Raw genomic sequence first — 72,089 nt, 5'->3', positions numbered from 1 at the left:
ACTTTAAGTGCTTTCAGCTTTGAAGATAACTGAGGGCTAGGGAAAGTGAGATAACATGTCAGCAGATCATTACAGGTATGATAGTAACTGTCACCTTGGATTTATTTTATTTGACAGCCATGGAGGTAAAGTCCAGAATTATGGCAGATATAGGGTTAAAACAGTCAAAGAAGTATAAAAGAAGAAAGTAGGGTAAAAATACTGAGATGAAGGAAATGAAAAGAGCTATAGTGCAGCGCATATGAGAAGATTAAAAGACCTACAATCCTTTAAGGAAACACCACTACCTAAATTTAAATCAGTGAAGAGTATTGAGCTAAAGACTATTTTTCTCTCCCAATTTCCTAACTGATCTCTCTGTCAAAAGTTTGATCCATCTAGAATAAAAATTTTTAAGCATAAAAAAGTGCATAAAAATGAAATAAGGATCTCAGTTAGGCCTCTAGTATTTTCATCTGACCTATTTTTCATCACTAACTAGCTACAGCTTTATGTTAGAAAGGCAAAGCATCTGTGTAATCTTAGTCAATAGTGTTCTCATTAGGAGTAACTAATGGTCTTACAATCTTTGTTTGCTATAGGAGCAAGGTGAAAGTCTTGCAGAAGTAAATTAATTGTGGCAGTATTTGTGCTAGTTGAGAACACCTGCAGCTATTCCTGAGACCCAATGGTCAATGACACAACCTAATCTGGGAAGCAATGATATGAAAGTAAGGACCTTGTCAGTTAAGTAATCTTGCTGGTTTTAAAGATAAGGAATTTTTAAAAAAAACCCAACCCCCTCCCACCAACCTACAATATTTTAACATAACTAGTATATTTTAAATAACGATTCAGCTGTAAAATCAACATCATGGGATCAGTACCTTCCATGGGGCTTTTTCATCTACATTTATTCCTTTATATCTCATTTAGTGGGGTTGCGTGTATTCAACTGTGCCAAATATACAAGTGTACACTGTTCCAAGTTTATACTGCAGGCAGTGTCCTCACAGGTTTCTTCACAGGTCTGCTGAATCTGATCAGAGCACAGGCTCTCTCCCCCAGACAGTGTCTAAATGCTTTTGAAACAGTCCATGTAATAGTTGATCTCAGTTGTGAATTGAGTCTGTGGCAGAGCTAATACCTTGATGCTAGTCAATGATCAAATGCTCTCAGTGAGAAAACGCCTGCTGCCTCAGGCTATGTTTCAGATTAAAGTCAGATCCAGTGCTAGGTTTTTTATGTATTATCTATTTGTATTACATTTTTAAACTTTTCTTGAAAGTTTTTAACACCAATATAAACACATAATCAAGAGATTCATATATTTTAACCATTTTGATTCTCTCACAACATTTCAAACTTGTGAAGTCCTCATTCACCACTTCCTGTGAAAACCAATAAGAACCAAAAAAAAAAACTTTCATCTTGTTAATAGTGTGAACAGATGCCAGTAACGGTGGATCCTTCTACCTCTAACAGAGCAGGCATTACTGGACAGATGATCCATCCATAGGAGAAACTAGCAGTAGGACACCTGATACATATCTGCCCCATGCTAAGACAGCAGGGATTCTCTGATTTGCACAGGGTATTGAACCAAACTGCAGCAGCTGCATCTTTTCAGTCTAAGTGTTTTCATTGTGGCCCTTTTCTTCTATCCGTAATTGCTTAGTGGCTAGTAAGTTTAAACAGTGTGGAAGAGAATAGAACTCATTTTTATTTTACCTCAGTGGTTTAAAACTTATTTTGAAAGGAACTCAATCATTTGATTCTAAGCTAAGAGGGCAGAGGATTATCTGCACTCTTCCTGGTGTGGTTACGCTGCCATAGAGCCAAGAGAACAAAGATTCTATGAGAGGAAATGTTTCAGCAAGACTATAGCTGAGGGTTAAAGCTCCTCAGTTCCCATACTGAGAATAAATTCACTTTTTAAAATCAACTGTACTACCCTATTGTGACTTTTACAGGTTAGCAACCAGCAGACTTCCAGAATGGGCAAAAGGACTTGGTCATCATGTGACCATGTTGCACACATGCCTGATAACCTGGTGTAACAAACCTCCTGAAATGTGACAGGACTATTTTAGCTGAAATGCAGTTCATGGACCTAAATCAGGATTTTAATTTGTGGAGCTATAAATATTGGGGGAATATCTAGATCTTCACTCAACACAAGGATAGGGTATTCCAAGCATTGTCACTGAGGCATCTTTTTGCAAGTGTACTGATGAAAATAAAAAGACCCTCAGTTAAACAAACACTGTTGCCATCTGTTATCCTTTCAGTTATTACAATCTCTAACTCCAACAGCTACAACTCAGTGCCAAATATATGAAGCAGTGCTGCCATCTGAAAAACATGAGTATATCCTGAGAACAGAGCATACTGTGCACTACCTTATATTTAGTAAATAACTGCTGTTTAACATTAAACCTCCTTGTACTTCTCATGCAGTTGCCTAGCTGCAAATGCAATGTCAGGTATTTTTATCTTTTGCAAGACTATGCTTCCACGAGCAATTATAATCTAATTAAAGTCATTAATGTTTATGCGCTAGGGAAACATTCAGTTATTTGTAGGCATATGAGTTTTTCCTGTCTTCCGATCCTTGTTGTAATTTCTGCTTTGTTGAGCACTTCTAAATATCCACAAGTTACTTGCCACCTTAAAGCTGTGCCACCATGTAGCCTATGGCACTGTTTTCAGTGCTTCTATTTAAAATTATACTGAATTAAAATGGGTAAAATATATTAAAGTTTCAGAACTGGAGCAGCTTTTGAAGCCAGGGTTTCTTTTTTCCTTTTACCAAAAGATGTTCAAGTTTTTCATACCATAATTCATGCCTTAATCAGAGTTCCGAACTGTCTGTGCCTTTCAAATGCAAGCAGATACCTAGGAATGTCTGAAAGAATACACCAGTGATTTCAGAACAACATAGAGCACTACTTTAATCCTCTATAAAAACTATTTTGGAGCTAGGAAGTGTCAGTGAGGTAAAGATTTTAAGATAGGGTTGGAAAATTTCCCATTATTTATCAGTTATATAGCAAATCTTTTCACCACTAAATTAATAATATTTTGTAAAGTGCTAGAGTTTTATTTTCAGAGTTCTGCTGGGACTTGATCCATAGACAACAAAGCCAATCCAAAGGATCCCACAGATTTAAGCAAGCTCAGGAGCTAACTTCAGTGCTCTCTCAGTGTCAGAACACAGGCCACGAGGCAGAAGAAAGGACAGTGGTACAATTTTTACAGGGTGTCTCTAATAACTTCCCAGGTTTCCAGGTTAGGGCTTTTTCTGCTTGGAACTGGGAATGTTTGGGTGCAAGGTGAAACAGCCAGCCAAAGAACACATGATTTCATTTCAAGCAATCCAACTCAATTACTGCAGAGGGTGTGGGAAGTGATCTGTCTGTATCACTGCTGTCAGCCCAAGGGAGGATCACTACTGATGGCCTGTGACAAGCAAAACATTTTCACAGCTATGTCTACTAGTCTATCACCACAAAATGTTCCCCATCACTCTAGAGAAAAGGGGATTTTAAATACAGCTGTGGAAAAAAAAAAAGTATTTTCTCATGTAATTCCACATTTCAAACATTTTTCACTCCACATGAGTATGAAACTAAAGTTCTTGAAGGTTTTCACCAAGAGAAAGCATGCTTTCCCTGACACTTCCAGATCAGATTCACCAGGTCTACAACCTGGTCTAAACAAGGGGTGTGAGTTTAAGCTTTTTTCTAACACAGCATGAGCACCAGGTTTCCTGGGGGTGGGACTGTTGCATATATATGTTATCTATAAACACTCAAACATTTTACTGCAGCCAGGACTTGATCCCAGTAGTGTTTGTGAACTTGATTGCTATGGTTTGGGACAATTGCTTATCCATCTTTATCTCTCCCCAGCATGGGGTCGAGATAGCTGTCCCAAACTAAGCTAAATATACTTCAGTTTGACAACAAGTCACTTAATGACAAAAGTAATTTCAGTAAAATATTCCCAACCAGTGTCAGTAATGCTCCTTTTGGAACACATTCTAAAGAGCAATCAGCATGGCCAGCCTGACCTTGTCTGAAATCTGTTCAGAAGACATTTACTTAATGAGACTAGAAAGCTAGAATAGAGTCTGACGTGGCCTGTATTCTCCACAGACTGGGATGCTTTTTAGCCCTTTAGTAGGGGTCTGCTGGCTCTAAAGTACAGTCCCATGGTCAAGGCAGTATGGGTCATTAACATTGAGTCAGCAGGATTTAAGCACATATTTTACATGCAAGTTGTTCTAAATATGGATTAAGAAATCATTGATCCTTGGGAATTATTCTTAATATCTGTAGAATTAAAAAATGCAGACAGACATTCTGTCTCAATAACATAAGCATAACTTCATTTACAATGTTTTAACTTGACTTAAGAACATGTATAGAAATAGTCTTTCTACAAACTGTTGCATCCACAATCCTAGGGAAAAAAAAAGTAAAACCTAAAATATTTTTCTCTGTTTTCAAACTAGAAAGATGTCAAGCGGTTCTGAACAGCTGAGTTGCTTGCATTACTCAGGGGAAGTGTTCATCAACATTTAGGCATGTAAACTCCATATATTTGAGGTTCCTTTAGCACACCTTGTTTACTGTGTATGTCAGGACGTTGTAAGTTTAAACATTATGCTGAGAAGGTTTAATTATCTGCTACTTGCATCACGTATCTCCAGCCCACACTTTACTGTCCAAGCTATTAACTGGAAGTTTGGAATGTGACTACAGGTTAAAATGGATTTATTTGATTAATGTGTGTATACAAGTGTGGGTTCTCTTGTGAACTATTCAAGTGTTGAGTTTAATTGAGCTACAGCTGGTGCTGACTATGTTTTCAGGGAGTAGGGATTTACTGACTGATTGACTGTCTTTCCCTTTTAACCTGGATGAAGATGTGTTCAGGAAGAAGTGAAATTTCCTGATGATACAAAACCACAGGGAGAATAGAAAAAAGAAAAGAGCAATAAACTCAATGAAAATAAGAGCACATAAAATCAAGTAGTTTATATAAAAGGAATGAAACTAGACATGCCAGTTAGAAAATGCATGAAATCAGGGATTTTGTTTGTAAATCTCCAATTCAACTGGGGAGGAAGGAAGAGGGGAAAAAAAACAGTAAGAGCTGCTATTCCAATGACAATGCAAATCTCCTTTGGAGAGGCAGAATAAATTAAATTAATGAACTTTTAAAACCCTTCAGCTGAGAACCTCTCTCCCTTGTTGGCAGAGCTAGATACAGCTGTTCAAATGGTATCACAGAAGGAAAGCAGAAAATCAGAAAAAGTAATTTCAAAAATTTCCTTCCCTGCTCAAGGATGTCAAAAATCCTGTGTAACTTGTAATGAGTACTGCTTATCCTAAGAAAAGGCAGAGAAACCAAATGCAAACTGCCAAGGTGTAACCAAAAGTATAAAAGAGAAATAGAGCTATCCAGTTAGAAACAAACAAAAAAAAAAAATAAAATCCCCCCCAAACCTCCACAGACTTCATCATCTGGAAAAGCACTGCAAAATTTAACACTTGCCATCATTTTGCCTGGATAGAAGTTCTGGACAGTGACCCAGAAAGAGGCTACCACAAGGGCCCTTTCCAGATATTCTGGATGTGCAAAACCAACACCCCACATCCATCCTGCTCCTATTCCATCTTCCAACATTAACAGAGCACATCCTGCCCTTCTGTAGGTGGGAAAGTCACTTCCATATTTCAAGTTTTTCTTCTGTTTGACCTTTCCTTTTTTCCACCAGTAATGTCATTGCTGTCTTTCCATAAAATGTGATCTGTTCTTTACATGAAGGTTTAATATACCTTTTTTTTCCTCCTCTCTTGCAAGGGAGAAATACAGTCATTTTTAATTCTCCTTAACATATATCTTGTTGCTGCCCACAGTTATAAATTAAGATGTTCTAGAAATATGCTTTGTTTTCATGATTCATATTTTTATTCACTGAGAAAAAACATGTTCTATGCAAAAATAATTGAGGAAATCTAATTATTTGGAAAATCAAAGTGGTTTTGAATAATGTCCCTAGTATGATTTTGCATGTACAGTCTAGAAAGCTGCAACATCAGATTTTCAAGAAATTTCTTGGTTTTTTATACTAGGATAGGAGAAGTCATAAGAACACTCTGTGCCAGGTTTGCCAGTATCTCAAAGGCTTGAAAATCTCAACTGTCATTTGACTTGACAGGTCAGGGAAGCAGATGTACTTCTAAAAACACACATGGGAGCTGGGAGCGAAGGCATGCAATGTGTGGGACTGTGATGACATTATGTCACTGAGAATTTTGTCTTTTAACTTGGATTTCAGAGCATAAACCCCTCTAGCAGGCCAATCTTAAGCTTCTCTCCCCAGTGCTGTAGCTTCTCTCCTGTTCTATAACCCTGGTTGACAGATATATCTGTCAACAGATGGCTGATTGGAAGAACTGGCTCTTTTTGGCACAGGGGGTCACCAAACAGGAAAGAGCCATGTGCTCAATATAATACACAATAAAATGTGAAGCTTGAGCTCAAATGACAGAGTCTGTTTCTGGAATGTATTGAAAGTGTAAGATTTTATTCTTGTCAATTCAAGATTGACAACTATGGCTTCATCCTTGCTGGTTTGCTTGTATGTTATCAAATATACCAATATACTGTATTTCCATTTTATTCCAGCAAAAGGAGATAGCCTTTGCTTTGGCCAGCAAGTCTGATACTTCTTCTGTGCTGGAGTAATTAAAAGCAAAGCCAAAAAGCTTCTAATTTCTATAAGGATGTATTGAAATCCCACATTTTTTTTTATTATCTTCCTCCAAAGTACTATTTATAAATTCTGTCTTTGATAGCTTTTCTGCAAACTATTTGTGAAGCACATTCACTTGCAGAGTAATCTGGCTCCACCAAGTGACGATTGCTGTGATTGCTAGTCAACACCTGGACCTAAGAAAACACAAAAGGGTCCTAAATATTAACCTAATTTGGTAATGTGGGATTTTGCTGGATAGCTTTGAACTTCACTATATCATACATTTTAAATAGATTATCTTAAAGTGTAGATGGTAAGGGAAAACACTGAAGCAATGCAATGAACTTACTTGTCCCACTGGATGAAATTTTGTCTTACAAAAGTACCCACTGGATTACTATTAGTAACTCCATCAACAACACCTGTGAGAATAATTGTAGGAGGGTAGGAGGGAGGCAGGACAGTAAATTAGCTTCCTGAAATTCACTCCACACCTTCCAGGTGAGGATAGATAATGAGAGAAAGCCTGCTGGAATATCAAGAATGCGTATGAATGAACTTGCTACACACAGTCCTTAATGTAAGGTCTAAGAGAACATGCTCTGGACAGCTAAAAACAAAGTGAATAAAAATCACAGGTGTAAAGAAGATTATTATAAAATGTTTTCTGCAAAACTAATTTTGAACGATGACACATTCTGAAAGGGAAGTTTTTAAAGCACTTCAGGTGGCCAGGGAGGGACTATGAAAAGCCTGGCAGTGAAACTGGAATTGCTTTGGATGCTGCCTGCATTGACTTTGTGAACCCACCCAAAGACCCTGGGCTTAGATTTTGCAAGCTGACAGTCAGCTGACAGCTGACTGCATGAAAAAGTATCTCTGCTGAAATTTGAAACTACCATGATGCAGTTGAAAGGTTTTAAATATCACTGTTAATCAATTGTAAACTTTACCATAAACAGCAGGATTTCCTTTATCATCATTGTTACATGCAGTAGTTCTTTTTGGTGAGGAAGACTATGAAAAGGCTGAGCAAACTCAGAGTTTTACTTTGATTAATTCTTAACAGAAAAACCAATGCAAGGGGCTGACAGCTATTGGTAAGAATCATAAACCAACGCCCATGGATGTACACATACACACATACAAACTATTATAAATTAATTTAATATATATTAATATCTTTGGATTATCATTCTCTCTGCCATTGTCCATAGCTATACAATAATGCAGTGTTTATTTAATTTGTGTGTTCTCAGTTATGTGTTCTGTTCCTTTGAAAAGACTGGTTGAGGAGGAAGCCTGCACCATGGAACAGGAGGTAACTCAGCATGCTCAAGGGAGAGAAAACCAGAGAGCACCTCAAGAAGAAATAGACAGGATATTTACAAGAATGAACAGTCTGGCTCTAGAAAGACTGGAAAGAGATTGCAAACAGGACTACACAGAAATTTGGGCACCCAGCAGCTCAAACCTAGGGTCTGTCTGCAGTGAAAGTGGACAAGAAGAGAACAGTGCATAAATCTTTTTTCTGTGTGTGTCACCTCAAGTTGCCTTAAGAGTTCTTTATATAAAAAAGTAGAAATGCAACTATTTATTTAAATAAAGTTTAGCTTTTTTTAGCCTAGAATTGTTTGGATCTTTTGGGGAAGCTCATTATAAGATGAAAGCCTGAGGCATTTCACATCAAAGCTGTATTCCACTCTGCATCTTGTCACAGGAGGGAAGAGACAACCTTGCAGACCAATAGAAGCTGCTAGTGTCCTAGATCCTGGTGTTATTCTGAGAAAGGGCAGGGGGTGTGAATAAAACAGCAAGGAAAATCACCTCTGGATCTGAACTGACTCCTTTAGAAGAACACATTGAGATGCTTCTAAAAGCTAGTTTTTTGCTTTGATTTCTTTGATTTCTTGTTAGTCTGACACTGCACCTAATGGGGGCGGGGAGGGGGGAATTACAGAATTACATGTATTCTTCATGCTGAAGATCAGGGGCAAATAAAAATCTTGGGGTTTTTTCTAGGACTTTATTTCTTTGAAATTGCAGACCTTTATGACTTATAGACTTCAGTATCAATTAGAGAGAAATGCAATCTTTGGAATCCTGAACAATTAGTGTCAGTGTTATTGTGTCTAACAAAAGCTAGCAACACCAAATTCCACTGGCCCATAAGAAGTCATCCACTCCACAGTTAAAAATCACAGTTATCCCAAACTGTAAACTGACTGTCCAGCAAACAGCAGCTTAATCAGGAAGTAGAGAGCAATAAGCAGGTAGGATACAATACAAATTAAAAGAAAGTGAAGATCTTAGTAGAATCTGTGCTGAAGGCTGAACTGAAGAAAATAAATACTTAGTTGAAATATCTGGTAATTCTGATTTTAAATTGTACTTTGACATAAGATTTCAGGATTAATAAAAAGCCCAAGTGAGTTTTCAACAGGCAACAGATAAACTACAATAAGCCAGTACTAAGGCAGACACATGAAAACATTTTTAGCAAAAGAACTATGGCAACTGCAGACTCCCTCATTCCTTGTTCACTAGTAAGTACTCCAGTTGACTACAGACAACCATTCACTAAGACCTAAGCCTCTTTGCTATCAAATAATGCACAGTCTGACAAATTATATAAAAATAACAGAATTAAAATGGGTTTGCAGCTGGGTAATATGTGGTTTTTCAGTCTACAGGCAATCAGATGAAATATGGTGTGCACATTGAGCTACTATTTTATGCATAGCAGTATTTTCCTCCTATTTCTAGTACTTCTGTGCTTCTAGACCTCTTTAAAAAAACACAAAAAAGAGAGGCCTAGGGTTAGCCATTACTTCTTAGCTGGCCTAAGCTGATCAGTAGTATCTGTGTGTGTGTGTTTATTTCCTTGCTGACTGGGGCAGCAGCCAGTGTATCTGATGCAGGTGCAATAGTACCTGTAGGAATTAAACTAGGAAAGCCAGAAATAAGTAGCTTTATTTAAATGTTGTCATGGTTTGACACTGGCACAATGCTAGTGCCTTCATGAAGATACTTTCTTTCTGGTTTCTGCTGTGAGATGTGACCAGGAATAAGCAAAGCAGGCTCTTACTTAGGGAAAAAGAACTAGAACTTTATTAACTACTTTACAACTACAGATAAAAAGGAACACACACACAGGGAAAATGAAAACTTCACAAGTGCATTTCCTCCTCCCCCCTACTAAATTTCTAACACAATACATTTTGTTCTTCAAATCACTAACTCTCGGTCTAGCACTACTTTTTAGACAATCAATGTTCAGTTCATCAAGAGGAGAGGAGTCTTTCTTGTGCCATGGGCTTCCCCTGGAAACACAGCTGAAGCTTCGTGTGTTTCTGTGTCACTCGTGGCACCGCCCGGAGTACATCTGCCGTCGTGACTTCTTCTTTTTCATGTCCAGTGCTCTCACTACTGAACACGGACCAGAACTGCTTCTAGGGTTGTCTTTTAAGGATGCTCTGTCTCGATCTAAAAAAGGCACAGTCTCTCTTTTGGGACACTTGTCCCCACAATCTCTCCTTTGGGACACTTGTCTCTCTCATATTTTCATTCCCTGGGGCCGAGGGGCATCAACACTGAACTTTCTTGGTTCTGAGGCCCTTGCCTCCCCCTAGAATGCAGTCTCTGTATCACAAGGAACATGGTTCTGTCTATGGCTATACAAAAAGAGTCTAGCAAAAGCCACTCTATCATCTCTTCTCACTAGGATTCTTCTCTATTCTTCTACTATTTCTCACTCGCTCAGACTTCTCTCACACTGGCTCATTTCTTTCTTCATCTTTTACTCTATCTTCTAGAAAAGGTCAATGTTCTGTAAAGTTCTCATTCTCCAAAAAGGGGTTAAAAGCTCTTACAAGCGGCCGGCTGAACCCCCCCTCTTCTCCGTCCCAGCCGTGCTGCCGGCACAGGCCCATGTTTATCAAGTCTCAAGGTTACAGTCCCAGGCAGCGGCTCTCTCTCTCTCTCTCTCTGTGTCTCTCTCTGGGGGGGCTGCCCGATGGCTCCCGGTCTCTCTCTCTCTCTCTGTGTCTCTCTTCCACCCTTCCACCCCCGGGCTCAGGCCTACTTCTCTCGGCCACATGGCTTTCCCCTCCCCCTGCCCAGCCAGCAGCTGGGCCGGGGGAGAGACCCGAACTCTTTCCCGCCGGAAACCCAAGAGGACCCTCCCAGGGGAGAGCTCTGCTTTTAACTCCGTGTTCTCAGAGGCGTGTCTATGTCTCAATGGCCAGGTTAAATGCCAATATTAAAGTCTGAATATCCATTGGCCAAAAACACAGCATCTCAAAAAACACATTTCCTGTCAAACCACCACATTCCACCCTTCGCCTCTGAGAACACACTTTCTAAAATTATTAACAAAATTACAAAACACTTCAACACTTCTACAAAACAAGAAAACTTTCATCTCCAGATTTTAACTCAATACATGCTTTGTTCTTATTCTTCTTTGGTTCTATCTCACAGCTTTACTCACAACTTTATCTTATCATTCTCCCAAAATTCGATTCCCGGTCAGGGAACCAAAAATGTCATGGTTTGACACTGGCACAATGCTAGTGCCCTCATGAAGGTACTTTCTCTCTGGTTTCTGCTGTGAGATGTGACCAGGAATAAGCAAAGCAGGCTCTTACTTAGGGAAAAAGAACTAGAACTTTATTAACTACTCTACAACTACAGATAAAAAGGAACACACGCACAGGGAAAATGAAAACTTCACAAGTGCATTTCCTCCTCCCCCCCACCAAATTTCTAACACAATACATTTTGTTCTTCAAATCACTAACTCTCGGTCCAGCACCACCTTTTAGACAATCAATCCTCAGTTCATCAAGAGGAGAGGAGTCCTTCTTGTGCCATGGGCTTCCCCTGGAAACACAGCTGAAGCTTCGTGTGTTTCTGTGTCACTCGTGGCACCGCCCGGAGTACATCTGCCGTCGTGACTTCTTCCTTTCCATGTCCAGTGCTCTCACCACTGAACATGGACCAGAACTGCTTCTAGGGTTGTCTTTTAAGGATGCTCTGTCCTGATCCAAAAAAGGCACAGTCTCTCCTTTGGGACACCTGTCCCCACAATCTCTCCTTTGGGACACCTGTCCCCCCCATATTTTCACCCCCTGGGGCCGAGGGGCATCAACACTGAACTTTCTTGGTTCTGAGGCCCTTGCCTCCCCCTAGAATGCAGTCTCTGTATCACAAGGAACATGGTTCTGTCCATGGCTATACAAAAAGAGTCTAGCAAAAGCCACTCCATCATCTCTTCCCACTAGGATTCTTCTCTATTCTTCTACTATCTCTCACTCGCCCAGACTTCTCTCACACTGGCTCATTTCCTTCTTCATCTTCTACTCTATCTTCTAGAAAAGGTCAATGTTCTGTAAAGTTCTCATTCTCCAAAAAGGGGTTAAAAGCTCCTACAAGCGGCCGGCTGAACCCCCCCCTCTTCTCCGTCCCAGCCGTGCTGCCGGCACAGGCCCATGTTTATCCAGTCTCAAGGTTACAGTCCCAGGCAGCGGCTCTCTCTCTCTCTCTCTCTGTGTCTCTCTCTGGGGGGGCTGCCCGATGGCTCCCGGTCTCTCTCTCTCTGTGTCTCTCTTCCACCCTTCCACCCCGGGGCTCAGGCCTACTTCTCTCGGCCACATGGCTTTCCCCTCCCCCTGCCCAGCCAGCAGCTGGGCCGGGGCAGAGACCCGAACTCTTTCCCGCCGGAAACCCAAGAGGACCCTCCCAGGAGAGAGCTCTGCTTTTAACTCCGTGTTCTCAGAGGCGTGTCTATGTCTCAATGGTCAGGTTAAATGCCAATATTAAAGTCTGAATATCCATTGGCCAAAAACACAGCATCTCAAAAAACACATTTCCTGTCAAACCACCACAAATGTATATAAGAGGAACTCAGAGAATCTTCTGCAACAGTCTACATCTAGTTTCCAATACAAAAATGGTAGAAGAGATGTGTAGGAATGTGATTGCATGTTGAGTGGGCTCCATGTCTGCAATTTCATTTTCTCTACAGCATCTGCATAGCAAACTGCCATTTGAGGAACTCTGTTCAGATTTGTGCTTCCTTCTTGGTAAACAATTACTTCAATCTAATTTATCTCATGAAATTTCTATAAAACTGCTTTGTACTAAAGAATTTTGAAGTTTTTTATTAGATCTCCTTCCAACCTTTTATTTTAGAAATTGTTGGCATAACTACAGTGAAACACTTTCTGAGAACACATTGATTGCATTAAAATTTGTGATATAATAATTTAATTACTTTTTTCAGTAATATTCCAGTATTTTTCATTTATTATTTACAATCGTGACAAATGCTGTGCTCTATCTCTATTGATTTAAATAGTTCAGATTGAAAGAAATTTCGTCACAGTATCTAATTTTTCAAATGCTCTAAAATTTTTAAATATTTGAATTACACAAAATAAACTAAAAGAACCATGGAACATCCATTAAAACAGTCTTTTTCAACATAGTGGTTTTTTTCCTTCCTCTTTCTCAATACAATCTCTAGTTCTCACCATGCCTAATGTATCTGTCTATAAATAAAAAATAACAATATCATATCTTTTTATTCTGATTTCTCCAACAAAACTGAAAGAAAATATTCTGAAAGGACAGAAAGCCAGATGAAATTGTGGGAATAAAAAGCTGTAACACTGGACACTACAGTACAGTTGCAAAGCACGATAATAGAATGATAAAAAGTACCAAGATACAGAGGAACACAAGGAGAGAGAAGTGCAAAGATAACAGACCTTGGAGAATTCTGCCTCTGTTCCACTTTTCTGTCAGTCAAAAATCTTGTAATGTTTGAAGTTCACATCTGCAGCAGTTCAGCTGTCTTTCCATATCTCTTTACCATTGTCATGCCACTTACAGCTTTTGCTGGTGACAGATCTGCTTTAACTGTTGAAGTAAACATCAGGATGTTAGTGGCAAGCTAAGCTACAGAAAGAAAACAACCTCAAACCTTAGAAGACATTTTAATGTCAAATGTTATGTCATTTTGTCCATACAATTATGATTTCAGTTGATCCTCATGAGTGTTTTTCATCCAAACCCTCATTTCTTCAAAAGAAACTGCAGCCTCAGTGTGAGTGGATCTGTTATCAACAGACGCATGGAATGATGGTTGCAGGGTATTGCTTTATTTCGGAACTGACCACTCGTTTTTTTGCCTTTGTTTTCTGTCTGGTGTTACCCACAGCATTTCCCACAAAGCATTTAAATAATAAAGCAATCCTGCTTATTTTAATATGGGCAACATACCTAGAGCAAAACCAAACAGAGTACTGGGGGGTAATGGTGTTTGCTTCTTTGTCTATCCTTGGCTGTCAGGTTTCATAACTTATTATAACCTATCTTCCCCTGTCTACCATGTCTTGTTCTCTGTGGTGGACTGAAGTCAGTAAAAAGTGTTTGTGCAGGACCTCTTCTGAGAGAACAAAGTGTCAATCTATATCTCTGTCTCCTACCTATGAACAATGATTAGCTCTTTGAAAGTCATTCACCCATGACCCAAACCTCAGAGAGCTGACTGCAGCAATGCAACCCCAGCAGGAAGGAAAATTGCCTTTCCACACTTCATAAAATTCCGCCTTAACTGAATATTCTCTTCTAGAGGAAATGCTGGCTGTCAAGACATTTTTTTTCCCTACCCAGTACCAGTGTGTCCCAGCCAATGTACATGCCAAATGCTGCTAATTTCTTCAGACCTCTGTCTTTCATCATGTTTTACCAGTGACTTTAGGAGCCAGTAAGGATTGCACACACTACTACAAGGCCTCAAATAAATACTTGTATGTAATGTGTACTTATAAGAGTACTCGTGTTTAAAGAGAAAGGTCAGCTTTAACCCCAGGTTTACCCATGAAAATCAAGACTCTCTCCACTGACACCACAGAACCTAGAGAGAGAAGGTATGCAAGAGTAGGAAGCTGGTGGCACTCTGTTCCATCAGGATCCAGGACTTCTGCACTTATTATCATATGATTAATATTCACCTCTCAGATTATGGCAAGTATATTAGCATTAAGAAGAACTACACTAAAACATATTCTTGTATGCATGAATGAGTTTCATTCCATTATGCCTGACAGAATCATCATCATCATAATCATCATTATTATCATCAAGATCCACTATGCAGGTCATTTTAGCCTTTGTCTCTTTATGCTACAATTCTACTGGTGGCATGTTCTACTACTGGGAAATAGGACAAACTGGGTAATAACTGGTGGAAAGCCACATATTTCTACAAACAGTAGAAGGAAAATAGTTTTGTCAGTAAATATTCAATGGCTCAAAAAACCCCCAAACTTTAAAAAAAACTAAAAAAAAACAAACCTTCAAAGCTTAAAAAGAAAAAAAGTTTACTGCTTGGTAACCTTGAAGCAGTGCTACGCTTCATTTCAATAGTGTGAGACAGAGGTTAGTAGGAGACTTGGGGATAGAAAATTTGAGGGGGAGGAGGTTGCTTCTGACTGCATGCACTGGAACCGCTTTGCACTGGAGAAAGTCAGGGTTCTGGATTACTGACAGGTGGTACAATGATAAATTAAGGTACTCAACAGAAATGTTGAGAAAATGTTTAACATTTAATTTACACTTTTGACACATTATTCCTCTTTGCTCATTAGACCATTTAGTTTCAAGATTTCAGATTGGCACTTATATTGCATACTGCTATGGATTAAGACATTCTTTTGGGATTCTGGATTTTCCCTGGCATTGAAAGGAAAGATTTGGTGGCAACTCAGACATATATAATTCAGTGTGTCTAAAGTGGAAGACACAGCTGTATCTGATGCATATAATTACCACTGCATATGTTTTTGTCAATGGACTATTTCTCATAAACAGATAAAGATACTTATTAATCTTTCACATCCTTACTTACATTAAACTGATTAATAATTAAAAACATTTTAGAATTAGTTAGAACACAAAGATTTATGTATATATATGCATTTAGAACAATTTAGAATACATATTTACATCAAAAAGACACTGATACAACTAATGTAGGAATGCTGATTTATAGCTAATTAATTTTAGCTTAATGAAACTCATGTTGCCTCATGCTTCAATTAACTCAGGCTTCTTTTCCTCTTATATTTGTGGTTTTGCTTGTAAGTAGATCAAAGTTATTTTTGAGAAAGAAAAAAATTAGCATTGTAATTAGAAAGTGGTTATGGATAACTTAGAATAGAGAATGTAATACTAATAATATATTCCAAAATAGAAATGGTCTCAACTTTAGCAACTTATGGCTCTAATTTGATATATCTTTCTGAAATGTGAAAGAAATAGCACATAGGGACATACATTAAAAAAAATGACACCCCAAAAATGCTCACAGCTCTTTTTAACCTTGCTGAAGGACAAATATCAATTATCCGGTTGTCAAAATCTTTTCAGGTCGTTATTTCTACAGGATTTTCAGCCAAACTTGCTCAGACTAGTACACCTTATTTACTCAAATATGTCTGTGCCAGCTTCTTCAAAAAACATTTGCTGCTTTTCTGCTTTCAGGAAGAAGAGTGTGCATCAGCATCTTGCAGTTCTCACACATCAAATATTCTTAGACTCTTGTCATACTTCCAAGAGGATAATAGCTACAAACATCGTACTCCGAGCTGATCAGAGCTGAACAGTTTCAAGGCAGCTCACAAATGAGCCATCCAATGGCCAAGCACTGCAAGGCAGCATCAGTGTGCATGTCACAGCAAATGAGAACAGAGCTGACTCAGCAAGACATAAATGATCTTCCTAAACCCCAGACAGGGGGTTTAGCAAGACAGCCCTGGGTGCCACTAATCAGTCTCTCTTCTCTGCTAAGGGAAGGAAATACTGCTGGTGTGGAAGAGCCACTTCTAAGGATGTCCTCTAACAGGACACTTGCAGGATTCATTAATTTGGTACTACACATAACAGTATATTGTATACATCTTTCCTTTTGTCCACACAGTATGCACTGCATTCCATACATTGTGATTTCCAGCTCTGCACCTCTTTGTGGTAGAGGTAGTAAAATATGAGTCATATCTACCATCCTAACTCAGCAACTGTGATGGTTAACACCAGATAGTACCAACATCACCACTGTGGTTGTCTGATGTAGGCTTGGACTTGGAGCAGCTGAAAAGATGGGTGGGGTATTTAAGTTGGGTATCTGAAGGTTACCCAGCTGCCTGCATCAACAAAAGACTACCATCAGTCACCATATCATGGCTGCTCTTCTGTGCCCTACTAGTGGTCATCAAAAATGAGTGAAAAACTAAATACAGCAAGTCTAAACATCTGTTCTTATAGAGCCATACACTTCATCCTGTTATTGAAACCAGTAAGAGTTTTAAAAATATTTTTCATCAAGTACTGGATTATCAATGCCTCTCATAAGCATTCACTCAAAAAGTTAAAATTCCATTTATTTGAAGGCATTGGTTTCAGTAGCAATAGAAGTAACTTACTTAAATCTGCACAGAATATTTAATATCTGATTTTTTGCTTAGTTGGGAAAAACAACTTTCTAAAAAACTTTGAGGCCTAACATAATGTATTGGACATCACCATGTAACATCACACTCAGGCAACTCTGATAAGTAGTATCCAGAATGCTCTCAGAATCATGGCTCTGATTCCTGTAATTTGCTGTCATTATATGAAGTAACTCTTGCCTTGTAATACAAGACAATAAATCTAAGATGAGAGCACATCTTTCCATACTGCAATTGCAGTTGCAGCAGCTGTTTTGCCACATGAGTACACCCACTAGAAATAAACTAATAATCCACAGCAACTCTGGCAGCAATGACAGCATCAATCTTTATGGAGGAAAACGTGAAATTGCTTACAGCAAAGATTCAGTTGAGCTAGAAAAATTCACTACTTGGAATCCTCCGCTATAAATAAGTAAAATGATACATACACAGGGTGTAGCCTGCAAATAATCTAATAGAAACAAAACTGGCTATAGAGATGAGACACAAAGGAGCACACCTCAGTACCAGTGAAAATGTGATTATCAGGATATAGAAATTCAAATACAGGAAATAAAAGATAATCTGCAGAAAGATTCCAAAGTGTTTCTGAAAGAGCTGTAAAAAAATTGATGGAAACAATAAAATGAAAAAAAAGGTGATATAAGTGTATTCAGAACAAAAAAAAAATTAATAAAGAGTAGCACTTAGATAATAATGAGGAAAGCATTGTTTTTTAATTAAAACAGGGTTCATTTAATCACAATCAGCGTGTTTGTGTCAAACTAATAAATGACTAATGGATAAAAGACCTTACCAGCACTGTTGGGAACTATCAATTGCTACTTGGTTAAATGCAAAACACCTGCTGGCTTTAAGCAGACAAAGTTTGTAGGGAAAGGTATTGCTTTGGGTTAGAATAGTTGTGCCTAGCTGGGAAAAAAAAAAAAAAAAAACAACACAAAAAACAACCTCCAAGCCCCAGAAGCTGAATTCAGCCAGATAGTTTCATCTATGTTTAGAGACAGATTTGCAAGGCTCCAGGTGACACTGTTTGCTGCCGCTGAGTGAAGGAGCATGCCCAATCATGGCCTTGAAAACAGTGAGAGGCCTGAGGGAGGGGGATGTGAAGCTAATCATACAATAGCGGAAAACCAGCATTTCTACAGACTATGGAGTTCTTAATGTCCAGTATGCCTCTATTTTTCTTCTGGTTTGGCAGGGGAGGGAGAGAGGGGAAGGGAAACAGAGGTGGTTTGGGGTTTTTTTGGTTGCTTGGTTGGTTTTTTAAAAACATTTATTTTCTTCTTCCCCCAGGCCTGTGAGGTTTTGTTTTGGGAGAGTTTTTTGGGGCTGGAAGGATGGGTGGGTTGTTGTTACTCAGGTTCATCAAGTAGATGAGAAAAAAGAAAACAACGTGTAATGAGAAACTAAGATTGTGGGTTGCTATAGTTTTGTGTGTTACTGGTAAGTAAGTGGGTCTATAATGTGTGTAAATTGCTCATAATTTTTCATGCTCAATCCTAAAGAAAATATGGGTTTTTTACACGATCTTACGTCTCCAAAGGGAATTGTCACACTGCATCCAGGGCTGGGCTTGCAGGACAACTTCTTTGCTAACAGGAATGCAACACCAACTTTAACGCTATCTATTGATAAAGTAGGAGAGTAAGTTAAATATTCATTTATACTACTGTAAAACTACATAGATGAGGCCTTCAAGGCTGAACTGGAAAAATTACATGACTTTGCAAGGAGTGGGAAAGGACAAAAGCACATACATCATGGTTTCTGTCATGATCCACGAGAATTTTTCAAGTTTGAAATCAGATTGCCACAACATATCCAAGCTGTAATGAATAAAACCAGGAAATCAGGAATAGCTGTAAGACCAAGAAAAAGTGTAGCAGCTATGAAATGCTGATTTAACAGAATCAAGAATACCATTTATTCTGTTAACAAGACATCATTTCACTGATTTTTTTTTCCTCCCATTTCTCTCAGTGGTTAATCAAGGTTCAGCATGCCGTGGTAAAGATGTGTATAAGCACACAGGAGATGCAAGTTCCCTCATGCTTGTCAGGAAAATCCACAAATGCCAGAGAGGTTTATGTCCAAAAAGGAGACAGAGAAGTCCTGTAACTTTATCCTAATAAAGAGAGCGTCCACTGGGACACACAGATGCAGGGTTTTCTCTCCTGAGGTTTTTTTGGGGGGACAGCCTCCTTTTATCCTGAACTCCCGGCCGCACGTTGCCCTCTTCCTTTGCCTATCGCTGAGGCACTGGGAAGGTACAGCCTTCCCGATCCACCTGCCCCCTTGAACCTACTATTTTACCCCAAAGTTCAGAAACCTAGGCTTGTGCTTGTCTGTTTCACAAGCCAAGCTGCCTGGGCTCTGCAACAAACCTGCTGCCAAAGTTAGAGACACCAACACCCATTTCAGAGACTTTAACACCCACACGTTCACCCTTCAAATCGTTTGTAAAGACACTGGCTTTCCTCTCTCGCTTGTCCTACGCTTCACGGCCTGGGCAACTCTCTTGTGGGTAACTCTCACAGCGCAGCTCCAAAGCGTGAAAGGCTCATGCTGCTACTGGTGCAAGAAGCGGCCACAGGTAATAAAGCACCGCAAATTAAGGAGTTAAGTTAAGGAGCTTAATGTCCGGGCCCTGCAGTTTAACCCTCAGCTGTTCGCCCCGCCGTTACTGAGGCGGTGCCGGAGGTGGGCGGGGCCAGGCGCGGGTGCGCGCGGCGCTCGCAGCGTGACGTAAGGTTCGGGGTGCACCAATGGGAGGCGGCGGCGGCGACGTTTGAACGGCGCGTGGCGGTAGTGGCGGGCGTGGGTGGTGCCGCCCCGCGGGGCCGAGCGGGCGCTCCTGCGCGTCCCGGGGGCCGAGCGGGGCACAGGGCACAGCCAGGTACAGCCGGGCCGCGGGGAGAGAGGAGCTGGACGTGCGCGGAAGGGGGAGCACCGAGCTGCGGACGAGGGAAAATCCAGGCCGCTGCTGCGCCCGGATCCGTGCGGGCCCTCCCGCCTCCGCCGGGGACTCGGGCGGTCGCAGCCGGTCGAGGGGAAGGGCTCCGCTCTGCGTTCGCCCTTCCGAGGAGGTACGGCCGGCCGTGCTGGGTGCTGGGACGCTGTGCCTGCACTTAGAGGAGCCGGGGCCGGCTGCCGGCGCCTCGGGACACGCCAGGCGAGCTCTTGGCTCCGGCGCCGGTGTTTAAAGCCCGGCCCGGCCCTGCCGCGGGCACCGAGCGTTTTGCAGTTCAGCCTCCGCGCGGTCGGGACAGCGGCCTCGGTGAGAATGGCCAGAGCTGCCTGTCTTTTCCTGGCTGTGGGGCTTTGTTGCGTGTGTTCCTCCGCTTAAAACTGCCCCGAACTTCACTCGTCTCTCCCTGTGCCTTTTCCTTTGGCGTCGGGGGTGCGTGGTGCAACCCCAGCTTCATGGGTTCCTCACACTCTCTACTTTTAAAGGTAGAAGATGGCAGAATCCTCGAGAAAGTCCTTCAAAGACAGTCTGAGTGATATAAAACAACGTATGAGAGAGAAAAGAACTCAGAAATGGTTAAGGCTGGGTAAAACTACCCAGTTCTCCACCGTAAAGGCCAAAAGAGCAAGTAAGATGCTTAAATGTCTTAGGACTTATAATTTATTTGTTTTCTTTTCAATCCCATTTGAAACACTCACTGTTCTGTTGCAGACAACACCTCCAACAAAATGAAGGTCATTCAAGCAAACAATAGAGATTTGGCTCTGTCCTTGCAAGAACACAAGCTCAAACTGAGGGAAGCTGAAGCTACCATTCTTCAGCTAAGGAAAGAGTATCACATTTTGAAGGCTCAAATGTTTGACTTGCAAAGAAATCATAGGTTCCAGCAAGAACAAGGACATGTGGAGGTATTTGTAATAATAACTATATGAGCTGGTGAAGCTGAACATCAGAATATGTACCAATCCATTGACAGATATTTTTATGATCTTAAATGTTTCATAAAACATTAACTCAGTATGTTCAATGGGGATTTTTTTCACCTAATTTGGTATGCTGGTTCGGGTACCTTGACACATGGTAATGAATTTTTTTTCTCACTACTCTTTCTTATTTACCTAAAATAAGAAAGACTTTCATTTTTGTTAATTAAGATTTTATGTTTATTCTATCTTCTGTGAATTTTGTAGGGAGCTTATCACATGTGAAGGCACCTGACGGAGGTTTCTTCAGATTTTAGTTATAATGCTGATAAGTTTGTAGTTAATACTAGAGTATGATAGTAAGAGTGTTACTGTTCTTCCTTTGTCCATTAGAACCGACTGTCGGCCTTGAATGAGATAATTTCCAAAGTCTCTCAGAATTTACTGGACTCAGTCACTCTCCTTGGCCCAGCAAAGAACTTGTGTTCCATAGATGTAGTAAGTGCCTTTTTGTCTTGAGGAGCAGGACTTCTGTTTCTGATTGCTTTCACTTCTTCCACCATAGCTGCACGTAGACTTTTAGATCTGAGCCCTAGTTCAGAGCAAGGACTAGTCCACAGTTCCCAGTATCCCGGGGTGCACACTGCGGGGGTGTGTCAATAAGTTATAAGTGGGACTGCTAGGCAGTGGTTGGAGCACCCTGATTTTCTGAGGCACAGTTCCTTCCCCTGTCTGCTTGCTGTAGGATTGAGCTGGGGATGAATGTGCTGATGTGCAGAGGCTGAGAAGGTGGCTGGCTAACACCCACGGCACTTGGTATTAGCTAGACAGAGAGTCAAGGTACTCTTTGGTGCTTTTAGGGTAACTTGGCTATTGTCTAAAATTTGTTGATGGTGCAAACTTGTTTCAGCCATATAATCACAGTAAGATTTTGTTGACAGAATCAAAGAGTGCTTTCTTCGGGTCCTGGAAACAGTTGCAGTGTCACAGGACCAACACATTCAATGTAAGTATCATTGATTAATGCCTGTCTATCTTTGGAAAAATCTGTTACAGGAAGTTTAATTTTCTGACTGGAAAAAGGGAAGCAACACAGTGTAATGAAAACTGTTCCTTGTGTTAAAATCTACTGCTGTTCAGTAAATACTACCTTCGGTATTTTTCTCTAGAGAACCTCTAAAGTGTGTTCTAGAAGATGGTCCTGTACTTCCAAGTGGGATGGAAGCTGGTGATGACAGAAATTCTTTGTCAAAGATCTGTATGGAATCTGAAAGTGACATTTCCTTTACCAAAATAATTCCAAGTGAAGGTAACTAAATCAAAGTATCAGATGTTGCTCTATTTTTGAATTAGGAAAACAATGTGTGAGTACAAGTTTAAAACATTGCTGCTTTTAAAGGAACTGATAAGTGACTTTCTGCTTCTTGTCATAAAGGGCAAATACTAATGCTGTCCACTGCTAAAATGTTTAAATGAAGATGTCCAGCAAAATGGGGAGGAATTTAAAACTGCTTTATCTTCTCTATAGCTACATCTAGTTTCATTATCTATCAAACAGTTCAACCAAGTAAAATTGCCTTTATACAGTCCTTGGCATTTATGAAATCAATAAAAACTTGTTAACAAAGCAAAATACTCAGGAAAATAAATGATCTGTAAATAACCTTCCAAAATGAACAGTTTAGAGGAAAATGCCAGTGTTATATTACCTAACTGCTTTCTGCATGGAAGCTATATTAAGCAGAGCTTATCTCAATTGCCAAATCCTAGATTATAAAAATCTGTGGAGAAAACGCAAAGAATAGTCTGAATTTTTGACAGGTTCAGAATTTTTGCACATCTTAACATGATTTTTCTGTTTGCCTTTAATATGACATTTTCCCTTCAATTATAAGGGCAGCCATCTGATTTTCATCTGAACAACACAGTGCCAGAGCTGGAAAATGTTTCTTCAAGTGTAAAGTTTGGATTTGGTAGTGTGTTACCAAAAAGTGTATCCACCAGACGTCACTTTTCGACGATGAGGAACCATGATGTAATTTGTACTGGTGTCTTGGACCATTTAGAAGCACCTGATTCAGTAAAAGAACTTTCTGAACAGGATGAAATTAGGCTTGAGGAAAGTCTAGAGAAGTGTGCTACAGAAAATATAAATGCAGCTGTTCCTCACTTGAATGAAAGCAAGGTTGATTCAGAGCTGGCATTGAAGCAGAAAACTTCTGAAACTGCACAGTTCAAATTGAAACGTAATTCTGATCTTAAACAACTAGAGTGTAAAAGCAGAGAAAACCCTCAACGAAGGAAAGAAAAGTATCAGAAAGGAAAACTGGAACGGCCACTTACTTCCCAACAAAGACCAGGAAAATTGGGTAAAAAGGCTTCTAAAGAAAAGCAGAATTTCTTGGGTGGCATCAGTGATGCTTATGACTTTCATTTGGAAGAGAGTGTCCATCTTACACCTTTTCGACAAAACAAGGTGAACAACAGTGATACTGAAGTGGAGGATGAAGAAGATTCAGCTGAAACCAATATCATTGAGTCAAGCAGTACTGCAGGGGACTCAGATGACAGCCTCTATGAGCCTTACAAGAGTAAATCAAAGAAAAGGCAAAGTTTGGTGGATGAGAGCCCTATGTCACCAATCCATCCAAGGCCAAGGTCTAAAAGATGTTTGGCACAGCGTGAGCAGAAGCTCTGTCATGAAGAAGAGACTGAAAACAAATCAAGTGATAAGTCTATTAGTAAGTACAGAAAGTGTTCTGTAATTGGTTTTGTTTTCTTGAAAGATAACATTGTTTAGGAGATTTAGGCTTTTTTATTTTTTTTTTAATAGCAACTAAAAGAGTAGTGTTTTAAGAAAGGTTAGATTTTCTTTAAAGCTTGCTTATCTGAATGAACTGAACTGTGCCTAATTTCTTCACAGAGCAGCCTTCTGAGCCATCTCGTGGGCATCTCTGTGATGTTACCAATACAGCTGCAGTGCTCCCCAGCACTGGGGATGCAGAAATTGTCCCTGAAGGTGAAGGACCTCAGTCCCCAAAACGCAAGCGGCGAAGCTGTAGTGTTACTGTGAACTACAAAGAACCGAGTATTGTAGGGTAGGTGTCTTGACTTTTCAGTTTGACATGAAGTTCATGATGTTCCATCCAATAGAGGATTTGAAAAGCTTATTTAGATCTTGAAAACAAGACCTTAAAAAAAGAGCTCAAAGTACTCAAATTCTAAAGTTAATAATACAGCCTAGTTTGTGTGAAATGGAGCTTACTAGCTAAAAGTTATTATTTTGAGTGATGTAGGGAACAGAACTCATTTTGCCTTTTTTTTTTTTCTTTCAAACAGGAAACTCAGGAGAGGAGATCCATTTACAGATACAAAGTTCCTGTGTTCTCCAATTTTCAAGCTGAAAAAAGATGCTAAGCGACATTCTCGCAAGAAAGACTATGAAAATATCCAATGAGAAATTGGTTAGTTGTCTTTGAGATTCCCAGAAAAACCATGCTTCTGCCATGAAGAAAGTCATTTCCTGGATGAAGTATTTTGTTGCACAGTATGTTATATAAATATGTAAATATTTGTGTGTCTAGCGTTAAGGACATCAGATTAAGGGGGCCTGGATTTATTCTAGTGACTTATTTTTAATGATACAGATTGATTACTTTTATAACTGAAGTGATTCTATTCAAGCTCCTTTTGACCGGATCTGGGAGTATATGAGAAATCTCTGATGGATAAGATGGTGAATGTCATTGTATGGGTGAACTTCAGGCACTTAAACTGTTTTGAGCAGCAAGTATTTTTAATAACTGTGTTTGTACAGATCTTGTTTATGTGATGGCTGTAGTTTCATGTAGAATCTTATAATAAACATCTTAGTCTTTTGAAACAGCTCTGAGTGAATTGATGTTCTTTTGGCAGTTTCCATAGTTGCTCCAAGGGCACTAATGTCAGGAGTGGGCATAACAGGCCTGTGTATTCTGTGCTCATCTTATGTGGTGGCATAAGCACTGTTTAGAAGCAACTCTGCACCTGCAATTTGATTCTGTAGCTGCAGCTCTCAAATGCAGCAATTTAGGCTTAGTAGGTCCAGCATCGATGCAAGTTAGCAAGAAACAAAGCAATTTTTTTGTAAAGGTTAGTGAAGTAGGTTCCACTTGGATCCCAACTGTTGTGGGACATTCATAACAGTTAATAATAATTTTGTCCCTGCTTTGCCCAGTGCCTTTCCCAGAGGAAGAGATGGCACATTTGAGCTTGTGCTATTTAGTGCCACACTAGGCTGCATGAGGACAACAGTGTTCTCAACTGTCCACCACTCAAACTACTTTCACTTTGCTTGAGACACTTAAGTCTTAATAGGTTTGTGAATACCCAAATGAAAGCTTCATTTTAAACACCTAATGGGAAAACTCAAAAACTGCATGTTCTTCCTTTGTTTTATAAATCTGCCTGTCCTACTTCAATAGGTGCAAGATCTCTCCCTTTCACTAATACAACTATTACTTACTATTTTATTTGTAACTTTTTCCATGGCTCTCAATAATACTAATACTAGCTTCAGCTACTGAGCATTTGAAAACAGTTGTTCACAACACAGTCTTTGGATTTCCACTAGTCCTAGAATTCCAGACTGGAATTCTAGGACTAGAGGAACTTAAGCAGAGTGGTTGAACTATAGTGTTAGAGCCTCGACCTAATAATGCCAAGGTTGTGGATCCTATCCCTGTATCAGCCATTCACATTAGAGGTGCACTTAATGATCCTTGAGGGTGTTCTGTGAACCTCAGGTGCTTTTTCAGGAAACAAATCTGCAACAGCTGTTTTAGCAGGGAGAGAAAAAGAGCAGGGTGATTGTAGAGCAGCCCAAGGCAGGTGTGGTGGGTCTGGGTAGTTTTTTTCTTACTGGACTGAGCAAGCTTTAAAAATTGAAGTGATGAATTGAAGTACCAAGTAATGAAAAAACAGAGACCAAAATAGGTAGGGTTTTGTACATATATAATTTAAAACTATTCTGTACCAGTACAATATATTAATTTGACAAATGTAAAGTTCATCAGCTGTTAAAGCATTTGCAAAACCACATATCCTACCATAACTTTATTGCACAGTATCTATGAAAATATTAATTCTTAAATTAGAAAACACGTTTCAATATAGAAGAGACAATCTGATTGAAAGACGATAAGAAAATCTACTCTGAAAATAACAAAAATTCACAGGTTACCAAGCTTAACAGGTGCATCTGTAGGCCCAATCTACAAAACAGGTTTATAGTATCCTGTTCTGGCTATTAAAGAAAAAGTACTCACTGTACCTTTGTTATAGATCCCAATGTAGGTCAGACTAAATTCATACAAAACACAATGGCAAGTCCAGCATTTACATTTTGAATACCTTGGGTACCACATTTACTACTTCTAGATAGTTCCTGACATCTCCTTGCTGAATTGATCTGTGATCTAACATTGCACAGGCATTTTGCAGGAATAGATTCTTTGACACAGCACAGGATTGGTTTTCTCTGTCTCATAACTTGAATTTTACCAGTATAATATCTGTAAATATAAAACACGAAGAATGAAAGTTTAATCTGTTTTTCACAAAAGCAGTTATAATTTACAAACTCTAATTAGAAAATGTCAAGGGACAGCTTTTTGGCCTGTACTGATCTCCATTGAGAATTTAAGTGTACCTCTTAACTGTAGTGTAAGCAGCAAAATGTATATATATTTTATGTATATATGAGTGTGTGTTCCTTTGGAAGGTATACTAAGAGTTGTATAATGTTAATATGTTTCTGGGTCTAAATAATCACAGTTAATATGCATTTACAATAAAGCTTGGTAGAAAATCCAGTTTACCACAGAGCCAAGTATCTAAGCTTGAAGCTGTCCTATGTTGTCTTCCTTTGTGTACAATAGTCTTATTTCTGCTGAACAACCTAAAGAATTTAGCAGTGAGGAGTAGTAAGTAGGGTGGATCATGAAGTGCAAAAAACCTTAACTCTACTGAGCCAATTAAAATTGTCTAGTAGATGCAAAGTAGTCTCTAAAGTTATTTTGGGTACTTATGTCCTGCATAAGCCAAGTCACTATGACATTGCACATCTAGCCAGATTTTTTTTTCTTTTTCTTTTTTTTTTTAAAGAGTGGTTATGAGATTACAATTTGCAGGTAAAATATTTATCAAAACTGAAAATTAATAGAAAAACTTGCATCTATCAAAGATCACAGGCAGTCCTTTTTCAGAACTGACTGCTCTTCTCTCACAGCTTCTCAACCAGCTGAGTGTTTCTTTTAAAAAATAATATTTTATAAAAAGATTCTACAAAGAAACAAGTGTTTCAGAACCCCCCCACACCTGTTGTTTTCCCTTACAATTTTCTTTTTTACTGGAAAAAAATAATAAAACTTTATCAAATAGGTACTGCATTAGGTAAGCTATAACATTAGGTGAGCTATAACATCTGTTGTCTGGGAATTTTCTTCATCTTCCCAAACATGTGCAACTTCCCCCATGTTTGTGGGGTTTCTGAGGCTGTAGCTGATAAACTTATTAGGAACATAAGGTAATCGGCACACAAAAGAAATATTCCATAATTAAATACATTATAAAGCATTTTAATAAAATAATTTTTGTAACTTCAGTATAATACATGTTTGCAAAACTAAAAGGGTTTTTAAAAGTGCTAAGTATTAAACAGAAGTTTCTTAAAAGTCCCACAACTCAGATATAGAACGGCTTTCCCTGTCCATAACATAGGCACACTATTTGGTTGTAAAAAAGACAGTGTCACTTGTCAATTAATCCAGCTTCTTTAATTTTTGTGTAGAAGAATTTCTCCAGTATATTGGCACATTTGTAGTATTCGCTCTCGGGGGGGTTGTACTCTCTGCAGTTTGTAAAGACTCGCTGCAAGTCTGCCATGAATAATTTCTTAGACACGTAGTACCTGTTCTTGAGTCGCTCACTCATTGTTTTGAGATCTGCACAGAAGAAAAATAGATTAACAGCGTTGGATTCAAATACGTTTTGTGTGCAGTGTCCCTTCAGACTGATTTGCCATCTAACATGAACTGGCAAAGCTAGGATTTGGAATGGAAATTGCCTTCAACTCAGGCAGGGTCTGTATTTTAGTTTCAAAAGTAACTGAGCTGCTGGAACTAAGCAATATCTCACTGTAAGGATTAATTTATGTAGCGTTTATTTTTCATTCTTTAAAACATTAAAGCTTTTTTGTTCTGTTCTCATACTTAGAGCTCTGAGTTTTCTGTGGTTAGTAGATGTCCCTAATCCTCTTCTGACTGTCCTGAGACAACCTGTTCTCAGCTCTGCTGGAGGAGGCCTTAGGGGTATATGGGCAAAGAATTCAAACATCACAAAACATGTATGTTAAACTAAAATCCTTGCTGCTGTGCAAACACAGCAGAGAAGATACATTGGTCTACACTACAAGCAGGATTTGTAGCCTTGAAAAAAAAGATAAAATTTGTTCTACACTCTACATATATTTTTATTACCTCTTCAGAGTTTATAGTTTTATATCCTTTTTAAGAACCATGTGAGAACTGATCTCCCCTGCTTTCAGAGCATCATGCAAAACATTTACTTAAAGAACATTCTTTAAGAAGTGTTCTCCTTTATACTAAAATCAGTCATCCATAAAATATGTAAATCATCTGTGTTCTCCACATAGTCACTTTCCCAGTAATTCTCATCAAGCATTTAAAAATTCTGTCTACATTACAAGTGTTCTAGGAGTGAGTACAGGAATAGAAGTAGTGGGAGGTGTGCTGGATGCCTTGGCTTTTCTCACCTCAGATGCTCTAACTAGTTTTTAGCAATGCTTGAGCCAGGCATCAGCAGCACCTTTGTGAAACTGAAACAGAAGTAGTGGAAATGAAGAAGACAATGTCAATGAGTATTGCAAGGACACCAGAGACCAAAGACCTCCAATGCAAAAAAATTAAACTTTTTAACTTCAGATTTAAAAATATGGTTGTGTTTTTGTTTTGGTAATGATCTGGGGGGGTTTGGGGGGTGGGTTTGGTTTTTTTGAGGGGAATTTGAATTTATTAAAGGAGAAGAAATCCTTTCAAATTGACAAGACAAGATTATTTAAGGAAAGTTTAATGGATGCTCTCAAATACTTTTTCTAATGGTACAGAACTTGCCACTCCCTAGTTTTGCACAATATTTTGCAAAAATAAAGGCTCATTCAGCTCCCTTTAAGTCTGAAATTCAGGTGCCTATTCCTAAAGTAGTTGTCCATAGACTAATTATAGCACCCAGCTGAGAAGGCTGTTCAGCTCGCCCTATAGCAAATGTTGCCTGGCTAGAGAGTTAAGCTGTTCTCCTCTAAGCACAGTGAAAGTTTGGTTCCATCTGTCACTCAGCCATACAGCTTTTGAATGGCAGATGAAAAGGGGAAAAAAACCCCAAAGAGTATTGCTTGATACAGCACCTGAAGAGCACTTAAAACAGGGTAAAAAAGCATTTCTACATGAGAACTGACCTTAGGAGGTAGTAAAAAAAAATTACAGCCATACCTCTCAAAAATTGTACCATTTAGTCTGTATACAAACATAAAGGCAACTGTTCTATCTTGTCTGAACAACTTTTTACAGTATCAGCCTGCTGGCAGGGAGAGCAGAAAGAAAGCTGAATTTATCACAAATCAAGGCACAGTTTAGTCATGCTGGGTTCCTTAGCTGAAAAAAAAAAGCAAAACTAAACCAAAGACTTCAGCTCAATCCTCAAAGTAAACTGCTGCCCCTACCTCTACTGTAATGCATCTGAACAAGAAAAGAACAGACAAGATTCCTACTTTGAGTTTGACAACCCAGGTAAGTTGTTTGTAACCACTGTTCAGATTAAACAGATTTCTGAGCTAGACCTCTCAGAAAAGCAGACAGAGAAAACTCTGCCACAGAAAGGGACTCACATTCCTTTTCTTCATTGGTAGAAAATAAATTTGTGTTGGGGGTACAGGAAGCCAGCGATTGGTTTATAAAGTATATGTACATCTGCTATTTGGGAAAGGTAATTTGAATATAAAAAAATAATTAAACTAATTTGATAGACATGGGCTTGGAGCCCATGCACAAAGCAACATGAACAAATACTTTTATTTTCTGAGAAACTGATAGCTAATAGCCTGCCATGAATCTGTATTTCATTCTCTAATGATATTAAAGGGTTCAGAAACTGTAATCAAAATGATAGAGGTGAGTATTGCACAAATGAGGAAGGAGTGCCAGAATTCAGTTTTAAATCTGGTGCAGTACAAATCAAGCATTCTTTTAGAGTATCACTGAATTATCATTGAAATTATGTGTCCCAGAAGTCAAAAGCTGGGTCATAAGAGAAGCAGTCAAAAGAAAAACATTAGCAGTTTTGTACTTCCCTTTGCAAGCAATCCTACACAAACAATAGCTGCATTACTTAGAAGTAAAAATAAATAAAGAAATAAATGTAACACCTCAGAAAACTGTGGCAGATCTAAAAGAAAAAGATAAAAGTTAGCTTAAAATTAGTTGCATGAAGCATTTTCCTAAACTCAAATTGGAGCAAAGTATTAAGACTTACTTAGAAAACCGTGTGACCTTTGAAAATATTTTGTCTATATGATTTAGAAATCTTAAATCTGTATTTGAAAGCAACTCAAATGCTCAGGTGTCCCTGAAAGCTTGCCTTCAGGTTTTTTAACATTATGAGTAGGATCTGCAGTAACCAGTTACCACACACAGGAACATATCCCTACAACTCACCTACACCAGCTGAGTCCTGAAAGCTTCCAGCTGATTGCACCATTTAAGAGTTTGTTAGAGCTCTCTAGGGCACACTAAGATTTCAGATAGGTACACCACACATGTTTCAGAGAGGTCACAGAGCACTCATCAATTTCAAACGACAGCATCACACTCTTGACACTTCACAGCTGCAAGGTATTCAGCTGCAAGTAACATATATCTTTTACCATAAAACAATCAGATTAAATTTTATCTGCTATGTCTGCAGCTATAATGATTTTTAAACTCTACTTAAAAAATGTTAATGGCATTACCCATGGGAAACCTTATAACTTCATAATATCCAGGAGCTTCTGTTCTCTTCACGGGTTCCATGAAGGGCCAAGCGCTTTGATGGCTCTTTGGTAAAGAAAAAAGTAAGGTATCTAATATGGAAACTAGATATTGGAAATCATTTAAAAATCTTTACAGAACGTAAACTAGAGCTAGCACTCACCTTGACTTGCTGCAGGATGGTTTTTAACGTGCTGTAAAGTTGATCTGGATCCTTGGACTCCTTACTTGAAGGAAATATAAATACAAAAAGATTAGTTTGAGTCCCTTATCTTTGTTCCTACTATTTGCATCTTATCTAAAAGCAACTCCAAAGTTTCAAGCATTTTATGGAAGAAATAAAATTTAAAACAAGCAAACAAACCCAAACAAGAATCCTCAAAAAAGAACCCCACTACCCAAACCACACTTGCCCATAACAAAAAATAAAATTAAAAATACCACCAAAAAGCCACTTAAGAACTCATCTCTTGTAGATTATTTGATTCCCAGTGGATGGAAGGAAATATCAAGTGACATTGTTGTTTAAAGACTTTTCTCAAAGGAATATCCCAACTGCTTCAACATTTTAGTTTGTGTAGCACTTACCCTCTTTCTTTTCCGCTTGGTTTCCAGCCAGTCTCTCCTGTACACCAACAACATGAGATATTATATGGGAACTACAGTAGGTCAAAACATTAACTGAGTTATTGCAACTCAAAGCCATTTCAGCACTACTGCAGTAAAATGGGTTTGTTTTAATAAAAGCTACTCCTAATAAATAACATAACCATCTAGCCCACAGCTCCATTTAATTTCCTACATGATTCTTCCACCAGACTGCTGAAAAGATTTTACCATATTTCTATATGAAACACATTTCTTTTCAATAATTCAATACATATTTTACTGCAACCCACCCCTGTAAAGAATAATCATGACAAAGTTATCCAATCTGATTCCTCAGGGACAACGAATAAATTGCAGAAAAGCATAACCAAAAAAAAGTCCCCCAAAATATGATACTTAATTATTTTTAATTCTGTTTTGTCCTGTACGTTCATGCCTAGCACAGAAATCATTGTTGTTCAGGAGTACAGTGCATTAAAATGGTGCCAGAGGGAAAATGCTGCCTACAAATCAAAGATACAAATCAAAGAGCAATCACATATAAGTAAAATTATACACACGTACAGAAAACAGGATCAGCCTGGGATGCCTTGGGGAAATCTCAAAGACAGCAGTTGTAATGGAAGCACAACAATCTTCACAGAAATCAAATCAGCAGACCAAAACAATTACATTCTAATCAAAAAGAACTATGTGACTACATTAATATTTCTAGTCTTGGACCTTTCTTGGGCTATTCTGCTTCTGTTCTACATTAAAAGAGTTTGATACATACTAATTCCAGGAATGCTCTCTATAGGAATCTGCCGTACTCCATCTTTGAAGCAAGAGAGGCCAGGATAAACTTTTCGGATTTGAGCTTGTTTTCTTTCTATGAGTTTTTTAATGATCTGTAATAAAGCAGCAGAGAAAACAAAAAATAATTTATTTGGTCTAAAGTCACCCAGAAGATTAATGCAAAACTGTGATGAACAGAAACATTCTCACTTCCTATAACTTTGCAATCCTTTTCCATGAAGCTGAAAATAGAGCTGAGCTACCTGAGCAAACACTGATTCTGCAAATGAAGCTACTAGGTCTCTCAGCTATTTTGGCACAAATCTAGAAAGAAAGGAGTCATTGCTGGCTCTATTGATCACAAGCTGCGCAGCTCTTGGGAAGACTGGAGCAGAGGCAGAGAAGGAAATTTTCTGGAAGAAAGTTTGAGAATGGGCTATAAAATTTTAACAGCTGGAACTTCTGAAGTGCTTCAGCACAGCTGGTCAAAAATTTCAAGGCACATACTGAATGCATATATTTTTACATGTACATACATGTTCATATTCAAAATTTTAGAAATTATTCACTTCAAAGTCTCCATATATCTATCTGTAGGAGTTGCTTATGTATCAATCAAAGATTGATACATAAAAAATCTTTCATGAGAGTAAGATTTTCTCTGGAGGATGTCAGAATGATGCCACGCTTCAGAATCAAAATTCTACTTGCTTTGCAAATGCTAGGGAAAGGCTTTTCCCACTCCTGGGTACATTCTATTTTACTTTGCAATCTCATTACCTCAAATTCTAAGCAATTTTCTTTGGTGGTCTTGATACCCAACTAGATACTTATCTAAGCTTTGTGTGTCTTGGATATGTGACTTTCAAAACTTCGTAACTTGGAGTAAACAAATGCACAGCCATGCACACTGCCAGTCTGATAGAATAATTTCTTTGGAAATAATAAAAATGGACATATTTTTATTTTTAAGGACCTTCACTCCCTCATACAGAGTATTTCCTCTCAAAGAAGAGGAAAAAGATAAATTCAGACTTTTTTTTAACAAAATTAAAAAGTCAGGTTTGAACAACCTTGAAAGAACAAATTATACATAGTATTTCTTTAAAAACAAGGAAAATATTTAAAAACAAGCGGGAGCATCATAAATATTTTGCTAATAAACTGCTTTATTATATAGAATATTATTAAGGACTAAATAAAAAACAACCCACATAAAATCCAAAGAGGGACAGACTGGAAATTAAGACAGTCCACCCTTGATTTATATATTTTGAAAATGGCAGAAAAAAGAATCCTCTTCCTTTCAAGTAAAACAGGCCATGCAATACAAACACCCCATTTAAATGTCAGTCTAATGAACACTACTGATATGGGAGGGAAGGAACTGACAAAGTCATTAAAGAAATCAACCACACAAGATTTTGCTTAGTTAACTACCACAAAATTGAACTGTGAATTACTTCTCAAAATACCAGGACTTTAACAGTCTTGCTCTTGTTAAGTCAGCAAGTTAGAATTTCATGCTTCAACTACAAAATTTTGGCACTGGGACTTGAATGAAGGGATTATTCTAATTAATAAAAGTATGTACTCAAATTTAAGCACCAAAGCAAAGAAGAGAGCTAACCCAGCACCCACTGAACTCTTTCTAAACATCTGCATAGAGAGTAACATTCAACATTTCATTTCAACCTTCACCTCTTTTTGCTTTTTGATGATGACAGAAAATTCCGTGTAGGGGATCCTTGGATTTAATTCACATCCCATTAATGTGGCACCCTCATAATCCTTGATGTAGCCAACATATTTTGCTTTTGGTACTTTAATATCTTTGGAGAAACCCTGACAAAGAGGAAAAAAAAAGAACTTATATTGTCATTATGCCATTTTCCTTTTACATGTTTGTTTTAACTGAAATGAATGAGAATTGAGAACCAGATTCATCATAATGTTAAAATACAAAAAATACAACAGTGAGTTACAGACCATGGTTCAGTGTCAGTGTTGCATAAACCTTCTCGTGGGAGGCACTTGATAAAATAACAGTTAATTGCTAAGAAGGGCAATAGGGGAGATTGTACTCCGTTTGAATGTGTGAATAGTAGATTGTACCAGTTTTATATGCAGAACCATAGAACTGGCTGGAAGGAACTTGAAGAGGTCATTTAGCCCCATCTCAGCTCAGAACAGGTCTCATCATATCTGGCTGATCAAGGCCATGACCAGTCCTGAATATTGTAAAAGGACAGAGAATCCACCACCTCCCTCAGCAACATTTTTCAGTATTTCACCACTCTCAGGACAGGAAAGGAAAAAAAATTTCTTCTACCTGGTTGCAATTTCCCACTATTCAGGTCATCTTCACTGCCTAATGCTGTACACCTCTGAGAAAAATCTGACTCAATTTTGCTGACCAGATAGTTGACACCTGTTTATCAAATCTATTTGACAGAACAGACATTGCCATCTTTCCTGAATTTGAACCTCATGCTTCAAATCAGGAGGAGCTGTAAGTGCAGGTCAGGTAAGTTTTTATCTGTCACAGGTATGCCTATTCCTTCTTTATACTTCTTATAGAATCAGTGAATGAACTGACATTTTACTAGTTTTTAGACTAGACAAATTATAGACTATACCATATACTTATGTTATTATGATAGATAATTCTATCAAACTAAAATGTATTAGAAGCCAAAAACATTACCCAAGATGAGCACATTTTATCTATAAAAAATACACATGTAAAATTGTACTATATATTTTATCCAATTACTTTGTCATGCCTAGTTATTTAGCCAACCCTACTAGATACAAAACTTCTTGCACAAAGTAATTTCTTGCATTGAACTTACTTGTTTTTTGAAGTAGCCGATAGCATATTCATCTGCATATGTGAGAAAGTTGAGAATGTTGTGTTTGATGTGGTACTCCTTCAGATGGTTCATTAGGTGAGTCCCATAACCCTGGGTGAAACATAGCAGGAAAAAGCCATGACAAAGCCTCTGGGGACTGCACATATTAGAACCTGTGGACCCTGGGTTATTACACACTGTTTTTCAAAATGCAATCTTTCCTTCCGATCCTGTTTAAAAGAGTTTCTCTTAATTAACTGGGTGTTGCACACTCAAGAACAAACTCTTTTGAGCCTTGTAGGGGTACCTTTGTGACCCAACATGGAAGTTGTAATTCAAGGTGCCCACCTCTTTTTTTTTTTGTTGTTCCTCTTTTAAATTAGATATCAACCATTAAAATCACATACTTCACCCATAACAAAACTGCACATACTGTAACAATAGAGCATCTTTTCTGAGCCATGTCACTTCAAAACTACAAAGCAGTAACAATACTGAAATTATTCCAGTGTTCTGTGCATCTCTAGCAAAACAGTCTTTGCCTCAAAGGATTTATTATCTAAGCTTATCATAAGCATAAAAAGGAACAGTGAACAATTACCATAATAAGGAGCAGAAAATTATAGAGTCCACAATCAAATAAACAGCTACGCCTTCTGACTGCACACAGGTATGATTTCCACTTAAATTCAGCCCCAAAGTAAACAACAGGTTGCATTTATTCACATTGCCAAGGAAGCTATAGTCATCCCCTTCTGCTGTGATATGAAGAAATGTAAAATAGATAGGTAATCCCATAATAGTGTTTTGTTCCTGCAAATGTTTCAATTTTCTCATCATGCAGACTAACAGGACACTTAGAGAAACATATATGGATTCCTTTTGGGTACTCTGCTCTTGAAAACTGGGAAAATTTTTACTTATGTAAAAAAGCCAGAAAAAAATTACTTAGAAAATACAAACTTCTGATTTAATTTACAATTTCATAGACCCAAATATGGCAAGTGCCAGATAGGAAACTAAGCCACAGACAGTAATACTTAAAATTATTTTGTAACGGGGGACCAAACTACCTAAAAACCAATTCAATTTGTATGGGAAAACAATTCCTATATTTTTTTTACTCCAGCCTCAAATTGAATTAAAATAGGAATATATTTTTCCTAAGACCTGGCAGGTCACCCATGTGACCTGTTTTTTTCTCAGTTACCTGTTGACAGGGCCAGCTCACTCAGAGCAAAAAGCAGGAAGGCAAATTTTCAGAAACACTCAACTGATACAGCAAAGCACCCAGAGGATAAAAGAATAAATAGTGTGCTATGCAGTCCTGGTTGCAATCTGATGGGTCAGAATTATCTGCTCCATTATTTTGAAAGATTATTCCTAGAAAATCACAACACACCTTTGGCAGCCTCACCTGTGTAGTGCAGTTAAGCACAACGTAGGCATATTCTGCAAGGATTTGCATTTGTTAAAACACTCTGAATGCTGACAGGTCATTGCTTAATGTAGGGAAATGCTCCTCTCTAACACCAGAATAAAATCAAATATAACCTGAGTATTAACAGTTGTTACAGACTTTCAATCCCACTGTGTTACTCTTTTGCACCAGGGTGTACAATTTTTGCATGTTAACTGCTATACACTCTGAGTTAGGCCACATCTCAGCGCTTGCTTCTTGAAATGAAAATCATGAAGCTAGAGCACCATCTAAAGGCAAAACACTGAACCAAATGGTGACTAGCTGGAAAAGCTGGAGGAATCTCATGTATTCATAGTGCTTTGTATTCTTTCAACACAATTCTCAAAATTCTGAGAAAATGCTGTGGCATTAACTCAAAAAAGAGTGTACAGAATTGACCCTGTACTTATTTTGAGATGTAAAACTACATCTAATTTTTTATTATATCTCATTTAGATTGAATTTATGTAATGTCACAAAGTGCTTGAACACAAATGACTGCCCCACACAAGCAATACATATTTCAGTCAACCACGAGGTGTTACACTAGACAGAGACACAACTACTGGGGACAGAGGCATGAAAATTCCAAGAATGGCAGACTACTGGCCACTATTGCTCTGCTGAGAAAAATTTTATTTAATTAATTAAATACAGGTAATCCTACTATTACAATGATGATGCTAAATCTGCACATTTTAGTTTGGTTTTTGTATATTTTATTCAGAATTGCTGTATCTTTCAAAATCTATTTCTGTCTGGCAACTCAGCAGGGTATTCAACATGACTAAAAAAAGTATTAGGAGCACATGCAGTGGGTGAATGGGACTCAAATCCATTTAATAAACACTAGTAATACAGAATTCTTTTTACCTTGACTTGCTCATTGGAAGTCACAGCACAGAAAACAATCTCTGTAAATCCTTGGGAGGGGAACATCCGGAAGCAGATACCACCGATAACACGACCATCTTTTATTAATGCAAGGGTTTTATGTTTCCTGAGCAGACAAAAATAACAATCACTTTAATTCATGCACATAGTATATCAAGTGCCATTAACCTTCCTTTTTCAGAAACTTGATTCACTTCTTTCCATGATGATAATGCAATTCTGTATGCCTCCTAAGTTAGCAACTGTATCTATAGAAGAGTTGTTAGTTTAATACCATGCTTTCAGTTTACCATAAAAGTGATCAACATAGAGCAAGCTCCTGGCTTGGCCAAGTATGCTGAGATACTCAGGTAATGCCCAATAAATAAAAGTTGTATTGCTTTCATTGAATCTATTGTTGATAGTTACACCATTGCACAGTTCTCAGGGTGATTTTATCCTGAGTAAATTAGAAATTAATGGAGTTACAGGAGAGCAAGTCCTTTCTAAGGGATTCCTGTTTTCTTGCATGCACTCTCCATAGTTAAGCTATCAGTCTCAAATACAACTGATGAAGTAAGAGAGGACATTTCTTATTTCTAATCACACACTCAGACAAGAATAAATATCCATTTCTGTTGCACTTATAATGACTGCCAGGAAAGATGTAGCAAGGTGCAATCTCAACTCTAATGTCAAGGATAAGGAATTTTAGTATGATTATCAAGGTGCGAAAACAGTGCACCATCCTTTAGATTATTCAATACACAGTTACATATAAATCATATAAATGATACAGTCAATATACAGATGATGTATTTTGGGGAAAAAAGTTTGTGCCAAAAGTGACCCCCTGCCAAAACGCCCAAAGAGTAGTTATATATGCCACCACTGAAGAAGATTTCATACATATTATATATTCTTTTTTTCTTGTACATATTTTAGTGCTTTTTTAAACTTGTGGAATGACAGCAGCAATGCAGTAGCTTGAGCTTTTGTGGTGGTTTCACCCTGGCTGGATGCCAGGTGCCCACCAAAGCTGTTCTATAACTCCTCTCCTCAGCTGGACAGGGTAGACAAAATGTAATGAAAGACTCATGAGCTGAGGTAAGAGCAGGAAGAAATAATTCAACAATTACCACCACAGGCCAAACAGACTTCACTTGGGGAAATTAGCTGAATTTACTACCAATCAAAATCAGAGCAGGATGACAGAAAGTAAAACAAATCCTAAACCTACCTTTCCCTTCCTCCTTCCTGATTCTCTACCTTCTCTCCCAAGCAGTGCAGGGGGGTGGGGAATGGGGTTATGGTCAGCTCACCACATGCTGTCTATGTCACAGTTTCCTCCTCAGGCAGAAGAGTTCTTCCCCTGCTCCAGTGTAGCCCCTCCCATGGGCTACAGTCCTTCAGGAACTGCAGTGGCACGGGTCCCTTTCCATAGAGACACAAGTCCTGCCAGCAAAGCTGTTCAGGCAGGTAGTGTGGGCAACTCTCTTCACAGGTCACAGGATCTGCCAGGAGGCTGCTCCAGGGTGGGCTTCCCACAGGGCCACAGCTTTCCTTCAGGCATCCACCTCCTCCAGCGTGGGGCTCCTTCACAGGCTGCAGAGGGACGCGAGCCTCCCCAGGGCGTTCACCATGGAAGGGTAAACTGCTGGAGCAGTTCATGGAGAACTGCAGCTTGTGGGAAGGACCCATGTTGGAGAAGTTCATGGAGAACTGTTTGTCATGGGAGGGACTCCATACTGGGGAAGGGAGAGAGTGTGGGAAGTCGTTCCTTGCGGAGGAAGAAGAAGCAGACACCACATGGGAACTGAGTGTGGCCTCCATTCCCCATCCCCCAGCACTGTTTGGGGGAAGAAGGCAGAGAATCATGAATGCAGCTAAGCTTAGGAAGAAGGGACATGGGGCAAAAATATTAAGATGTAGTTTTTATTTTCTCATTATCCTATTCTGATTTGATTTGTAAAACATTAAAGTAATTTCATCAAGTTGAGTCTATTTTGCCTGTGATAGTTATCAGTGAGTGATCACTCCTTGCCCTTCTATCCAAGAATTTTGTACTTTGTCTCCCCTGTCCAGCTGAGGAGGGGAGCAATAGAGCAGGTTTTGTGGAAATCTGGCATCCAGCCAATGCCAACCCATCACGGTCCCACAACAAGAAGCCACTTATTATTAATACAGCCACCAAGATGGCACTTGGGTACAACCCAATTAGATTGACCAGGAGTTATGACGGCTTGAAAAGATGGCAAAAGTGTAGCAGAGGCAGAGCTGCTCTCCACCCCTCCTCTGCTGCAAACAGCACCAGACTCCCTCTGCCTCACAGGGCAGCCCCCTGTCCAAGGATACCCACGGATCAAAGACCAAGCGGGTGATGTATTCTTTCGGCATCCGAGGCAGCTGATGGGAGAACACGTTCTGCAAACCAACCAGCCACATCATGATCTTCTTGTTGGGCTTCTGGTTCAGGGAGTTGCCAACCACGTGGAATTCAATCACCCCCCTGCGCTCCTCCAGCCTCGCTGCCTCGTCCCGGGCCGAGTGTGCTGAGAGGAAGTTGGTCTGCACCACAAAAACGAGGAACAAAATCACAGTTTTGAGATTTCACATCCTCTGACAGAACAGCTTTAATGAACAAACAAATAAACCCCACTCTCTTTTTCCAACAGAACTGCCAATGACTGCCTTTGTAATGTAGCTTTGCAGAAGGGCCACCATCAAATAAGACAGATGTAAGTCTACTCTACAGTCTACAAAGGCCAATCTGAATTTATGTTGATAAAGATTAGATAACAACAACAATGGTTATGACTCAAAAAGTTCCAAAACCCCTTGAGGGATAGCACACATCCAGTTGAAGCCTATGCCACTAAGTCTTCATATTTGCTTTACTCTTATCCAGATTGGGCATGACTTGTGGATTCGCCTAAACATACTGCAAATCACACATTTCAATGGCAGCACAGGAAAAGTAGGTCTTTTTCATTTTACTAGTGCTTTCCACTATCTCTGCCACTACTGTAAGAGCCTAAAAAAAAGATTTCAATTCCTACAGAATTTGCTGTTACATATCTAGCAATTGCATCTATATATCTAAATGCAGATTAAATTAATACAGGAAATTTATTTAGCTTATTTTTTTCAAGATCATTTTACAATGCCAAAACATCTCTGTATGCACATACTGTTTACTTTTTTGAGCAAAGTTTGGCTGCTGGGTTTCTAGTCACTGCCAGCCCCAACAGCCAGGCTGGCACAGCATTTGTAATATGCAGAGCCATCAGTCACAGTGCATAGTTTGAATAAGAAATGTAGGTGGTTCCAAATCTTCAGCAGTTTCTAGCTAAATCTTGGCAAATGAGCTGCTGGCAAAACATAGCCTGGCAGAGAGAACAGAAGGAGGAAAAGCCAGCCAAGGAAAAAAAAGTGCAATTCTGTGCATGACACAATTCCGCAATTCTGTTTGTTTTTCTCTTCCAGCCGAAAAAAAAAGAGCAACTGGGGAAGACAGAGCAAATAGCTGTTTAGATCAGTTTCTGCACCAGAGAGAGGTTTTTACTTTGGATCTTTCATTCTGTTGCAATACTTGAACCCTATTTAACCTTAACAAATCACCTTTTTTAACATTAACAAATTTTTTATTTAAAAATTTAAAAAAAAAATTAAGGTAAAAAAATTTAAGGTTAAACTGCTGGAGCAGCCTGTGAAGAACTGCAGCCTGTGGGAAGGACCCATGTTGGAGAAGTACATGGAGAACTGTCTGTCATGAGAGGGACCCCATACTGGAGCAGGGAGAGAGTGTGTGAAGTCCTTCCCTGTGGAGGAAGAAGCAGACACCACAATGGGAACTGAGTGTGGCCCCATTCCCCATCCCCCAGCACTGTTTGGGGGAGAAGGCAGAGAATCATGAATGCAGCTAAGCTTGAGAAGAAGGGAGGCATGGGGCAAAGGTATTTTAAGATATAGTTTTTTATTTTCTCATTATCCTATTCTGATTTGATTTGTAAAAATCTGTTAAGGTTAAAAAAAATTTGCCTTTTTAAACCATTCTGTAACAAAAGCCCCTTGCAGGATAACCTGAGATCTATGTTCTTACTATCAATAACTCACAAGTCTCTTTCCTAACTGTACACAACACATTAAAAAACTGTAGAACTATTTTTCATGTTTATGATGTATTTCACCAGTATTTTTTGTTCACCAAATCATACCCTTTCAAAGTCTATTTTTCTTGACAGGACTCTTAGCTTATCACATTCTATCCATGTGGAACATTTACTAAGAACAGACCATTCACAAACAGACCATTTGCAACACCAAGCCTATATCTCACCTCTGGCCCAAGCATTGCTGTAGGATCTGTAATTGTTGACATTACTTCATTGATTAACTCAATAGGGATATCTCCTACAACCCTTGGTCTCTTCGAATCCTCCAGAGAATAGGGTTCATTATTTTTTCTCTTTTCCCCTATAAAACAAAACTCGGACAAATTAGAATTTACCAAAATGTCACAAACAAGCACTATGAAGTCTAGCACTTCTGTCATATCCTGTAGTTTATATGAAAAGTTTGAGGTTGGGGTTTTTTTGTTGTTTTTGTTTGTTTCTTGGTGGTTTTTTATCCCTATAGACAAAGAGAAAGAAAAATAAATGAAATCTGGAAAATATTTATCACTTCTCAATTTCCACTTTGCATTGGGGTATTAGCATGAAGCAGGAACAATATACCTCTCCTTCCACTACACCTCTGTGAATTCACAGTTAAACCATTTGCTTTTTCTTTTTCTTCAAAATCCTCTGCATGGAACCTCTGTGCAACTGTCTGGGAAGATCAGTGCTCAATACACAAATTTCTTGATAACACAAAATCCCCCTTTTAGGATTCACTGGAACTAAGTATCCATCATATAATTCTTTCACCTCTTCTAAAACCAAGCAGCACATACAGTATGATGTGTCATACCTATTAAAAATCCATATAAAGTTTCCAAATCAAAATTTACCAAGTTAATTATTAACTGCCCTACTGACTGCAGAGCCACATGTATTATACAGCAAAAGAAACTAGTTAAATTCATAGAAGAACAGTCCACCAAGGACTAGCAGAGGTACAGCAACAGAGATCCAGCTGCTAGCTCAGGATTATCCCACTCATTCCCACTTCTGAGGGACAAGTTGAGAAATGACCTCATGGAAAACTGCAGTTTAGGAGCTGCCCTAAGTTTCTCTGTAGTGAACACTGAGACTCAAAATTGACTTTGGTTTTGGTTTTTCTCCTTCACTGAGGACTCACTTTACATAAGCTTGGGATCATCTCTCTGACCTAGCAACCTCTCTTGACAGGCTCATTAATCCTGAGATGTTTGAAAAAGGATTTATTAGGAGAATTTATGCATCCACCAACTCTTTTCCTTATAAGGGTTTTTTTTCTCTTTGACCTAACCTCAATTCAGGTTTTAAATTTAACCTAGTTGGTCTGTCTGTGTTTTTCTTCACTGCTCAAATGTATGCATTTTCAGTACCTTGAAAGATTGAAAAACCCAAATGTGATGGCTCCTTCTACTCCACCATTATTTAAATGAAACCTCTCCTCATGGCTTATAATAGATGTACTCCAAAGAAAGTATTTTTCAAAAACCTCTGACACCACCAGACCTGTCCCCATTTTAATTTAATTTAAACAAACCAATTGGTTTTTGTTGCAAATACAGTTGTGATTTCTGTTAGTTAAACATTACCATAGTGGAGAAAAAGATATGTCTGTGTAAATCTTTCAGCAAAAACACCTCAAGTTTGCTAATGTAGAGTGAAGGCAAAGGTTACCATTTACTGCAACTACTGATAATATGAACAAAAGTCAAAAGGCAAGGCTCCTTCTCCATTACCTAAGTTTGGGTCAAGGGCAGAAGAAACTTTACAAGCTGGACTCATATTCCCACTGTTGGATTGCTCCAGAGATGAAGGACTTGCACTGTATGCAACAGATCTTGCAACAGGAGGCGGACTGATAACTGCAGTGACATAAAAAACAAACAAGAAAAAATCAGGTCACGGAACGCATTCTGGTGCTGATGGAAACACTGTCACAAAGATGGACACCCACCACCCAAAAAGTAACAGTGAACACTGTGCAACAGAGCAGTGCCACCAGTTCCCAAGTAGAGATATTAAAGCTTTATCTCAGTGCATTTTTCTAAACTGAATTCTACCTAAGGAGGGACTGCTGGATAACAGGGATTGCAAACATCAGGCTTCATTAGTTCGCAGTGCTGAGCAGAAGCTAAGAAAACAAACTTCTTTCACATACCTGCCAAGCCTGCTGGCATTTAGCTTCATGAAAAGGTTTTTTGTAGGGCTCTATTGAAAAGCAAAAACTCATAATTCAGCTCCATCTATCCAATTTAGAGTGCTCTAAGACTGGTTGGACAAATCAAACTCAAAAAAGGGAGAAGCTGTTTCACCAATTAAGAGAACGAAACTATTATTTTAAAAGGTCACAGACTAACATCTCTCTCTCTCTAATATATATATTTAAAAAGCCCCACATTAGTTCTAAATCACGCAGTTTTTTCATTTGTGTTACCCACCACTAAATGCAAATTACCTGTCTGGATTCCCAGCTGGCCAGTTCTGGAACTGGACACCATGAAATCCTGATCCCAAATAGGAGAATTCTGGCTGTACACTTCTTCTTCCAGCATAGACAGAAACCTAGGTACAAAACCAGGCAAAATAGCAACTAATGGGATAATTCCAAACAGGTTCTTTTTCAAAATAAGCACTTGCAATGTTTTTAAATTAAAAACATTACTAAGTCAGCAAGAAAATGCTGTTGGCCAATGCTATTAAAAAAACCCATATATGCAAATATCACAAGCCAGAGTAGACATGAAGTATCATAATTCAGTAGAGTGCTTTCACTTACTTAACCTTACCTCTGACTACAAGCAAGTAATCTAATTTGCAAGTGCAGAAAGAGACAGTTACAAACTACTTTTACAGAAAAAAAGAGAAATGAGAAAAAATGAGAAAGCTATGAGTTGATTGATGTTATACAATGATGGCACAATATGTCTGTTTTGATAAATCAGTATTTTGGAGATGCATTTGCTTTCTGCCTTTGATAGAATCCCAATGTTACTAACAATGCTCTTAGGAAGATATTTTCATTCCTCTAGGCGTCCTACGGTAACTTTTAATTGCATGTTTGTGGTTGCATAACAGTATTTTTAACCTTACTTTGGTACAGCTACAGAAACAGCACAATGTTAAACCTCTCTCAGCATTATTGAATTCCACAGATCAGACTCTCCAGCATCCTCACCCTCTCAGGGCTGATACACCAATTCCCTCCCAGCAACAAGACAGCTGTTTATCCTACATTGCACAAAAGGGGTTTTCAGGCCAGAAGTTGACCTGGCACATTTCTACTCTCTGGAGCCATCTATATGTATAAAAATTGTTCAGCTAAAACCAACAGGACTGTTGAGTAAAACTTTCTTGAACAGGATAGGGATTTTCAGGATCAAGTCAAGACTCTTGCACTGTACATATAGGACAGCCATACCTAAGCAATATGCAGGGTTTGCTGCTCTCTGTACAGCTGATAATGGCTAAAAAGTTTGTAACAGTGACCTGACCATCTGTGACAGAGCAGAAGGACAAATTCAACTTTAGCCAAAGCTCCATTTCCAGGCAGCACAGAGGCTCTGCCTTCAGCCCCATTAGCCACTCCTTCCTAGGTATGCACAGACACAACCCCTGGGTGCTCCTTTTGCCCAAAAGGAGATGCAGGGCAGAGGAGAGCCCTGTGCCAATGCCAGGCTCCATGCTCTGAGACACAGGTCCTCTGCAGGGCTCACTCAGAACAATGCCAGAGGAAAGACAAATGCTTCAGATAAGTACAGCCCATGAAAGATTTAAAACATTATTCATACTTCCCACAGATCATCTGCAAACAGTACTTGTCTTTTTTCCCCCAGCAGAATATCAAAAGGAATTGCAGTGAATAATAATGCTTTTCAAATTACTGCAAAAGGCTTTAAAAGGCAGTGGAAACAGGGGCATATGCACAACTGCTTCCTCCACAAATCTGCTCCTTGCATCAATGGGATGTCAAGTCCTTTTCTATATCTGTTTCAGTGCCTGTATCCACTCTACCCCAAAGATACTGTACATTTTTCAAAGTCGTAAAATAAATTATTAATTATAGGAGGAGCAACAAATCCTGGCTCTACTCAGCTTAGGAAAGTTCATGTTGCTCTTCATTCCCCTGAGCTCATCTTCTGGCCCAACACAGTAGCTTTCATAGATAGCATCAGTGCCACCAGTCTCCTGTAGGTTCATTTCATTTGTTGTTAGGAGGGACAGGCTTTTAAGTATGACTTGGAGAACCAACCTACCCTTGTAAAATAAGGATATATTTAAAGTGATACACTATTTTAACAGGAATTCATTACAATGAATGATCCTGTCATCATCACTACCCCTCTTTACCACCAGTAAAATGTTTGAAATTAATGACTGTCAAAGTTGAGCAATATGTATGTTTCAATACCTCTATAGATAATTATTGCTGTTTTATTGTAAGAGATTGTCATCAACATTCCAGTACTGGAAAAGATACTCAGTATGAAATTTATGAGTTTAGAATTCAATTATGTAGTTTTATACTGACTCCTCTCTAATAACCCCATCTCTTCTGGGGGTAGGGTGACTACTTTGTTTACTATTACAATGTTGAATTAAACTGAAATTATTATAAACTCTGTTCAACACTGCCCCTTTTTTAATTTTCCATCACCAAAGCAGATGTGAGAATGTTTTTGGAGGTCCATTGTTTCCAAGGACTACAGAAAAAGAAAGTAATTGACCTACAATACCTGCTAACAGGAAACCAGTACAATCCCCCAGCAATATGAATAATCCTAGGACAAAACAAAGCAAGCAGTTGTGTACATAAAATACACTAATCTAAGTTATGACAGTAAAGAAAGCTGCAGTATCTAGTTGCTACTGAATAAAAAGATAAATTATTTTAAGCTGCAGGAAATTTCTCCCTTTCCACAATGAAGTTGCTGGTTAACTGTGAATGCAGGCACACTGTGACCTCTTACTTTGGAAAATGAGTGAGGATTAGTGTTCGTTTTTCTTGAGGAAGCTTGTCTTTTTCTTGCCTGGCCTGCTCCAGCAGTTGTCGTCTCATTACAGTAAAAACAGAGCGAAGCAACGTCCTACCAAAAACCTGGGTGGTTTCATACCGAGGTAGACTGTCACAAAACTGAGGGACATTGCAGTAACAAAGCCACCTGTAAAGAGGAAAAAGCCAGATACTTATCACCATCTAACATATGACTTAATGCAGTAAAACCACTACCCACATCATTTATAATGCAGCTGAGAGCTATATGACTGTATAAATCAGTTCCACTACAAGGCTGGACAGAGTTGAGCAGCATTTATATTGCCCAGTTTTTTTACAGAAATGACAACCAAGTACTTTTAAGTTTCCATATATTATTTTTCACTGCAGTCTAGTTTACACAAAGTAGTCTTGTTCCAGACAATAATCATAGATTACAGACAATTCAGGGGTATGTCAGGGATTCTCTCCACAGCTCATCCATTCACCCTCACACATCTCCTGCCTCTGACTCCAAAGACCCTCAGCACAGCCTGTTTTACCCTCTAAACTTTAACCTTTCCCCACATAGAGGCCAAATGGGTGACACTTGTAACTAGCTCCATCCCAATCCAACTGGATTCCTGCCCTGGTCTTCCACCAGTTGGCTTCTTCCCATCATACCCTGCCTTGTTACTCTTTCATTACCAGTCTCTCCATCCATAATAAACTTTGCATTGAGGAAAATTACAGCATGTCATGTTTCTTTTCTAGGAAAAGAAATTATGGTACCAAAGAGATAACTCAGGAGCACACTGCCAATGTACATCACAATATCTGTTAATTCTATAAACAAGATTTTGATATCTGTGTAAGTGAACAGTCATTGGAATCTGGAGCTTTAGCAGAATCAGACCATAACCACTATGAAAGCTCCAGCAATGAAAAGAAAATATTAGGAATTGGATGCAAACATACTGTGCTGGATCTTGCACACATTTCCTCATCCAGACCCAAAGTACAACCTGTCTCGAAATGTTCTCCCAAACTCTTGTGCCTTAATCTTTGCAAACATGTGTTGCAAAAGACTTGTGAGATAGAGCTATTCACAGACTTCTACTCCCTGTTCTTGGCTGATAAAGCACAGCTCTCAAAACACAAGAATGCATGTGAAACTCTGATACAGTTTCATTCAAATCCTCAGGTTCTCAAATGAAATTGGTGACTGCAAAAATTCAGGTGTGCCCATAGTGCCCAGCAGCACCCTGAGCAATGCCTCAGACAACACAGAGAAGGGAAGCTCACAATAACAAGTGAGATTTGGTGGGAAGAGCACTTTGGGTCATGGGGAGACCTTAGGGGCTGTGGGCGGGATAGTTTGAGAAAACACAAGTGACAAAATAATTAACAACAAAAAGCCACCAACCAGAACCAAATAGCTATAGAGTCCTAATAAAAATTAACTCCTACCACCCCTGGCTGACACCACTTATGAAAACAAATGGAGGTCAAACACCCACCAAACATGGTCTTAGGAGCACCATGGATTACAAGTGTCCTTTATGGTGACAGGACATCTGGGTCAGACACTGCACAGACTGCTCTGTCACCAGCCAGAGTCTCAACTCACACCAGGTTTGCTGCTGCTCTCCATGGAGAGGAGGTGTGCGAGAGGAAAGGCCACCAGGAAAGCAGCCAGAAGGTGGTGCTCACCCTGGGCCAGCAGAGATGTCCGGGGCACTCCTGAGAACAGTGTGCTGACACAGGTTAACTACCTGCTGCCTGACCTGCAGGACCCTGAACTGCTCTCACTGAACTGCTCACTGAAAAAGGCACTGCACTACTCCTCTGAGAAAAAGAAAATAAATAGAGACATGTCTTTTTATCCTAGCTCTTCATCCTCCAGCGACTCAGTTATTCCTTTAAATTCTAACAATGCATTAAATGGTCATAACAAGAACTATAATTTTAAGGAACCTAGTAATATCTGTTCCTCATTTATCATTCAAGCACTTGCAAAATTAGTTTGATTTTTCAACTCCTCTGTGATTTGGTTTCAAACAGTGATGCTTTACAATACTAAATGTTATCTTTTCTCTTTTTCTTTTTTAAGTTGAATAATAAATAGGGAACTTACACGAGGCTCAAATGTTAAGACCGAGAGCACTTCACAAACACAGACCTTGCAGAAGCATTGTTAGATACAAATGTTCCAGCCTCTACTCCCCATTCTTGGAGAGTAGAGGCTGGAACACTCTGTCCAAGTGTTCCAGCCTCTACTCTCCAAGTAGAGTAAGAGGCTCTAGAGATAAGAGCATATCTTTCAAGACCCAAGGATGCAAGTGAAACTGATATAGTCTCACTAAAACCCTTAGGTTGTCATGTTAAATCCATGGCTGCAAGAATGCACAAGGTCCATCTATGGCATAAAGATACTGGTGTACTCCTGAAGTTTGTACATGCCCTATTTATAAGGAAGTCTCCCAACAAGCAGAAGCAGCATTACCTGGTGTAATTCACTTTATACCCTGCAATATCATCATTGGGTGATCTCAGTCTTCTCTGAGAAGGTGTCTCCAAGTGCCAGTAGTTAATGCGGTTCAGAAACATTTTAGCCAGTTCCACTATTGTCTGCCTTTCCTTTGAGGGTAAGTGGCTAAATTTGTACTGCACAAAATTATTCACACCCTGAAAAAGTAAAAAAAAAAAACTCCGTTTAATAATTTAGCCATAAATTTTACAGAAGTATCCTCAAACATTCCTCACTTTATGTTTATCGTGAACTTGCATGGCATGGGAAAGAAAAGAAATGTTGGAGACCATGAGCTCCTTGCTTAGCTACTCATGCAGATGCCACAGGCTGGTACCTGCGTACACAGCAGGAGATACATCCAGGTATTTTCAACCTGCTCTCAGCAGCTGATGGAAAGGAAAAGAAGAAGAAATTCCTTTTTTCTGTCCTTCTTGAAGTCAGTGAACAGAGAAAGCTCTGGTAGGCTTTAATCTATACATAAATCAACTATCATCCTCAAAACTCACCAGCTACTTTTCAATAATGGATAAGGGCTTATGGACTTCTACTTAAGTTTATGTCTGCAAACCATATTTCTTCAAGAAGTCTTAATACTTCACAATCATGTCTCCTCATTGCACTTTGGACACTGTCCAGTTTGAAGAAAAATCTACTGAAGATGATTAAGATGAGTGACTAAAAGTGCTGTAACACATATATTTTATAAACCCATTATAATACTGGGGCTTAGCAAATAATTTTGTTTGATTGAGTGGCTGAGCTGCCAAAAACAGAATTGAAAATACTGGTCTTTTTTAAAGTGAAAATGATTTCAAAGTAAGATGTAACAAGAATTATCCTTTAATCTCTATGCTTTATTTTCTTAAGCATCTTGAACATTATGATGAAATTGACAAAAAATTGCATTGTACAAAACCTTTTTAATAGTGTATTTTAAGGATTAGGAGCCATGGGGGATTACATACACATTTTTTGTTTATAGTCAAACTAAAGGAGAAATTAGAGTGAAGACTTCTCAGAAATTCCGCAATAAAGTGGTTTGATCTTCCTACATGATAAGAAATGAGAGCTGTAAAGAAATAATTACAACAAGTAACAGTCTTCACATTTAAATTATCCTGCTTAACAATAGAACATCCATTCATCCAGGGATGGGAAAACATCGAGCTCCTGTTTCAGCGAGGTATGTGAGCCTCTGCACAGTCTCACTGGAGTTCATGGGCCCACTTCTCTGCCAGGAGTGCATACTTACGAGCTTGCTTAACCAAAAACTGAATTTGTCATATGGTCTTTATCTACTGAGAGTAACAAAAGCCTCAATTGTTCTTTGGTTTCAGCTTTGTTTTTTTCTTGTGTACCCTTTGAAAGAGAAGGCTATGATCTCACTGAATTGGACTGTAACATTTTTCTTGATATACAGAAGGCAAGCTTCATTTTAATATTGTATTTCAAAACTTCAACAGCATTTTTCATCACTTGAAACAAAGAAAGATTAGAACTGCCCACACAAAAGTAGCATTTCAAGTTAATTCTCTAAACCCACAAAAAAAAGTCAGTTTCATTAAAGCCTAAGACCAATGATGAGAAATAGAATACAAATAATGTAACTATTGTACAAACACTAAAAGGAGAACCAAGAGCAATCTCCTATAGCCCCCTATTTGGTCCTGAGCAGAACACAGAAACATCTGCAAAGTGCTTAAAAATGCCATGTTTTCAAAACCAGTGCTTACATTTACAAAAAGAAAAACAACCCACAAAAAAATCTCAAAACAAACAAAGCCTCCAAGCCCCTACCAAAATAAAATTTAAAAATACATAAATAACAACAAAAAAACCCACCACACACTAACAAAACCCACATTTTGACTCTTTACCTGTTCAATGCTAGGTTTCTCAAATGGGGGACTTTCCAAAGATCCTTCTACTACAGGTTTTCCCATCTGTAAAATGCACTTCCTCAAAAGCTGTTAAAAACACACAAATTTTTAAAAGTTAGTATATTTTCATACAAAGAGTCAATGGAAGCCACAAGGGCACAACACACTGTGAGCAGTATTGGAATTCTCCTGGCTATATATATATATATATATATATATATATATATATATATATATATATATATATATATCTGCTTGTTTAATCACCTGAATTTGTAATTACTAAACTTCCCTGTGAAATCACCTTCTCTGAAATGCGTACAAGAGGTTCCTCTGAGGAAATGCAGGCAGCCAAGTTACCATTCATGTCTACTGACTCTTCCTGGTATGTCAGTGAAGGAGGCTGCAGTTTATACATGGGATTCAGGGTCAGTTCCTCAATCATCTGGATGGCTTTTTGGAGTAAGAATCAGTACATTGCAAGTACCGGACCATCCAGCCCACAATTACTCAGTAGAGAATCATCCTAGAAAAAACTGTCTTGGCAGATAAAGTCAATGCATGCCTGCATGGCAACGAGATTGGCTTATGTGTGAGAAAGTGAAAAATCTGAGAAGATACCCCACAAGTTCAGCTTACTTTGAACAGGTAGAAATAAACTTGCTTGGTGTCTGCATCTTCTTCTTTGTGGACACAGGTGAACAGATATTCCACATCCAACACAATCCCCAGGAGCCTGTTCATTTCTTCTTCAGACACATTCTCCAGGTGAGAAACATGAGCAGCTAAAACAAAATGAGAACCCAGACTTGTAAAAGGCTACTGAGAGGACCCATAGTACAAGTGTAACCCAGGAGATCTCCAACTAAGCCTTAACTGTAAAGGCACTGATCCTGTAATAACCCACTTAAACAGAACCCATCTTATCAGAGGTAACTGAAACCTGTGTCACATCACAGCAGTTTGTAAAGATTGACCAGTGGTGGCAACTTCCACAGCAGAGGAATGGCAGCTGCCTGGAATCACATCACCTGTTAACACTTAAGGCTGACTACACAAGCCCTGCTTGTATGAATATGTTGCACTATATAACTACATACATTTTTGACCTAGAGCTATGGATTTGAGACAAGGTTTCTTGACTTAAGAAAATAAATCCAGAATTTCCATAAATTATGTCATCCAGATGTAAGCAGCACCTTATTTCAGGAAGAATGAAAAAACCCAGTTCCAAAAAATGTCTTTTTGTTTTAAACTGGGCATTTTTGGCTAAGTCCCTTGCTTTCATATCATGTAAGATCAAACTGTGCCTTGTGCACACTATATTAACAGAGATTTTGCAGACTGTACGTGCTCATTTGTTCATTTCCAAGTGACAAACTCCCTTTTATCATCTCCAAAGGTAAATACAGTTCCACATCTGTAATTTTCAAAAGCTTGAGGTTTCTCCCTGTAAAATGGGACACTCATTTCAAGCTCCTTTGAACAACTGGCCCCAGGAAGAAGGAAGGCAGTGTAAAACAAAAAGTCAACTCCCAGAAAGAAGATATTTGCATTACAAAAAGCAACGATCTTAGCTGACTCCAGGCCAATGTAGATGGTATGCTTATCCTTTCCTCTGAAAGTACAAGAAAATATCCTTACAAAGAAGGAGAAAAATACTTTTAAGTTTGGGCATATTAGCTTTTTATATTTTAGTAAATTGTATCTATATTTACTTCTTAAGATTAACATATTTTTTCAATGGAAATCTGACTCCTTAGTTAGGAAGCTGGTGAGGAAAAATAACACTTGACTTGAAAATGCATTTACTGGCCACGCATCAAAGATGGTTTGTTTTGAGAAGTTTAGTATGATACCAAAAGGTTTAAATTCAATATCTTTATTTGGCTTCAAGTGCAAAGTACACTGTAATGCAGAACTTTAAAAATATGACAGCAACTGTTTCCACTTAAATGAAAATTTATAGTATAGTGTCTTAGGCACATGGCCATCATAAGCTTCCTTTGAGGATAAATATTCTGGGCAGAATAAAATCATTTAACTTCTGTCTTTAAGACAGGTATCAAGGGTTAATATTCCCAGCAGTCTGTCTTGATCATTAATCAGTAATAAATATCCTTCTAGAAGAGCTTTGCATTAGAAACTGATAACATACCAAAGAAACCTTGCCTTCAACAAATGAATAAAACATCAGCATAAGAAGCCATTTCTATGCAGTTTCCATAACAATACTGAACCTTGACTACTTAGTGGTGTTTAAACATTTCATTAAACTAGAAAATTATTACCTATACTGTGAATCTAAAAGTTAAGTGTGTTGCCAGCACATATTTGCCAAAGGGACACTAATGTTTATACACCAGGCCAACAAACTATCTTTATTCAGATGTTCACTGCCCATTCCCAAACTCTGTGACTGTTAGTAAGTGGTTTATTAAAATTAAAGCTTTGGTACACTGACATCAAGTACTGCATCACTCTTGACTAGAGTTACAAGTCCCAATCACATGCACTGCCCAAGTGGTACGCCTTTCCTCAGTTGCTGTTATGCCTAAAAAAAATTTAAATATCTCATGTATAGATCACTAGGGCATGCACAGAAAAGCAAGCAGAAAGAACAAGGCTCAGTGACAGGAAGACCTGCAACTTCAGCAAGCAAGCACTGGAGTGCACAAATTAGGAACAGTGAAAACACAGATTAACAAGGAATGTGTCCAGCCTATCTCAAAACACTCCAACCAAGAAATACCCAAATATGCTGTGTGAAGGTGCACAGCACGTGGAAACCCAGGGCATCGGGAATATTTCTCTGTCTGCTCTGGAGTGCCCTGACACCCAGGGGAGAACTGACTTTGACCCTCATTCATGGAGAAAGTTTCCTAGACTTCAAGATCAACTAGAACCCACAAAAGTGTGAAATAGATTATAGAGAGTAGTGTAGGTGTATCACGTGGTGAAAAATTTAGGTTTTGGGATTTTTAGTATGTTGTGGATAGAAGCAAGATGGAGGGCACAGGGTGTCATCCTGGGTTTCTTCTTCATGCTTCTTCTTCCTTCCCCTTCATGGGTTTGGGTGGCATTTTGTAATTGGGCAGAAAAGTTTGCTTTGCAGGCTCTGTGGGGTCAGTTATTGGGTTAAAAGGGAAAATAATCTAGGTGTCCTTTCTTAATTGGATAGTTTAGTCTTAAAAGACCTTGGATCAAGAGATAGTTAGCCATTTTGTGCCTTCTAATGAAAAGCTGCTGAACTCACAGCAGTGAGACTGTTTTACTGATAAAAAATAATAAACACTTGAGTCCAAACATGAACTACTGTCTCAAGTGCCTTCAATCCAGACCCAGAGAAACCAACAACAGCAGGAACCAAAGGCAGTGATGGGGGGGAAAAAAGAGACTGAATGTATATATATGGTGTATTAGCACATTAATTATCTAGTTTTAAAAGTGATTCAAGACTGACAGCATTTGGCAATTAACAAATGCACCCTGCAACACAGGAGAAGCAATCAAACAGAAAAGAGTCTCTGACCATGCAACACCTGGTCTTGTGGCTGGTGGACAGTGACTTGTCCCAGCATCTAATCCAGCCACAGTGTTAGAAAATATATCACCCAAATAAAAGAAATATTCATTAAAACAACTACACTGGTAGCCAAACGGTGGGGCTGAGCACCAAAAGGATGAATATATATGTTGTGGATAAGTAGACAATAATACACACAATCAAATTGATTTATGCACCAAAAGCTGCACTGGCTTGAAGATAAAACAACACCCCTAAAAAGAGACATCTCAAGCAAGATAGTATGTAGGATTGAATTCACCTCTGGATGAAATAAATAAATTCAGAGAAAAAAAAAAAGGAAAAAAAATCCTCTATTTTTACATCATGTACAGCTTTAAGCAGCATATATCTATATTGTTACTTCAATGGCTTTCTGAGAGGAAAAAGCAGCACAGCTAATGTGAAGCCCACACACCTTGTGGTAAATCTGGTTTTAAAGGTATTCAGCAGAAATACACTAATTTAGAAGAGATGAATAGGAAAATTATCTTGGAAAACACAGGTGAAAGACATATTGTTCCAGTAGTATGAGGAAGCACAGAGCAACTCATTTGAGTTATTTTAAATTAAACATCTTCCTCATTAGCTGCAGTCAGAAGTATTTTCTAAAAAAATACAGTAAACAGTAAATAAAAATACAGTTTCTTCATAGAATACTTTTGCTGGTTTTACAGTTCTGGTTTTCCCTGGTTCCCTGGCTAAAGAATGATTTAATATTATTTAATAAACCAAAACCAGGCCCAGCTTTTAGAAGAGCTGAGCTTTTTCTACAAAATACAAAGCATCCATAAATTCTGCTGAAGAACAGAGAACTGGCAGGCACATCTTGCAAGTTAAAAAAAAAAAAAAAAAAGAAAGAAATAGCTCTTTCTTCAAAGGCCAGGACTGAAAGGGACAGGTAACACAAGCCACCCTAATTGCACAAACAGAAGCAGCACAGAGAAGATGTGTGATGAAAAATTGAAACTAACTTGGCTAAAGTGACTGAATTTTCTGTGATACTATGCATTTGTTAATCTTCTCTTGCAAGCAAACCCAGATATTTGGAATACCAGGAAAAAATCCTGCTGAAAAGCCTAGAAATAAATGACATGTAATGAGACCATAAAAAGAGGAGGGAAGAAATAGAAATAAATCCCATGAAATAAAAAAAAAAAGTATTCAATTGAAAGGGCAATATCTTTTTCTAAAGTAAAATAATAAATTATCTATTGTGAAGGGTTTTTTTAAATTTCTTTTTTTTTCCATTTTATTGTCCTAAGTTTTGGGCAGCAACAATAATTAAATAGTAAGTGCTTCTTTTAAATTAGTTCTGAATTTTATTTTAGCTGAATTTTTATTCTGTATTTGCCAAGAAGGACGTGGATCTATGATGGAGCAAGTTGAGAGGGGGGCAATGAAGGTGATCTGAGGGCTGAAGCACCTCTTCGATGAAGTCAGGCTGAGAGTGTGGAGTTGTTCAGACTGGAGAAGGCTCCAGGGAGATCTTAAAGCAGCTTCCAGGACCCAAAGGCGGCCCCAAGAAAGCCAAAGGGGGACTTTTTCAAGGACATGTAGTGACAGCACAAGGGGTGGTGGCTTTAGAGTGGGTCAGATTCGATTTCAGAAATGTTTTTTTTACTTTGAGGGAGGTGGAATACCAGAACAAGTTGCCCAGAGAGGTGATGGATGCCCCATCCCTGGAAACATCCATGTTAGAGCTGGTTGTGGCTCAGAGCAATGTGATCTAACAGAAAGTATCCCTGCTGACTCTAGGGGGGCTGGACTAGATGATCTTTAAAAGGTCCCTTCCAACTCAAACTGATCTGTGACTGATATATATACAGAAGCACCCATCAGCTTTTATTTTGGATAAGTATAAATTCTTAAAATAATAATACAGCGATTCAGCGCTGTTTTTCAGGCTGTGTGGGTAACAAATCGTTATTTATTCTAAGTCTGAAAAACAAAACCAAAAACCACAACAGCATTTAACAGTGGATTTTGAGCAGTTGCTTCCAAGACATGCAAGCTGCCTGCACAATGACTCAGAAAAGACACAGTTCTTTTTGCAGGTAGGATTAACTGGTTTAGTGATGCTCAAGAATATTTTATACTTTGTTCTAAAGTAAGGAAACATAATACAGTCTACAGCAGAGAGTCATTCACTTTGTAACAAAGGCAGATAGAGCTATGTAAGGCTAAGGCATGTGTAACACAAAGTATAAAAATTGTTACCAGTAGCTTAATGATGCTCTTGCACTTTAACAAGTTTGAATGTCAGTGCTGATACAAGTTGCACCTTAGCTAGATTTCTTTAAAACTAATTTTAGGATTATTTCCACATTAAACATATATTTTAAATATTAAACATATTCCAATCGAAGCTATTGACATTTACACCTAATCGTGACTCTCATTTCTAGGCCTTGACGTGAAATGTTGGGGCTCAGGTGCCTGGAGCGCGAGGAGAAGGAGGAGGAGGAGGAGGAGGAGGAGGAGGAGGAGAGGAGGAAGAAGCTCACCCAGCGCGTGGCTGCAGCTGCGGCAGGGCTCGGCCAGGCTGACCGCCGCCTGCTGCAGCTCGGCCCGCGGCGGCGTGGGAGGCGGGTTCGGGTTCTTCCAGCCATTGCATTTACAGGATTCCTCGGCCTGAAATCAAAGCAAAGGGATATCGATCAACACCACAGAACACAGGAATTTGCTGGAACTGTATTATTTCAAAAACAATTTTTTTTTTTTTTTGGAGGGGGAGGATGAGAAGAGGGGACTTGGGGAGTTTTGCTGTTGGTTCGTTTGCATTTTTATATACCACATTACTTATTTCCTTCTTTTCTGGAAATTATCAGAAACAGAATAGTGTCCCAAACAGAGAGATTAACACAGAATACATAACCAACCCTGCCTAGCTCCTTTGCAGACAGCCCTCACTCTACTGAAAAAAGCATTCAAATATTTACTAGTAAACCAACATTTGCAGATCCTGCTGTTAAAAATAGGTTAGAAACTGCTGTAAAATCGTTGATAGATCATTAAGATGTTCTGTTAGTTTGGTTATTATATTGTAAAAGGGGTTAAAAGGGTACTTTTAAGAAGTGTGGTACTCTATGTACCATCATACACCGAAGTGCACCACCCCCAAGCAAAACGAGCCAGCCTGGACAGAACTGTCATGGGCCAATCAAGCACCTTAAACCTTCATGCAAATGAAGGATCCAAAAATAAACCAATCCAAAGGGACAAAAAACAGGATAAAAAGGGGCATCTGACCCACTGAATGTGTGCCGCTCCACGGGGACATCACTGCTGAAAAGAAGACCCAGCGCCAGCACTGCAGCATCCTCGTCGGGACCGCTCCTGCTTGCCCGTGGGCCCCCATGCTTTAGGCCTTTCTTTTTCTTATAATTAAAGCTGAAATCGCTTAGAACCGGGAGCTTGCTCTCGTTTTTATCACTGCCACCAAGACAGATTTAATTATTTAAACGGGTTATCCAACAGGCAGCATGTTTGTCACTGCCTCATCAGCTACACTGGCACCAAGGAATCTCACACAGCTGAAACCAAGCCCATGTCAACTCAGGCAGGGCTAACTAATGCTGAAATAACCAAGCAATAAATGCACTATTGGTGGAGGCTGTTTAAGGCAAAGAACGTTTGGCCACAAAAGCAACAGATGCCAAAGACAGTGGCATTTCCACTGCAACCTGCTGCTTTCCTTAGGAAGTTTGCTTATGCTCACTGTGTGTGAAACAACCACCAAGAGAATGCAGCTAAGAGGGAAGACCATGAAGGAAGAAGTTGTGACTTTGGTAATCGTGTCTCAAATCATTAGAAGATCAAAGTACCAATTCCAGTTATCCAAAGAGCAGCTTTACAGGTGAGGATTTTCTTCTGCACATCCAAAAGATCTTGGTTATTCTAACATCATTAGTACTCCTATTTGAAGATCTAATTGGAAAGAAAGCCTGCTTTTCTACTCTTCAGTGATATCTGTGCACCGGGTTGTAAAAAGATACTCATGAAATTGCACTGCCAAGACCTCAGTGAGGAAAGTATGCCAATTGCTGCATAATATTTATGGCTGCAACAATCTTAGTAGGAAAAATTGTAATGGTAATATATGCAGCACTAATGTATCATTTTTCAAAACTGATTCTGCATGCATTTAGTGTGATCTATTTCAGGAACCTATTTCATTTTCCTTTTAAGTTTCCAAATCCCATCCTACCTAAGGAAGAAGAACGCAGGAGAAGCAGAAAGGATCACAGCTTGACAGCTCCTAGCACTGACAGCTTTGCAAATGGCTGGTAAATTGTTCTTTTAAACTCATTTCAATATTCAGTAACCTGAGAACCAAGAAAACTGCTGCCTGCAGTTTGCTGAGCACCACATGATGTTTTTACCATCTCTGAGGCTTAAGCATTTACCCAGCTGGGCTCCTGGCCCTGGGTGCCACGGCCTCTGCCTGTCCCGAGGCAGTCTGGCCGGCACCAAGGGCTCTGAGCAGCATTTTCTGTAGGCACCGGGGTGACTCAGAAATCCACCTGCAAGTGCCCAGCAAAACCATCTCTTCATTATTTCCCTTGAAAAAGGGACTACCTGCATGGCCTGAACCTCCTGGCTCTCCAAACTCACTGAGAGGGTGCAGACTGCCTGCCAACCCGTGCATTTATAAAGTGAAATCAGAGAGGCTTCAGGATGAAATGAGGGGAAGATGAAAACAAATTCTTTTTCTAAGTCTCATAAAATGCAATCTGCGAAGATTTATGGTGAAGTTTATGTTCTTTTCCTATCGTGTTTTCTGTGAGTAATGTGATTGGCAGAGAAGTGAAGTGTAATTTTATGGCAGAAGCCGTCTCTTGCAGTTTCACAGGCATTGAGCCAGTTGTGTTTTCATCCAGCCCTACAGGCCCTCCAAGCTAAAGGGATTTGAGGGATCAGAGACTGAGGGATACCTGTGAAGCACAGACTGCCCCACTGCAAGGACTCTGGACATCTGGAAGATGACACAAACCCCTTATTTTCAACTAGCTTCCCAATGCAAAACCAATGCCAAATAAACTATAGACATTTGTTTTGTGAGAAAGGCAATGTTGCCATGAAAGTTTTTGCATTTAACATAAAGCTACAGAAACTGTCAACCAAAAAAAGTCTGAAAATGAGATTCTTGACAAAGAGAACGCAAGAAACAATTGTGAAGGAGTTGTCAAACAAAAAAAAAGATTGACTATTATTTTAGGGAAGTAAGATTTGACCCTTCCCATGCAGCTGTCTGGACAAATGTTCAGCACTGTAAATTACTGACATATTACCATGCTTATTATTTATTGCCTTAAATCAGGCCACAATGAAGCACATCCAGAACTCCCTCTTAAAAATAGGCACAAGCTCTTTGAGATTTTTTTTCTCTGAGTGGAAGAAGTATGTCACAGAAGCTCACCAAACAATATTTACTATCAAGCCAAAAAAACTATAAACCGTGAGTAACTATGCAAACTTTAGTGTTGCACCATAATTAACAGCAAAGATGCAAACAGATGCACGAATCGTGATAACAGCTCAGTTAAACTGACAAAAATAAATATCAACCCACCCACAGAAGAACAAAACCAAAAAACAACCAAATTTTTTTCTGCTCTTGTTGGTATTTCCTCTCCAGATCTTTTTGCAACAGCTGTTAATTGGTATTGTTCGAATTATTCTTGAGACCTTAACCAACCAACCACTAGGGTGGGGTTTTTTGGTTAACCTCAATAAAACACCAGAATCAGCATTAATGTTCTGTTAACCAAGGCAAAACAGAACCTAAAAAGGTCCTCTTTAAAACTTTTATTGTAGACGTTGACAGTGCATTTTGCAGTGAATATGCAATGTGCATTCCTCAGTGGCTTAAATTGCTGAATTGTTTTAAATGTTCCACAGCATTTTGCTCCTTCAATCCTTTCTTTGACTATCTTCAGCTTTTTTCCTTTCTTCCTTTTTTTTAATGTCACTCATCTGCTTTTCATTAGAAAATAAAGTATGACTTCACCTCTGCAAAAACTTAATGTAAGATCAAAGCAGTTTTGAGGGAAGGAAGGAAAAGTATTTGAAGTAGAGCATCCACTCCTTGAAGCCCTGTTTTCTGGGACATCTGCAGAGCTCTGATAAATCCACTGTAGAACTTGTGCCCTAATGAGGCCTGAAAAATAATGACCATCATCTTTGCAGGCCCAGGGATCATGAACACCACACTTCATTGGTGGTTTTTAATTAAATTGGAGGAGTGCAATAAAATAAAACACAACAACTACACGCTATTGCCTTCCCCCCTCCCTGCAAACAAACAAACAAAAAAAGCCAACCACAAAACAAGCAAAAAGAAAAAAAAAAAAACCCATTGCAGAAATTATGTACATGTTGCACTGCATAACACAATTTCAATTTTCTTTTTAACTCCTTCCATGTTTGGTGGAGTGTTACAATGGGAGAAATCAAACTGTCCGGTAGCTCTGGGCAGTGAAAACTATAACTCTAGGAAACATAAAGTGATCATTTCCCTTAGAATACTGAATAAGTATTCACTGATAGGTCAAAATGGACCATGAAAAAATACAGCACATTTTAACACAAATTGTCAGAATTATATTTAAAAGGAAGTACCTGAAAGTTACAATATTGCAAATATCTCAGCCCCTTTTGGGTGAGTTTCAGCTCTGCAAATAAGAATGAATTAAAATGTTACAATAACCTATTGACTAAAATATCTCTCCCCCTTTTGGGTAGTGAATGGGCAAACTTCAAGCTAACTTAATTATAAGGCAAAAGACCCCAACAGTTCTAAATCTGAGTTTCAAATAGCTGTTGTGCAGGATTTTTCTTTCCAGCTAAAAATCATACAGGTTACCCTATTTGGTAATTGAGATGCAAAACAGGCTCAACAGATTATGCACAGAACATTACAGATATTCTCTATTTCCAGCAAGTATAATTACTCTAGAAAACATCTTCTTCCTCCCAACACAAAAGCTGAGTAAAATACCCTATAAGCTTTTTCCTGCTGGTAGCAAGCTCAAAATGATATCTTTATCAAAGAGTATCATATAAACTATAATAAATACACTGATGAATTTAAATAATATATTTTTCCTACTCATATGTCCAGTACCCAAGAACCAGACAGCTGGACACTACTCAAAGAGCCACTCATATGTATCAGGAAATTAGCTGACCCATTTAACTTTAACAATACAAAATAAGCAGTTTAATGGGCAGCTTAAAGGGCATGTTCTTAATTTATTGATTGATCCAATTATTTTATTCCCTGTACTTTCCAGTTTCACTTACAGAAGAGAAGTAGGCTACCATATAAAGCTTTTATTAATAATAAGCAACCAGTAAAGTTGTACCTTGTAAAGTTAATGGTAATTTCCTATTTAAAGGAAGATGCTTTAATTGGGGCTGTAAGACATTATAAAACCGACCCACTCCACAATGAAAGTGATAAGAAAGCTTTAGATTACCCTTTGTCTCCTATACACTTCTGCAGAAAACAATACATTTCAAGTTGAGCTTCAAGGAGCTGTACTCAGTATAAAGAGCCCAGCAGTCACATGGCCAAATTGGCCTCATCTTAATCTGCCTTATAAAAATCAGGAAATAAAATATTTTCTTATGGAAAAGGTGGTACAGGTTTACCCTATGAAAGCTTTTTTTTTTTATGTGTGGGAAAACTAGAGGCCACTCTAGAATGAGAAGTGGGAAGAAGTGCTTCCAGGAAGGATCAGCAGTGGCTCTGGAGCCTGGGGCTGGGATTTTACTTCCACATCTGCCCATTGCTCACCTGCTGCAGGGCCTTGGCTAAGTCATCTCACCACAACCCCTCTCACTCTGTCTACTGTGCTTATCTAAAGCAAAAAGCTTTTCTTCAAGGAGATATTATTCTTTGTGCATGTGCTTTAGACTACTGGGTTCTAATTATATCTGTAAACACCCAGGCATTACTGTAAGACATGTATAATGAAAAATAAACAAGTTTACAGAAAACTTAGTGTACTAAAATAGTACATATTTCACCTTATTTACAAAAAAAGCTCCCAGTGAGACGGAAGAGAGAGTTGTATTTTTACATATTGTAAACCAATAGGGAAAAAAAATGCAGAGGAGGCTTCCTCCTACATCTTCATTAAATATATTTATGTGTGTAAGTCACACAGTGCTGCTTTTATGTAAAATGCTGCATGCTCACATGCTTAATGCTCAATTTCACAGTGGACAAAACCAAAATGATGTATGCAGCCATTCATACACACACAGACACAGCAAGTGCCAAATACAAAACCCCTCACAGCACACAGCACTACTGTGTACCTCCAAAAGTCATGAAAACAGCACCAACTCCTCTCATATATCTTGTTCAGAATGCCACCCTCCTCCTTCAGACTTGGGCTTTTAAGAAGGTTTTTACTAAGAAGAGCCTGTTCTATGCCTTCCACCCAGACTTTTCTCACAGAGGAACAAGTCAAGTGAAGCAGCTCAACAGCTACAGCTCTCCTGGTCCAGTTCTTTTATCAGGAAAAAACCCAAACTCCACATTTGTCTAGTCTCAGCTCCCTAAACTTCAGGCTCATTCTGCTCAGGATACGTGCACACCAAATATGTATTTACCAGCAGTCCTTGTCCATGTTTCCCATGATGAAAAGGGATGGGCTGTAAAGAAGGACCAGGAGGACCAAGCACCCTGCCCCTGAGCAGTGCCCTTAACTCTCCTCTGCTCAGCATTTCTGCTCTCACCAGTGACACTCACCCTCTGCACAGTCACTGACCTCTCCACCTGCTTGTGTTCTGACTTTATCCCTAGCAGACAGGTGCTCCCTGGCTGTTACTCCAAACATCCCTGAGGCTGAGCTCCTAATAAATTCTGCATGCTGAATTCTGCAATGAAACTCCTGTGGGAGAAGGTGATTGGTGTTAAGGATGCTGTTACATATTTTAGCACTCCAACTTGCACAGCTCCATGTAGATTTACATAAGATCCACGTACAGTCACTAGTTGAATGAGAACAGATGTCCCCTTTGGAGATGGCGTGTTTGCCTCCTCTCACTCTTTTGCACTCACACGCACAAATGCAAAATCAATGAAAGAGAAGTTGCAACCCAAAGTAAGAAAAAGTTTAAAGTTACATACTGCACTGCTACAGTTGGCAAACCAGCTTATCGAGGCTACAGTTTCCAGCAAATCACTAATGTTACAAGCCAAAAAGGGTCCTCCTGGATCACCTGCCAGGTGCTCAGGAAAAAAAATAAAACATTCTTCCACCCTGCACTATCCTTCCCACCTTATCCCACAGGAGAAGCTTGCAAGGAGCTTCCAGCCTGCTTACTTGTTTTTGTTACGAGATCTGAAAGCAAGCTGCCTGCCACTGAACTGCTGTAGAGAAGTTAAACAGCAATTTTAATCTGAACACAGTGCAGTGTTTAGTGCTGGAACTGTGCCTACATCCTGGCAGGACGAAAATCCCCTGACCATGGGTCCTGCTCCATTTATCAGTACCAAGACACACATCCAAGACTTGTCACAGACGAGGCCCAGCAAGGACACCCAGCAGAGCACTGACAACGGGAGCTGTTCCTGCTCTGTACCCCATCACCAGAGTCCTGCAAGAGGGAAAGAGGAGCTGACAGCAGGCCACAGTGTACCCTCCTTCCCTCCCAAATGGCGCTCACCTCGTTTACCACAAAGCACCTGCAAGAGAGAGGCTGGTGAGCCCCCAAAAAAGCAAGGGGTTTCAGAGGAGACAAGGCTTCTCTATAGCACAGCAACATCTGCGGGGCAGAGCACTACAGGAGAAGGCTTTCACCCTCAAAAACATCATCTGGAGGTGCATCAGAGGGGAAAAAAAAGCACCAACCAAGGAAGAAAAAAGCAATTCAAACACACACACACACACACACACACACACTTCCATAACAGCCCACAAAAAATTTACCCACTTCACAACCAGCTTCATTTATTAGCAAGTCTTGGTAACATTAAAATATGGGGGTGCAAAGGGGAATTAACACTGGGAAAGCTTCAAAGCATTCTGCCCACAGTTAGTGCTGCCAAGTCCAAGTACAGCAGCTGCTCTTTAACCTTATTGGCACTGGTGTAATCTCACACTGTCCCATGCATGCTCCAAAGCTGAAGTGTAGGTGCCTGCACATGTGGGAAGAGCTAAGACATTGCAATGTGTGGCTTCTGTAATTTTCCCTTCCATGGCAGCATTACGCCATGCCCTCAACCTACAGCTAAATCTCCTCGCACCGCCAGCCAGAACTACAGAGCCACAGTGCAACGATGCCTCGTCTCGTATGTCAGCTTGGCCTTTCACTTAACATCTGCCGAAGTAAGAGAACAGAGAAAATAAGATGCACTTTTTTCACAAACAGCTACTCTCGAAGCTGAAAGCATTACTAGGGGATCTGACATCAGCACTGCCAATCTAAATATGTCAGACCCGCTGTGCATCCACAAATTGCCTTGACAGCAGCAGCGCAGCCAGCGGCCCGTGCTCTGAGCACAGGCGACAATGACCGCGGTCTGAGCTCTAGAGGCGAGAGCGACAGCTCTGACCGAGCTCCCTCCCTCTATAATAAGCAGGCGAGTCCTGCTTCTCCCACCAAGAAGAAAATCGCAGGTGGACAGAAAGTGCTTGTGATGGGAAACCAGGAGCAGCACTGCTGAATGCGAGCGCAGGCAGACACGGAGCAGAGAGCCCTGCTGGGGCAGGCTACAGGTGCACAGGGGACCCCGCCGTCCGCTCGGGCACCACACACCGGACACCAGCCCGGCGCTACGTGACCGCAGGGGACACAACTTTCCCAAGCGCGGAGACCGCGCCCCTTCGCCCCTCTGCCAGAGCTGCTGGCGACAGTGGCAGCTCCAGCCCGGAGCAGCGGCTTCAGCGGTGTCAACAGCTCCGCGCTGCGAGACCGCGGCCAGGGCGGGCTGGAGCAGCCCCCGCCCGGGGCCGGGACCTGCGGGCGGAGCAGAGAGGTGCCGCGCTCCCCGCCCGGGATGTTTACGCGGAGAGCGCGGCAGCAGCGCTGCTCACCCAGCGCTCACGCCAGCACCGGGAGCCGCCCCGCCCGCCGCCGCCTCCCACGGAGGGACTGCCGGAGCAGCGGGAGGGTCGGGCAGCGGGACGGGCAGCGGGACGGGCGGGCGGGCGCCGGCGCTACCCGCGCGGTCCCGTATTCGGGGCGCGCGGGTTTAATTTTTGCGGCCACGGGCCGAAAAGCTCAGGGGGAGCAGGATCCACCGGCACCGCCGTAGCCACCACTTCCTTGGGCAGCGCCGGGCGGCAGCCGGGCCGCCCCCGCGCCCGGCAGGGCACGGCCCTTCCTCACCGCCTCCCTCCCTCCCTCCCTTCCTCCCTCCCCTCCCCTCCCGTCAATCCCCACCCTCCGTGGGCGGGGGGGCTCCCGCAGCCGCCCGGCCGGGTACCTTGCAGGCAGAGTAGACCCCCAGCTTCTCCAGCTTCTTGGCCCGCGGCGCGGCGCGCAGCTGCGCCTTCTTCCCCGCGGTGCGCGCCGAACCAGCCCCGCCGGGGTTCTCGGCGGCGCTGCGGACCGGCCCCCCGGCGGCCACCCCCGCGGCGGCCGGGGAGCCCTGCTGCGGCCCGCCGCCGCCCGCCGCCCCGGCCCCGCCGCCGCCAGGCTCCGCCATGCCCGCGGCGCGGCGGCGGCCGCCCGTCCGTCCGGCCCGCCGGCGCGGCGCGGTGCGCCCGGCCTTGGACCCTCCCCTTCGCCGCTCCGCCGCCGGCGGCTGCTCCCGGGGGGGCGGGAGGAGGGACCCGCCGCTCCGCGGGCGGCTCCTGCCCCGCCGGCGGGGGTGGGGGGCCGGCACCCGCCTCCCGCCGCTGCGCACCGCAAGGGCGCGCCCGCCTCCCTCCCTCCCGCCCCCCCTCCCTGCGCGGGGGCTGCGCGGGGGCTGCGCGGGGCGGGCGGCGCCCCCGCGGGAAGGGCGGCGGCACCCGCGGCGTGCGGAGCCGCTACGGAGCCATCCCGGCCCTCCGGGAGGCTGCGCGGAAAGTTGCCCTAAAAAGAGACGGCATCGCTGGCAGTGTCGCACGGTCCCGAACCCCGGCGAGCCCGCGGTGCTGCCGCAGCCGCCGTGGCCCCTCGGAGCGCCGCTACTTTGCTTGGCTTAACCATTGTCTTCCCACACTGTGTACTCTGCGGCCACCCTTGAAGGGTTCCGTCTTCTTCCCCAGATCATTTCTAATTGAATGTAAAAGTACGGGTCCGTTTGAAATACCGGCTAATTCAAAAACTCTCTGCTCAGTTTCTCGTGTCATGGTTCTGGGGCTTGGTTTTTTGTTATGTCCAGAAACAAGTGTTGAGAGCAGGTCAGTTCATACCTTAAAGGGATCACCCTTTAATTGAAAGTTAAATTAAGGAAATGGCCCTGCTCCAGAGAGCGCACTCCATGCACAGCAGCAAGTGCACCGGCTGTGAGGCGGTTCTGCCCCGCTGCACGTATGTAAAACCGTGGTTGAGCCGTGAGAAACCACAAATGGCAATTCCGTACTACGGCACCACGGTTTAAAGGGTTGACATTGAGGCTGGGCGTTTGCGTGGGATTTACGGTTCTTTGATGTGTGAAGTTAAACTATCAAAAAAGCAGTGTGAGTTTGGAGGGAAGTCCCAGCAAAGAGAGAGGGCTTTGCAGGCACAGGGCGTTGGCACCTTGCATAGGGAAAGCAAAAATAACTCTAGGTTTGTGAGAAATAATATTTGGGGGGAAGGATGGGTGCCAAAACCCTGCGGCGTCCTTCTTCCCTTCGCAGCTCCTGGGCATATTTTCAAGCATGGTGTTATACAGCGAGTTGGCATATTCACGAAATTACAGGAAACCAGAATGGAATAAAATGAAGTATGTAATGAAACAGGGAGATCTGTTGTTTTTCTCTATTTACTTATTTATATTTTTATTTTGCTGAGGTTTTTAAATCGGCAGCGTGTTGGTGGGCTGGGGGTCAGACCTGCTCCCCGGCCTCTGCCGCGGGCCGTCCGGAGCCGGGGTACCCCGGGGAGTGCGCGTCGGGGCCGGGCTGGCTTCGGGCTTCCCGCAGCTGTGACAGCGACCCGTAAGATGGCTGCTGCCATCCCCGGCGCTTTAAGACGGACTGGTTAAGGTGGAGGAGCCGCTGCCCTTGGCGGTAGCAGCCTCAAGATTAATAGGAAATGAAACGTGATAGGAAAATCCAGTTTCTCTGGAATTTAGGAGAGAATTATCTTCGTCTTTTATTTTTAAATTTTTATTGTAAGTGTCCGAATCACGTTTTAAAATAACAAATAGCCGCTGTATATTAGCAACCCCTAAGAAGTTCTTGCTTGCATTTTCTTTATGCCGGTTAGGTTTCTTCTTTCGGACTTGAAAATGAAACTGTTCTTGCTTAGTTTCGCTTTCAGCTTTCCCACGACTCCTCCTCGGCAGAGCAAATGTTACGAGCAAAGAGCACATCTGGAACAACACGCTGGCTGCAATGGACCACTTAATATCCCCGCCTGAACATCGACTCCTAGTTATCCTGCGAGTTATGTACCTTTACATGCCCCTGTATGTTTTTCCTTTTTTGTTTTGTTTTTTTTTTCCCCAAACACCAGGTTCTCCTTTAACCAGGCAGATAATGATATTTAACCCAGCATTAAGTTTGCACACTTGCGTGTAATGAATTACAGTTTTGGTACTGAAAATACATTTACTGCTTTCACACAGATGAATAACTCCACCGATGTGCATCAAGGCCACTCAGTGGGCATTTATGTCTGAAGCTGCGCAGGTGAATGCTCACAGGATCACAGCCTAGGTGAACAACCTTATTCTTTAGGAACCTTAAAAGCCTGAAAACTTATTACTTCCATGAAAGTAAAATCCAAGATGAAAGTTGTCAGGAAGCAAATAATTTTACTGCAGTTCCTTCTTGAATCCTCAGGAGCATGGCTGCCTTACAATGTCATGTCTCTTTTTTTCCATTATACCTTGATGCTCGCCAGATAACCAGAAATGTAAGTCTACCAGCTTGTGGCTACAGATACAGTTACTATAGTAACATTTATAAACACTAATTTCACTACACTTGCAGACCTGCTGCCTGCTAGAAGCTGCTTTGAAAGAAATCACTCTAACTGTGAATAGGTAAGTTTTCCTCTTTCTTTTTTTTTAACATGAAGCCTGATCATTGCTCACATTCTAACTTTGTGCAAATATGTTGTTAAAAACAAAAAGAAAAAGAGCTTTACTTTGTCTTAAACTGCTCTAGTGAAAAGAAAAATATTACATCTAAAATTTTAACAAGACTAAGGAGTGAAAAGATAAAAAACAAACCCCTTATGCTTTGACATATGAGTGGACACATGTCATTGTTGCATATATCCAGGCTGTTTTCTTCTCCTGGCTGAATTCAGAAGTGCAGAACATACTAATTTTCTAATTATAACGCGTGCATAAATCTGAGCACCATGCAACCCCTCTGTTGCTTGGTTTTTGTCATTAAACATGAATGTATTAAATTAGATTCAAACTCACAGTATCGTCTGAAAAACCCTCACCACATTTCTCAGTTTCTGTCCTTTGGGGCATGTCAGTGGGCTTGCACAAGTTGAGCTGACTCTGAAACCCGAGTTGAGGAAGCACAGGTGGGAGCAGATGATCCTGCCTGTGCTGCTCAGCTCACAAGCTCAGGTGAGTAGCCAGGTGACTTCAGGAATGCTACTCATCTGCATCAAATTAGGGAAGCCAGGGGCCAGGTGAGACACAGGTGCCAGCTCATGTGGGTTTCAGGTCTCACTCAGGCTGCTGATAGCCCCGAGGAGATCCCTGCTCAGAGCCCATGCTCCCAGCAGATCAGACATGCATTTCACATTTGTTGCTCCTGCATGAATTCACCATGAACACCTGACAGGCTTAAATGCAAGAGTCTGTGTGTTAGTATTATTCCAAGGAGGCAAAGGAGGCAGCTGCATTCTTGAGTCACAAAAGAGGAAATCAAAATACAGTTCAGGGCGTGCCAGACTCCTGGTTATTACCAAGTTGTCATTTAGGGCTTTTGGGGCCTATCTTGCTCCCATAAATTAAAGAATGACTCAGTTAATAGCAGCCTAATGCTGAATGCTACTGCTCTGACAGGGACCACCCAGCCCACAGCTGAGCTCCGGGAGTCTACCCCTAACCCTCCTCCCTGTCTCACAGCCCAGTCAGATCCAGCATGCCCAACCTAGCCTTGTCTCCCTCCTTTTGTTCAAGAGAGATTTTCTTCCAGTGCTCCCACCTGTTTTTACTCTTGCCATTCAATTCCAATAGGAAAAGCATAGCTCTTGCTCTTCCAGGGAACTTGTCTGAGTATGAAATCCTATTGTGTCCTTTCATTAGTGCATTCCTTGTGGGTGAGGTGGCCTCCCTCCTGGCCACCAGGCATTCAGGAGTGCTATCAATAATTTATGAATCACTGGAAGTATTAACAATACTAAAATTTTGCTCATTAGGCTGCCTCTAGCATCTCGTCAGCTTCCCATGGTGCTTACATGTGACTCTAACAGCACAGACCTTCCCATCAGGTTTTTACTCTGATAGGAAACCTCACACCCCAATTACCCAGTTTCTAAAGGAAAAAATGCAGAAAAATAAATGGATAAAATGTCATTTGCAACACCCATGGCTGCTCCAGTTGCACAAATTTCTTGTTAGTGATGGACCATTTAGCAGTTTTTATATGCTTCTTACCCAGAGGATGCTCTTCCTGACTGCAGTCAGACTTTTGATTTAATCCAAATCAAGTGAGAAAACTAAGGGCTGGAGTCACTCCTGCCTTTGCATAATTTATGTGTGTGAGGTCCAGAAGATGTTTGTTGAAGTTATTTAGCCATCAGCAGTCACTGCATAGGCTTACACTGTATTATTTTATGGTAATGAGAGCTCTGGATCTCTTCTTGCAAACATGGGATGTAATACCTATTTTTCCCTTACCTTCTCTTTGACTCCCCACAATTCTTTTGTTTATTCCTTTCTCTAATGCATTTTTATGTTCTCTCTATTCCTTAATTCGTGGCAGAGATCCCTGCAAACCTCTGGGACTCCACTTGGTGCATTTTGACTGCTTGTGCCATGTAGGGCAGGTTATTTGGTGGAAGCCTGAAATACCCCTGGGAGACTGGCACAGGCACTGCTGGCAGGGATGGGAGAGAAAGGGCCTCCTTTCTCCTTTCTCCAGGTGCCAGCCAGCACCCTTGATACAGAAATAATATCTATGTCAGTGTTGTAAGATGAAGTTTCAGTGGCCTAAGCACATCTGGTTGTGCAAACCCAGTCATGAGCGTTCCATATCTGTATGAGGGACCACCTGGAAATCCTAGATTTTCCAGGAACTAGAGACACCCATAGGCACCACTGCCAACCCCTCAGCCAAGCAGCAGAAACTAAATAGCTACAAACTTCCATTTGGACTGACTGTAATAGTGAAAAATGCAGAGCAACCCCAGGAGTACAGCACCAACCCCAGATGGGGATCTGTGGGGTGAGGGAGGCAGGATGTCAGCAGGAGTGCAGAAGGCACAGTTACATTATCACCACCCATCTTCTACCTTCTGCCACAGCTTTCTTTGTGGGTGCCCAAACCCTCACATCCCTCACCTCCTGTGGCAGGCTCACCATCCTCACTCGTTGTTTCACGGCTTCTCTGCCCCACACAGGCCCTTGGGAGGTAGCAAACTGCTACTTCTGCCTCACTGAGACCGACCCATCTATGAGGAAGAGCTACAAAATATCTGGAGTGTAGAAAGAGCTGGTTTGTCGTTGTTTCACTACTCCCATTTCCCATTTTGATGCTTCCTCCCAGTTGAGGAGCTGCAGCTCTGCACAAGTGGACAGAGTCACAAATTATAACTCTTGCCCAAGAAGACCTAATGATGGGGACTCTTATTTTATAGGGTGGCACAAAACCAGAGGGCCTGGAATCCCGGGATTCCAGTTTTGGACAACACTTTAGGAGACAAATAAGGAGACTAATTATCTTAATTTATTCCATAATTATTTTAATTATCGATCACTTCCTTCTTTCTTACCTACTATCAGGTTTACAGGTGGGAGTACAGGATTCCAAGTCCTGAATACAGGCTCTGCCCCTGGCATTCTCCTGTGACTCACAAGTTTGCCC

General features: G+C 40.4%; 2 protein-coding genes across 2 annotated transcripts; one reads left to right on the top strand and one right to left on the bottom strand.

The window, feature by feature from the left end:
• Positions 1-20,734: 20,734 nt before the first annotated feature.
• SGO1 (shugoshin 1) lies at positions 20,735-24,622 on the top strand. The gene is made up of 8 exons (XM_066570236.1): positions 20,735-20,870; positions 20,954-21,150; positions 21,559-21,663; positions 22,107-22,171; positions 22,335-22,474; positions 23,061-23,906; positions 24,089-24,263; positions 24,505-24,622. The coding sequence occupies exons 1-8, from the start codon at positions 20,735-20,737 to the stop codon at positions 24,620-24,622; spliced, it is 1,782 nt and encodes a 593-aa protein (XP_066426333.1).
• A 1,518-nt stretch (positions 24,623-26,140) lies between these two features.
• KAT2B (lysine acetyltransferase 2B) lies at positions 26,141-66,601 on the bottom strand. The gene is made up of 18 exons (XM_066555223.1): positions 66,380-66,601; positions 57,438-57,564; positions 52,005-52,150; positions 51,363-51,452; positions 49,459-49,640; positions 46,948-47,139; positions 44,436-44,542; positions 43,717-43,842; positions 42,163-42,299; positions 40,183-40,391; positions 37,824-37,950; positions 35,489-35,599; positions 34,335-34,478; positions 32,632-32,746; positions 31,836-31,872; positions 31,411-31,474; positions 31,229-31,313; positions 26,141-28,148 (listed from the first exon to the last, which is right to left on the bottom strand). The coding sequence occupies exons 1-18, from the start codon at positions 66,599-66,601 to the stop codon at positions 27,955-27,957; spliced, it is 2,415 nt and encodes an 804-aa protein (XP_066411320.1). The 3' UTR covers positions 26,141-27,954.
• Between the last annotated feature and the right edge of the window lie 5,488 nt (positions 66,602-72,089).

The sequence above is a fragment of the Molothrus aeneus genome, chromosome 1 (genome assembly GCF_037042795.1).
Source record: "Molothrus aeneus isolate 106 chromosome 1, BPBGC_Maene_1.0, whole genome shotgun sequence".
In the NCBI taxonomy this organism is placed as follows: domain Eukaryota; kingdom Metazoa; phylum Chordata; class Aves; order Passeriformes; family Icteridae; genus Molothrus; species Molothrus aeneus.
This window is presented reverse-complemented; position numbering and strand designations above follow the sequence as displayed.

What these genes read in the sequence shown, in the direction of transcription:
- KAT2B (XM_066555223.1), bottom strand. Translation starts at nt 66,601, where the DNA reads ATGGCGGAGCCTGGCGGCGGCGGGGCCGGGGCGGCGGGCGGCGGCGGG. An exon ending in TGCCCTTGACCCAAACTTAG is followed by an intron (nt 42,300 to 43,716) that starts GTAATGGAGAAG and finishes TTTGTTTTATAG; the next exon opens with GGGAAAAGAGAAAAAATAAT. An exon ending in AGAGAGCATTCCTGGAATTA is followed by an intron (nt 31,873 to 32,631) that starts GTATGTATCAAA and finishes GTTGGTGTACAG; the next exon opens with GAGAGACTGGCTGGAAACCA.
- SGO1 (XM_066570236.1), top strand. Translation starts at nt 20,735, where the DNA reads ATGGCAGAATCCTCGAGAAAGTCCTTCAAAGACAGTCTGAGTGATATA. An exon ending in ACTTGTGTTCCATAGATGTA is followed by an intron (nt 21,664 to 22,106) that starts GTAAGTGCCTTT and finishes TTTTGTTGACAG; the next exon opens with AATCAAAGAGTGCTTTCTTC. An exon ending in CAAAATAATTCCAAGTGAAG is followed by an intron (nt 22,475 to 23,060) that starts GTAACTAAATCA and finishes TTCAATTATAAG; the next exon opens with GGCAGCCATCTGATTTTCAT.